This window comes from Haliotis cracherodii, unplaced genomic scaffold (genome assembly GCF_022045235.1).
Source record: "Haliotis cracherodii isolate W230 unplaced genomic scaffold, xgHalCrac1.p SCAF_4, whole genome shotgun sequence".
NCBI lineage: Eukaryota > Metazoa > Mollusca > Gastropoda > Lepetellida > Haliotidae > Haliotis > Haliotis cracherodii.
The window spans coordinates 10,260,980-10,331,826 of record NW_027266297.1 but is presented as its reverse complement, the minus strand read 5'-3'; the positions used below and the strand labels follow the sequence as shown (position 1 = coordinate 10,331,826).

The following is a 70,847-nucleotide window of genomic DNA, read 5'->3' as shown; positions in this document are numbered from 1 at the left end:
CCCATGGCACCAGTTGCAGCGCCTCCAAAGCCACCCATTGAACCGCCAATACCACCTCCCATGCTACCCAACTGACCAAAGGCCATCTTGGCCATTAAAGCTACCACTGTTACAATAGAGAGAGACATACTGGTCGATAGTGAAATCAAATACACTCCAGGTCTCGGTGACCTTATGTTATATACCCAAACTCTGACGATTACGTAGTGTCAAAATCACTCATAAAGCTAATCCCATGTGCGTCATTTTCGTAACCATCCTTTATTACACAACATGAACGTTGGTCACTTCCTCATTCGCCAAGCCCACCAGCATGTACATACAGTGTATAATTTGTTTTTTGTTTGTTTTTATACACACCACGTTTTATTATTAGGCGTATATAATTATGTAACGTTTCATGTTTTACACCCACGAATTGTTTTACAGTTGCAATTTGCATGTATTAAGTCTCACATCATGTCTCATTGTATGTTGTAATCATTATCAAGTAGTCTTGTGTATTCAGCCAGAGTTAAGAGATAAAATATCTAAATTATGTGGGGCGGTGGGGTTATCTTGTGGTTAAAGCGTTCTCGGTTCCCCAAATGTCCCCCGTCCTGATATTGCTGGTATATTGCTAAAAGCGGCGTAAATCCATATTCACTCTCCCACTCACCAAATTATGTTTATTTGCTTTCTAGATACTATTTCTTTCATGCTTCTAGAGTTATTTTCCCCACCTTTTTTGATAATTGAAAATCCACGATTTGCCAATAAAAACACAAGGAAGACACTGAGAATTCGAAAATATAACCTACACAGCCTCGGGCAGAAATTACACGGTAAAGGACTTTTAGTGTACGTCGTTACGTAACTACACACAACAATAAAAGCAGACATATTGGAATTTATCCCATGGCAATTCGCCAACAGCAATATAACAGTAAGGAGGAACTAGCTAGTACCAGATGTCAGGTCATTCACGCATTACTTATTTCATATGATATATCAAGATTTATCGTACAGATAATATATCAAACAAATTACATAGGGACAGTTGGGAGATAAACGTTATTTGTTTTCAGATTTGCGGTTGTTATTGAGAATTTGATGCACGGAAGTTACATCGATTGTATCGTTAAATAAATTGTTTAAGACACGTGTTTCAAATGGATGTCAGATAATACAACATTATATATTTTATGTTACCGCGTAGGCATACGTAGTGAGCAGAAAAGAACAGTTTGTTTGTTCAACGCCGTACCCAGAATATTTAGCTATAAGGTAGCGGATGGAGTGTGGATCAGATAATCCGATGAGCAACCATCTCTGTTGTTCGGGTACGTTGACACACAATACACCGTGTTAGACGATTGTACTGTTCTAACATCGCCTTCATGGCTATGTAATATTCAAACACACTCATTGTCACAAAGCATAATGAGGGTAAATTACATCAAACTTCATTTTAATCTGAAGGCATCCGTCGCAATAACTATTCAAAGCGGCCACAAAACCACGTCAGTTCAGACAGCTCAGTCAGTTGTCTTATAAAGATGCAGTGTAAATATGATGTCTTGTAAATGAAACATCTTGGCTTATATGCATAATTTTGCAATGGAGGTGACCACAAACAATGTGGTGTAGCCAGATGAATAAGCACGACACACCGAAAAACCAGGTTCGATTCTCACCATGGATGTGATGTGTTAAGCTCATTTCCAGTGTTTTGGAACGTTGCTGTTTACCTTCATTTGCAATGCAGTCAGTGTTTAGTTTACAGGACAATTTGATAATAAAACTATCCATATAATTTTGGCTATTGTCATGATAGTTACAATTGCATAACTTGACACTATCACGTGGAATTATGATGAACCTCATGTAATGCATGCATAATTATTTTTCGATATATAGAACTATACAGAAAATTTCGTGCGACTGATAGAAGCATTTTATTTGCTTCTTTGTCTGGTTGTGAATCAATATTTTGGCAAATTCAATATTACATCTGTGAATTGTTTTCTGAGACATTGAGGTCTAACAAATAATGACGCGTTTTATATGATTTCACTAAGTTTACGACAATTAAACGAAAAAACCCTGCTTATTGCACACTTCGTTACCGAATCATTTTCGTAGCAGGGTGAAGATATGACCTTATTCCTATAAGTAACAAACACAATGTAAGATACTACATTATATAAATCTACCCGAATCTCAAATTACCTATGATTCAAGTGATCAAAATTTAAATATTACAGTCAATTTCAACAAGTGTTGCTTGTTAACACATTGTCTCAGGTAAACAATCAATGCACACATGACATTAACGATCATCAAGTCAATGTCATTAAGCAATAAAGTAATGAAGAAAATAATGCAACAACGATTAAGGTCGAAATATGTGAATAGCATAATTGCATAACCTAATCTAACGCTGTAGCCGTAACTCCCCAATAGCCAGTCCTTAATTACATCAGGTGCATGGGATAGGACTTCCGATTGGTCACCTCTTTTATTTCTGAGACATAATTAATTACCAGCTTATTATACCTGAAGTGTATATAAACCCGGTCAGATAGATACCAGCATTATCTCAGGTTGTTCTCGAGTACAAATCTACCATGGCTTTCCTCGCAGTAGCTCTTCTATCTATTATAGCTCACCTGGCTTTAGGTCAAGGTTGGGGTCAGAGTAACTCAGGACTTAGTCAAGGTAATGCAGGACTTGGTTTGGGACAGGCAGGGGCTTCTTGGGGTCAAGCCGGACTTGGTCAAGGTAATGCAGGACTTGGTTTGGGACAGACAGGAGCATCTTTAGGTCAAGCTGGACTTGGACTTGGCTCTGCTGGGCTTGGATTTAGTGTCGGTGGACTTGGATTTGGTACCCATGGACTTGGGATTGGAAGAACAGGTTGGGGTCAAGCAGGGACAGGATGGGGCCAGAACATTATCAACCCTTATCTGAGTAAGTATTTACAGACACTTTCATTTTCTTTACAGCCAATGTGCAACCAGGGTAAGGTTAACCCTTCCTATGACCATCCTACGCCCAACTGCGTACACTGGACATGCTCGATGTTTTGAACACATTGTGCTGTTGAGTGTGCTGAAGCAGTGACCAAAACCACATTTCCGAGGCCACCGCCTCTGAAGAGTGAACGATTGATCCCAAAGAGGCTTATACACTTTTACTTTCTTACTACTTAAACTACAACTTGTATGTGTATATTGCGTAACATAAAGTGCTCAACTGTGTTTACTTTCCCACCAGATACAACCATTACCTGCACTGGAACAGCAACAGGTTTTGCTATGTCTCTTACCCTGAGGAGGATGCAGCCAACTTGGGGAGGATGGGGTGTAAGTAGTTTTATTTATTGACTGAATTAGTCTGGGGTTTGGGTTTGGGTTTCTTGAAAGACAATACTACTTTAATATTACTCTCGCGAGTTGTGCATTTTGAAACGAACATAGCTTTCCTATTGTAGATTGGTCAGTCTCGAAGTGGTCTGACTGGATCTGCCGTTCTGAGGACTACAACTGTGTCAGGAACTTACAACCTCGTTATCACTGAGAGATCTCGTGTGGAGGCTGGATGTACCGCTGATGGACTCGGGCCTGTCCTTGGAAGGTAAGGAAAGGGTTGCGGAAGTTAAAACATGACCTCCTCATTAAAATGTTCAAATAATTTTCACAGTTAAAATGCATTTTTAACATGACTCAAATGAGCAATTGTCAAATGCATCTTAAACACCACACATTGTCTCTTCTACAGCAACGTGTGGGGCCAACAGTGGGGTCAAGGTCTCGGTCAACAGTGGGGTCAACCATGGGGACAGCAGTGGGGACAAGGATGGGGTCAGTCATGGGGCACTGGAACGACCACCACCCCCGGAGTTGTCACGTCTGTCACCCTCACAACCAACCAGGAGACTATCGTTGACTTGGGCTCTGCCAACCTACCATTCAGACAGCTCGAGAGATACGGAGGACGTGGGATGGCTGTAAGTAGTTTCTTTTAATCATAGCCTCACGAGACTTGTTGGCTATAATGTCCATTCAAAATCAAACCTTCCAACGCCATTTCAGGGAGATAAGAATGATAGTGAAATACGATTTGAGGTGATTCACATAATTATTAATACGTGACTCAGTCTTTTTTTAAATGAAATGATACCAGGTCAGGTCCGTAACAGATAAACTGGCGTTCTTACGAATACGCCCTAAATTCTATAGGACAAACAAATTACATTAGCTTACTTCTGTTACTTCTGACCCGAAGAAGGTGGCTATTATTTACATTAAAATTTAAACCCACCGACACGGTAAACGTGAAATTATAATGTTACAGAAATTCACAAAATTCTCAATGCGAGAATCAGTCATTTTATAAAACGAAGGACATCAGGTCAGGCCCATAAGAGATAAACATGCGTTCTTATGAAAACGCCGTTAACTCTCAAAGACAAACAAATGACATAAGCTTACTGCTGTTTTCAGCTGTGTACATCCTTGACCACTGGCACCGATGGACGTCAAGTGTGTGTGGAGCCTATCCTGGCCTGCTGCAAGTTGGGATTCGACAACATGGATGCTGTCACACCAACACCTCCATAAACAGTCCGAGTTATCTGGAAGCTGCATTCAGCGTGTCCATTGTGAAATGTTGAATGTAAACTGTGTTAATACTATTCTTATCTGTACTCACATTAATCAGTCTAGTCAGACAAATACAGAATTTCCACATTTTACATATCATGTGGAATAACACTTGTATTATCAGAAAATTAATCTATCCAGTGTCCCATTGTTAAATAACTTACTGCCTAACTGAATGCAATCCTTTTTGAATGTCTCATTTTCATCATCATATGTCTTGTTCATCAACAACAATCATTATTTATTCCCGAACAACGGGGCAGAGGGTGTTTGAATAAAGATGCCAACACATCTTTCATGTTTCTTGTCTTGGAACAGTATTTGTGTGAGTCTACGATTTTATACCTTGTCAGAATAAGATCATATGCATGCTGGCTTATAGAAATTGATAGGGGCACGGGTAGCCTAAATCACATGCAAGCATGTTGGCTCACAGCTTTGATAGAACCTGATCGAATCATTTGTACGATTTGGAATATTGAAATTGAAATATGTGTAACTTCAAAATGAATATTGATATAGAATCGTTGAATCAATCATTTGAATCGCTAATGTATCTGGTTCAGACTTGAACAATCCATACGCTGTTTGATAATGAATAATAGTTTTCTAAGTATACATGTCTTAATGTTTATTTCACATGTACGAGAGGTGGAACTATGACGGACTGACTGTGTTGATTGAGTTGTCCCTAATTATTTTGTGTATTTGTAAATATAATCCCATCCAAGGTCCACAAACTTCTGCCAACGATGCTTGAGTGCCTGGATGTGTGGCTTCCTCGTGGTGGTGTAAAAAGCCATCTTAATTTGCATAATGATTGCAAGACAGTTCTTTCTTCAAGTTTGGGAAGAGGTGGAAAACTGACCTTGAATGCCAAATCTGCTGAATACGGAGACTGTTCAATTAGTTCAAAGCCATAGTCATGCATTGCAACCATGGCGACAATAGCCTTTTGCAAGGTGCTTTATCCTGGTGCAAGAACACACCTTCAGTGAGTTTTCAACGACGTTTAGTCTTCATATTCTCAGTCAGTTGCCTAAGCAGTTCAGTTCATGATAAGGGCCTGACCTTTCGGGAGGTAGTCCTGTGTGGAATCCCAGAAAACCGATATCTTCACATTGCCTCCTGATGGATGGATTGTTAGTTGGTTGTTTAACGCCGCACTCTATTCCAGCTATATGACAGCCGTCTGTAAATAATCGAGTATGGACCAGACAAGCCGGTGATTAATATCATGAGCATCGATCCACGCAATTTGGATCGATGACATGCATCAACCGAGTTAGCGAGCCTAACCACCCGATCCCGTTAGTCGCCTCTTACGATAAGCAAAGTCGCCTTTCCCGGCAAGACCAATTCTGTCCCGGATCTTCACGGGTCCTCCGATGGAACAGACACTGCCTTCTTCGTCGGAGTATTTGATGTTTCCACAGCTTTGACTGTTCATATGACTCTTTGATAAGGTTAACACCATAAAAAGCCACAGTAAAGCTTCCAAAAGTTAATTGTAGGCATGTGAAGGTCATTTCCAAATTAAACGCATCAGTGACACAAATAATGTCCGATGCAAATCCCGATTGTGACTTGAATCATATGATCCCGTGATTTTTCAGGTGAACAAATGACTTGCAGTTAAATGTGTTTGTGATGGGTGGCATCGGAAAAATTTCGCGAACACATTGTATCATCAGAATTTAATAGGGATCCATTAACACATGTTCATGATACAGTCCCAATTGAACTCTGGCCTCTGCTCTTAGAAGAGATTTCTTATGATAACGTCAAAGGGTTCTGTCGCTTTTATTTAGTTGTCTGGCTGATAGTCGTGAACCTAAGACAGATCCATAGTTACAAATCGCTGAACGAGATCAGCGGGGTCTACATCACAACCACGAAAATTCCCACAAGAGAGAATGTTGTTTTGTTGTATATTTGGTTCAAATACATTCTGTAAGCACTGAACGTATTGTACCTCACACATGCAGACTGTCCACCTTGAACAGACTGTTATAGAAGGTTTTGTAAATTTGTCCTTGAAGTTGAACATTAAAGGAAGCCTTCGAGCGATACCCAAAGATCTGGAAGACCTAAAGTAGAATACGTCACTATGGAATTCACTTTCTAAAAAATACACAGGTTTTATAACTACCACTTAGGACTTATGTGTAGAACACCCTAGTGACGCTAATGATAGAACAATAATATAGGCATAGTTTGGGGTTTAAGCAGCGCTAAAATGAATGTTCGATGACTACTTTTGAATACCTACAGTAACAGCATAAAACTGAAGATGGTAGGCACATAACACATACAAATCGAAAGTAAAAGTAATATAATAAGTTCATATTATGAATGTAATAAATAGCATTGATTAATTAATCCTTTTTTATCCAATGCTAGAGAAACTACTAGTATATGAGGTAAATCGACTAAACATGGTCATCATAACAAGACGACGCTATTTGATGGTATTGACTAAGATTAGAGAGGGGGCGCGGTCGCCCTAGTCTCCCGATGCATCGCAATTCGATGACAGAAGTTGCGTACCATGGGCGTGCCTGAAATCATCTCTTTGTGTCTTTGTGACATCTAATCCCAGTAACCCCATGAATAACGGGATCGAGTGGTCAGGCTCGCTTATCTCATTGATGCAAATCATCGATTCCCAAGTGCGTAGATCGATGCTTATGATGTCAATCACTGGATTGTCTGATCCAGTCTCGATTGTTTACAGACCGCCGTCATATAGCTGGAATATTGTTGAGTCCGTTCACAACGTTCAAACAACAAGCAAATGACAACATCCAGTTCAACCACTCTGGACTGGTCTTCCACGCCTCATTAATCGTATTTTGGTTCCTGAGAGAACATATTTCACAATTGTACAGCAAACAGTGTTTTACTCCCTTAAAACATCATTGCTACACAAAACACTTAACGTCAGCTTAACGATATGATCCAGTAGACGAAGAGGATTATCTGCATTTGTGGACTCCGATACTGGTGTAATAATTCATCTCATGATGGAGCAAGAATTAAAAATAAAGTTATTATACATAAAACGTTTTAGATGATGTCGGTTCACACTGAAGATTCTTGTTCATACGATTCAAAAAATTCTGTTTCAGATGTACAAAATCGATGTTTTAAGACACCAGGAATACGTACGTGAATTCATAAGATAACTGAGCCTCTATTGGCTTCTCCGTATTATCTTATTGCATCACTTTATTGCATAATCGATCTGTACCCAAACAGATTTAATCACAAGCATGATATGAGCTGTACGTTGTAATAAGCTGTTGTCATAAGAAACACATGGAATTGAACTTTCCATGCAACGTTATGTAATAAATATGTATATTTGCAGACCAGTTTTTCAAATTTTATATACTATCATATTTTACCGTATTGTGTATCTATAGACCTACGGGCCGGGTGTTGTATTTCCCCTATTGTTTTCTGCGTTTGTTGTAATACAACATGTGACACAATAATACAATATTTTTCTCCTTATGCTACAAAATCGTTATATTCATGTTCTTATCTACTAAATCATCGGCTGACGGTTCAAGATTTGTAATATTCAAGATGTCTTTTGTAAAATGTTCTTAGGAATTGTGTAACAGAAATGAGCCCTGAGAATCACTTCATGTTCAGATGGAAACTGAATAATGTAGATTTGCATGGGTTATCGGATATATGTGTTTCAGAGTCTGTATGAGAAACTACGAAACATAAAATGTCAACGCCAGACTCGATTATCCGCCGAAACAGTGTCCACTGGGCGTAAAAAACAAAATATCGGTGAAAATTATAGAAATGGATCAATGAATATAAGTGATGACACCAGGTGTTCGCGAAAAGGGCAACCATGGCTGTCCTGCCCGACTGGTAGCACTCGCCATTCACACAATACCAAATACATGTGTGTTGCCTGAAGCCGCACAGCAGTACTCCTGTCATGCGACGACGGCCTGTAAACAAACAAGACAAACAAATGCTGGACCAGAAAAAGCAGTGCCACGATAGCGCATTTACTAATTTTGTTGAAACTAAAAACGATATGTTAATGTTGAATTGGTGTGTTGTGAACAAGTGCAGAAATTAACTGCTTATAAAGTAAAAAAAAGTCAACAAAATATGTTCATCGTTGTCCATGTGCTAAATTGTGGGATGACCTTCCTCAGTTTCTCGTTATAATATAATTAGTCCTACAATGATGTATTTATGTATGGGGTCACTATATAGTGACTCACTGGTGCACACAGGCCAAACATCACCTGAATTGCATAATAACGAACACAACGCTTGAGGGCATTACTACACCCCCCTTCATGGTGTAATTAGGTTTTGAAGCTTGGCCTAATTATTAACTAATTGTAAATTCATATAACAGTAAAGTTTTGGATGTTTTATAAAAGCTAATTGGTTGAGGGTTTTACTCAGCTCCACTGGTTGTCCTGAAAATAACGCATTTTGAAAACAAAACATTGTTCGACTCTTCCTTTCAGATAAAAATATAAATATTGAATCAGTGATCGAAACAACATTTTCTCACAAAAATCCAAGAGACTCACTCCTGTAAATAACAATTGGTTCATTGAGAAAAATAGACTCCCGGGCGAAAGAAAGTATATGCCCATGTTTGATGGTGGCTCAAAATTAAACAAACAATACCATGGTAATGTATTTAATACGGGTATCACAGTTGTGTTTTGGACCTAAAGTATGCAGTGTTTACGGCCTAGTGTCGTAACTATAACAATTTGATCATTAAGAAAAATATTTGGCAATTATTTGCAGAGCATCTGCGCATGAAACTTGAACGCTGAGAATGTTTAATGTTGTAATATGTATGCATATATTTTATTTACTTGATAAATAATAATTAATGAAAATTATTACCATAAAGGGAAGAATGAATACAGACCTAATTATTTTATAACATTATTGTTAAATAAGGAAGCAATATACATTCGATATATTCCCGCAAAAGTCCGAGTAAACCGCACAGGACTGCAAAAGTATTACGGAAGGATTACACGGGAAAGAATGTGAAGGGGAAAGAGCTGGATCTTGATGAATGTATCGCTCTTAATTTATCTGGAATAGCTGTACATCTCTTAGAGCCATTCCTTAATTGCATAATGGGCATGGGACATTGTCATTGTCTCAGATAAACAATCAATGCACACGTGACATTAACGATCATCAAGTCAATGTCATTAAGCAATAAAGTAATGAAGAAAATAATGCAACAACGATTAAGGTCGAAATATGTGAATAGCATAATTGCATAACCTAATCTAATGCTGTAGCCGTAACTCTCCAATAGCCAGTCCTTAATTACATCAGGTACATGGGATAGGACTTCCGATTGGTCACCTCTTTTATTTCTGAGACATAATTAATTACCAGCTTATTATACCTGAAGTGTATATAAACCCGGTCAGATAGATACCAGCATTATCTCAGGTTGTTCTCGAGTACAAATCTACCATGGCTGTCCTCGCAGTAGCTCTTCTATCTATTATAGCTCACCTGGCTTTAGGTCAAGGTTGGGGTCAGAGTAACGCCGGACTTAGTCAAGGTAATGCAGGACTTGGTTTGGGACAGGCAGGGGCTTCTTGGGGTCAAGCCGGACTTGGTCAAGGTAATGCAGGACTTGGTTTGGGACAGACAGGAGCATCTTTAGGTCAAGCTGGACTTGGACTTGGCTCTGCTGGGCTTGGATTTGGTGCCGGTGGACTTGGATTTGGTACCCATGGACTTGGGATTGGAAGAACAGGTTGGGGTCAAGCAGGGACAGGATGGGGCCAGAACATTATCAACCCTTATCTGAGTAAGTATTTACAGACACTTTCATTTTCTTTACAGCCACTGTGCAACCAGGGTAAGGTTAACCCTTTCTATGACCATCCTACGCCCAACTGCGTACACTGGACATGCTCGATGTTTTGAACACATTGTGCTGTTGAGTGTGCTGAAGCAGTGACCAAAACCACATTTCCGAGGCCACCGCCTCAGAAGAGTGAACGATTGATCCCAAAGAAGCTTATACACTTTTACTTTCTTACTACTTAAACTACAACTTGTATGTGTATATTGCGTAACATAAAGTGCTCAACTGTGTTTACTTTCCCACCAGATACAACCATTACCTGCACTGGAACAGCAACAGGTTTTGCTATGTCTCTTACCCTGAGGAGGATGCAGCCAACTTGGGGAGGATGGGGTGTAAGTAGTTTTATTTATTGACTGAATTAGTCTGCAGTTTGGGTTGTCTTTTTGAAAGACAATACTACTTTAATATTACTCTCGCGAGTTATGCGTTTTGAAACGAACATAGCTTTTTTATTATAGATTGGTCAGTCTCGAAGTGGTCTGACTGGATCTGCCGTTCTGAGGACTACAACTGTGTCAGGAAGTTACAACCTCGTTATCACTGAGAGATCTCGTGTGGAGGCTGGATGTACCGCTGATGGACTCGGGCCTGTCCTTGGAAGGTAAGGAAAGGGTTGCTGAAGTTAAAACATGATCTCCCCATTAAAATGTTTAAAGAATTTTCACACTCAAATGAGCAAATATCAAATGCATCTTAAATATCATACTATGTCATACTATGTAACATTGTTTTTAAACACCCACAATGTTTTTAAAATTCCAAGCGTCTCACCAAGAACATCTTTAAAGAATGTTTTTAAGAATTTTAAATTTTCACAGTTAAAATACATTTCCTCATGACCGGAAACGAGCAATTTTCAAATGCATCTCAAATACCACACTATGTCTCTTTTACAGCAACGTGTGGGGCCAACAGTGGGGTCAAGGTCTTGGTCAACAGTGGGGTCAACCATGGGGACAGCAGTGGGGACAAGGATGGGGTCAGTCATGGGGCACTGGAACGACCACCACCCCCGGAGTTGTCACCTCTGTCACCCTCACTACAAACCAGGAGACTGTCATTGACTTGGCCTCTGCCAACCTACCATTCAGACAGCTCGAGAGATACGGAGGACGTGGAATGGCTGTAAGTAGTTTCTTTTAATCGTAGAATTGTTGGCTATAATGTCCATTCAAAATCAAACCTTCCAAAGCCATTTCAGGGAGATAAGAATGATAGTAAATACGATTTGATGTGATCCACATAATTATTAATACGTGACTCAGTCTTTTTTTAAAAGAAATGATAACAGGTTAGGTCCGTAACAGATAAACTGGTGTTCTTACGAATACGCCCTAAATTCTATAAGACAAACAAATGACATTAGCTTACTTCTGTTACTTCTGACCCGAAGAGGGTGGCTATTATTTACATTAAAATTTAAACCCACCGACAAGGTAAACGTGAAATTAGAATGTTACAGAAATTCACAAAATTCTCAATGCGAGAATCAGTCATTTTATAAAACGAAGGACATCAGGTCAGGCCCATTAGAGATAAACATGCGTTCTTATGAAAACGCCGTTAACTCTCAAAGACAAACAAATGACATAAGCTTACTGCTGTTTCCAGCTGTGTTCATCTTTGACCACTGGCACCGATGGACGTCAAGTGTGTGTGGAGCCTATCCTGGCCTGCTGCAAGTTGGGATTCGACAACATGGATGCTGTCACACCAACACCTCCATAAACAGAATGAGCTATCTGAAGGCTACAACAAGTGTGTGAATGCTGTATGGAAACTGCATGTTATGTGAATACTATTCTTAACTTATGAATTTCTAATATTTCTCATCTCATGTGACGGAACTACATTAGTTGTATTCATATCATTGCTTGTTCTGTTCATCAACAATCATTATCAATACTCTTCACAAAGATCATAGGAGGTACTAGTATTTATTTTACAAATAAAAAGTACGAAAACAACACGTGTTACATATTTCTTATGTCAAAAGAGCAATTGTGATAATGTGCAAACTGGTAATGTGTCAGCATACACATGTGAGTTTAAGATCACAGCCTGGGTAGACGAAGGGTTATTCAAGTCCAAAGGAATCATGCTGGGTCAAAGCTTTGATAGAGAAAAGGGTGAATCAAGCCCAAATCACGCATGTTGCATCATAGTTTTGAAAGGTGGCACGTGTGACCCTGGGGTCTAAGGGGCCGCAATGATTTGTTTAGAGTGTGCTTTCAATGTATATTAATACGGCTGAAACACGTTTCAAATCTGTGTAGACCTTACCTCTCTGGTAGACTTCGGAGAATACGATGTGAAACAACCATCAAAGGCTAATAAAGTAACCACCACTCACGCTTCTCCAGCATGTAGTGTATGAGAATACACCGACAAAATGAGTAACTGACGACCAAAAACTGATTATATTTGTGGTATTTATATCACAACGTCTTTGTCAACCAGACAAGACTTGGTTATATGTTACCCTGAAGCATAAATGGGCTTCAAAATTAAGAAAGTACCAAATCACAAACACTTTTCTACCACGACACTGAAGAAGGCCTGATTCTGATTAATCAACATAACATTACATCGGAAAATTCACAAGCTTTTTCACTCAAATGCTTGCATGCGAAAACATTTATCTATCGATTTTGGATTTCGCCGATAACCCATTAGAATACGTTTGATATATATATCAGATGTTTTTGTCACTGACTGGTACGCTGCACACGCACTTGAACACAACAGCTTATCAAATATTATGAAGTTTATTTCAGAAGACATGCAATAGTTGTTTCCAAGTTCAAATAAAATATACCAGGTCTTACACACTTCTTATGTGAAAACAGAAATAGTGATAGTGTGCAAACTGATAATGTTTTAGCATGCACATGCACAACAGATTTGAGAGATGGAAGGGTGACTCGAGACCAAACAATCCATGTTGGATCATAGCTTTGATAGATGAATAAATCAGTGAGTGTGGTTTTGCGCCACTTTTAGCAATATTTCAGCAAAATCAGAATATCAGAAATTAGCTTCACACATTGTACACAAGTGGGGAATCGAACCCGGCTTGACGGACGAACGCTTTAATCACTAGGCTACCCCAACATCCTCCTTTGATAGATGAAAGGGTACCTCTAGTCCAAAAATGCATGCAGAATCATGGCTTTGATAAGTTTCACGTGGTCCCATGAGGTCTGAGAAGCCACATGTCATTTGTAGAGTGCACTTAGGGTTTTCCATTTACATTGATATGACGAGCCTTTATGTTATTGAATATATTTCAAATTTCAAACTCACCTCAGTTAATCATTGCTGCACTAAACGTATTATCACATACAATTTCTACCATGACACAAACAAATGCTTGATTCTGATTTGTCAAAATAGCATTAAAATCGGAAAGTTTACAAGCCTTTTCACACAAAAACTTGTATCTATCGATGGCCTACACATCTACTCATGATATCTGTACATTATCATCTTGCCAAACATGATGAAATCTATTTCAGAAACATTAATTAATAACGTGGCTCATTCAACAGATAGTTGTAACCTTCTGCACCGCTCTAACATAGTTCATTCTAGTGTAATCTTTCATCTGTGACGGAAACATTGCCCTTTTGTTGATGTACTGGGTGCGTTTTTTCCGAATCGTACGTGTTTCCCGACTAATGGTTTGGATAGCCTTGTAATTAATTTGATCCGGGAAATTTGTCGCTGACACAATAACATATTAAACCTCTTTATTTTGCACCTATTGGTCCGCTAATTTTGCTCTTCGGGCCAACAATATCCGTATTGCGTTTCCTTTGTTGAAGAGTATACCTTGTCACCACATCCCGTTCAAACACTCTCTTTTCACTTCGTCTTCCACGCCTCGTTAATACTATTATCTTATCTTTGTACATTAATCCTATGTAAGTATAACCTGACTGCAGATAACTCTACATGACGCTTCATAATGGGGCGAGAGTTAAGTACATTTGATATCTTAAGATGATGCCTGTTCACACTGAATATTCTTGAGGGGTTCCCCTCCCACATGTCTTTTGTAATTGATAAATGCTACAAAGATCATACTAAATCCTACGTATACTAAACCTTATACTCTGAGGTCTTAGGCCTTATGACCTTTATAATAAGAGTGTATTGTCTTTTCATCTGCAATGCCCATAATATCGGAAACCAGGTGTTCGAAAATGGCTGCGCTTGTACCATGCCCATCGGAAGAGCGAGCAACAGATTATGTTTGGCAATAAGTGACACAATTGGCTGTATGTGCCATCATGTACATTTTTCAAAGTTCTCGGTTTTTTATAATTATGCTAAATGGTGGGATGATCATTCTCATCATTTCCCGTTGTAATATAGTTAGTCCTATAATGATGTATATCAACGATATCCCCATTCAAGAAGTAAAAAGTCATAAGCACTTAGGTATAACACTTCAGTGTGGTTGTTCGTGGAAAACTCATATCAATGACAAAACAAGTTAGTCCCATGATATAGAAGTTTGAAATACAGGTCATCTTAAAAAATATATAGAGAAAATGTATAAATTTTTCATAGTGCCTATGTGCGACTTCTGTTGTCATATTTGGGACAAGTGCACACACAAACAATCTTTATTATTAGAAAACCTGAAATGAATTCCGGTATTGCACGTGAAGATATCAGTAAACTTATTCCAGCTCATATTAAAAAAAATAACTATTATAATCTCAGGGGTGGATCTAGTTTACAAACAATGAACTGTAGGACCTATGCATATGCACGCTCGCTTCTCCCTAGTTCGATACAACTGTGGTACGCTCTTCCCAGAGGACTCAATTAACACTTGCTCATTAAGAGAATGTAACACATTCATCAATGGCCTGACACTACAAATAACTATAAGCTTAAATTTCGGTTCGAGCAATATTTTGTCATATCATGCATTGTCGCCTCAGGCTCGGCTGCATTGAGTTAAACGCTTATAAATTCAATCGATATGTATCGGACAGATCGGACTGCAAATGTGGTTTCATTTCGAATATCCTTCACATTTGTTTTTTACATACAATATAATATAACAATATTACAAAGAATGTGCACTTTTACAACCACGGAAAACAGTTTTATACACAAAATCTTCAGAAAATGGCTCAGTAAACATGAAATTCTTGAATTAGTCCACGATTGTCTTGTCAAAAGCAAACGATTCGAATAGTTGGTACAATAATATAAATCAGTTTTGGAAAAAAACATTGAAATTGTTATACTGTACTCCTTTAGTTCGGACATCGCTATCTCCAGTTTACGGATGCATTCTTTGTTTAATTGCCTACTTAACACGATAATGTTGATATTAATTCACCAGCTAGAATCTGTGAAGCTCAGAGCGGTATTTATATAAGCAATGCTTTTCTTGTTACCAATCCGGATTTCAAATGTTAAATATAATATGTTTAACCCATAATGACATATGTATGTGTCGGGTCATTATATAGTGACACACCAGCACACAGAGGCCAAACCTGACCCTGACTGCATAATAACGAACTTGTTGCTTGGGGGTATCGCCTTATAATTAACTATTTGTACTTCTAATTCCAAACTATACATTTTTGGTTGTTTACATAAATAATTTGTTGCGGAGAAAGGTTGTTTTGCCTCAGCTTCGCTGGACATGCAGGATGTCATGAAAATAACGTAATTTGAAAAGAAAGCATTGTTCGATTCTCCCCTTCAGATAAAAATATTAATCATGAATAAATGAAAAGCTCCCAGGGACTCACTTCTGTAAATAACAATTTGTTCATAAAGAAAAAAATAACTGTAGGGCGAAAGAAAGGAAACACCCATGTTTGATGGTGGCTGAAAATGAAAGAAACAATTCCATAGTAATGTATTTGATACGGGTATCATAGCTGTGTTTTGGACTTTAAGTTTGCAGTGTTTACGGCCTGGTATCGTTTTGATAACGTTTGTCATTTTTTGGTCAAATCCAATTTTCAAGTGTATACTGTTTTTTGAACGGCAGTTTATTATAACAATTATTTGCATACTATTTGAGCATGAAAATGAAACGCTGAAAACATTTTACATTGCATATATTTTATAAACTTCATTCATGATAATAATCATAAATAATATCATCGCAAAGAGAAAGACGGACCATATTTTCTTGGGCCATTATTGTCAGATGAGAATGCAATGAACACCATATATAGTTAACGACAAAGTCTGAATAAACCGTTTAGCACTGAAGAAATATTAAAGACGGATTACACAGGAATGGATGTATGAATTGCACTATTGCATAACGTAAATAGACACTATCAGTGAAATGTCTGGAGTGAAAGAACCGGATATCAATGAATATATCGCTCTTAGTTTATCTGGGAAAATAGTAGATCACTTAAAGCCAGTCCTTAATTACATAAGGTACATGGGATAGGACTTCCGATTGGTGTCTTCTTTTATATCTGTGACATAATTAATTACCAGTTTATTATACCCGTAGTGTATATAAACCGGGTCAGATAGATAACAGAATTATCTCAGATTCTTCTCGAGTACAGATCTACCATGGCTTTCCTCGCAGTAGCTCTTCTATCTGTCATAGCTCACCTGACTTTGGGTCAAGGTTGGGGTCAGAGTAACGCCGGACTTAGTCAAGGTAATGCAGGGCTTGGTTTGGGACAGGCAGGAGCTTCTTGGGGTCAAGCCGGACTTGGTCAAGGTAATGCAGGACTTGGTTTGGGACAGGCAGGGGCTTCTTGGGGTCAAGCCGGACTTGGTCAAGGTAATGCAGGACTTGGTTTGGGACAGGCAGGGGCTTCTTGGGGTCAAGCCGGACTTGGAATTGGCGCTGGTGGACTTGGATTTGGTACCAATGGACTTGGGATTGGCAGCTCGGGTTGGGGCCAAGTTGGAGCAGGATGGGGCCAAAACATTATCAACCCTTACCAGAGTAAGTATTCATAGATACTTTAATTTTAGTTTTAGCCACTGTACAAACAAGATAAGTTTTATTCGCTCTATGGTTGTCGAATGACAAAGGACAAGATTTGTACAATAATACAGGAAATACTGGAAATGTAAGCCTCTTGGTTTATTCCCTGACATACATTGTACACTGGATATGCTTAATGTCTTGAAAATATGTGTGTCTTTTGTGAAAAGGAAGATGTTTGCCTCCTTTCAGACAATCTAATTGTTTGTGTTGAAGCAGTGGCCTTAACCATAATTCCGAGGCACCGCAAAAGAATAGTAAACGGTCGATCTCTAAGAAGCTTGTACATTTACTTACTACTGAAACTAATTCTTGTATGAGTATATTGCGTGACATGAAGTGTCCAACTGTATTTGTTCCTAGATACAACCATTACATGCACTGGAACAGCAACGGGTTTTGCTGTATCTCTGACCCTGAAGAGGATGCAGCCAACTTGGGGAGGATGGGGTGTAAGTAGTTATGATAAAAGAAAGTATACACCCATACAAACAAAACATTATTGGGTGGTGATGTATTTGATACAGGTATCATAGTTGTGTTTTGGACCTTAAGTTGGCAGTGTTTCGGCAACTGCTTTCAGTCTGGTAACGTTTCAATAACGTTTGTAATGTTTTGGTCGAAAACCACATACTTTCTTTTGCTTGGCAGTTAAGACGTTAGTACTACTCTCGTGAGGTGTGTGTTTTCAAGCGAAATGAGTTTCAAAAATTTCATTGTAGTTTGGTCGATCACGAAGCGGTCTGACTGGATCTGCCGTTCTGAGGACTACAACCGCGTCAGGAACTTACAACCTAGTTATCACTGAGAGATCCCGTGTGGAGGCTGGATGTACCGCTGATGGACTCGGGCCTGTCCTTGGAAGGTAATGACGGGTCCTTTGTCCTTTAGGTCTCTTGGAAGGGGTTAAGGAAGTAGTATAGTGACATTGTTTTTAAACATCCAGCATGTTTTATAAATGTCAAGTATTTTAAAATTTTCACAGTTAAAATACATTTCTTCATGACCAGAAACGAGCAATTTTCAAATGCATCTCAAATACCACACTATGTCTCTTTTACAGCAACGTGTGGGGCCAACAGTGGGGTCAAGGTCTTCGTCAACAGTGGGGTCAGCCATGGGGACAGCCTTTGGGACAAGGATGGGGTCAGTCATGGGGCACTGGAACTACCACCACCCCCGGAGTTGTCACCTCTGTCACCCTCACAACCAACCAGGAGACTATCGTTGACTTGGGCTCTGCCAACCTACCATTCAGACAGCTCGAGAGATACGGAGGACGTGGAATGGCTGTAAGTATAGTTTGTTTTAATGCTATATATTGTCGTCTATTGTCGAGACCCGAAGATAGGTTGTTATAATGTACATTAAAATTCAAACCCACCGTCCGGGTAAATTGAAAATTATAATGATACAGAAATTCACAGAATCCTCAATGCGAGAATCAGTCATTTTATAAAACGAAGGACATCGGGTCAGGCAAGGAAGGACATCACATCAGGCCAAGAGATAAACAGGCGTTCTTATGAAAACGTCGTTAACTCCCAAACACAAACAAATGACATAAGCTTACTGCTGTTTTCAGCTGTGTACATCCTTGACCACTGGCACCGATGGACGTCAAGTGTGTGTTGAGCCTATCCTGGCCTGCTGCAAGTTGGGATTCGACAACATGGATGCTGTCACACCAACACCCCCATAAACAGAATGAGCTATCTGAAGGCTGCAACAAGTGTGTGAATGCTGTATGGAAACTACATGTGTGTGCATACTATTCTTATCTGCATGAATTTCACATATTTCTCATCTCATGTATTCATCATTGCTTGTACTGTTCATCAACAATCATTATCAATGCTCGTCACAAAGATCATAGGAGGTATTTATTTTACAAATAAAAAGTACGAAAACAACACGTGTTACATACTTCTTATGTCAAAAGAGCATTAGTAATAAAGTGCAAACTGTTAAACTGTCAGCATACACATGTGAGTTTAAGATCACAACCTTGGTAGACGAAGGGTTATTCAAGTCCAAAGGAAACACGTTGGGTCAAAACTTTGATAGAGAAAAGGGTGACTCACATCCAAATCACGCATGTTGCACCATAGCTTTGTAAGGTGGCACGTGTGACCCTGGGGTCTAAGGGGCCGCAATGAATTGTTTTGAGTGTGCTTTCCATTTATATAAATGTGACTGAAACATGTGTTATGTCTGTGTAAACCTTACCTCTCTCAATCATGGCTCTGATAGACTTCAGGGAACTTGATGTGAAACAACCATCAAAAGCTAATAACGTAACCACCACTCACGCTTCCTGATCCTGTAGTATATGAGAATACGCCGACAAAAAAGTAACTCACAATTCAAAACTGATTACACTTGTGGTATTTATATGACAACGCCTTTGTAATAACCAGACAATACTGGGTCACCTGTTACCTCCTAACAAAAGCACAGGGGATATTTTTACGAATACAAGAAACTATTTTTGCAAATAAAATATACGAAAAGAACAGGTGTTACACACTTCTAATGTGAAAACAGAATTATTGATAATGTGCAAACTGGTTATGTGTCAACATAGACATGCATCACAGCTTTGATAGATGGAAGGGAGACTTAAGGCCAACGAATGCATGTTGGATCACAGCTTTGATAAACGAAAAGGTGACCCAAGTCCAAACAATGCATGTTGGATCATACATGTAGCTTTGATAATGGCCACGTGGGGCCCTGAGTTCTAAGAAACCGCATTTCATTGTGTAGAGTGCACTATGGGCTTTCCATTGACATTGATATAACGAGCCCAGATGTTACTGAAATATATTTCAAATTTCAAACTCATCTTATCAATCATTGGTCTAATAAGCTAATTGTCAATTACAATTTCTACCAGGACACAAACGAATGCTTGATTCTGATTGGTCAAAATAACATTAAAATCGGAAAATTAACAAGCCTTTTCACACAAAAACATGTGTGTGAATACATGTATCTATCGATGGCCTACAAATCGATGCATGATATCTGTACATTATCATCTTGTCAAACATGATGAAATCTATTTCAGAACACATTCATTAATAACGTGGCTCATTCAATAGATAGGTGTAACCTACTGCACAGCTCTAACATAGTTCATTCTGGTGTAATCTATGACGGAAAAAGAAATAATACACTTAATTTATAAAGTCACCGCAGCTGAAATTGAAAAATAACTTGTCTTCAATATGTTGGAAATCTAACCATGTTTTGATCATTTGTAGTTTGGGTTGAGTTGGGCGATACTAGCCTGTTTCACGTAATTATGGTTTCCACACGTAAAACTTTCATTCCGTTTGCATGCACTTTCAATAATGTAATTGATTAATTGCAAATCACCTCATATTGATGGAAGCTGCGAGGAAATAGGTCCGCCTTGAACATATTGTTATAGAAGGTTTTATTAATTTATCCTTGCAGTATTAACATTACATGAAGCCGTCGAGCTATACCCAAAGGCTGGAAGACAAAAAGTAACAATGTGGCCTTAATACTTCACAATGGAGTTCCCTTTTGTCACAACACACAGGTTTTATAATTACGACTTAGGACTTATGTGTAGAAAGTCCAAGGGATGTCAATAATGGAACGATAATTTTTGTACAGCTTGAGTACAAAGCAGCGCTTTCAATGAGCGTTCGATGGCCACCTTTACATATCTAAAGTAACACCATAAAACTGAAGATAGGCAAAACACATGCAAAATCGAAAGTACAAAAAATAAAATGAGTAAATATTTTTACTATAATGAATAGCATCGAAACGATTTTTACATACAGGTTTTTATCAAATGTTAAAGAAACTACATAAGTTATGAAGTAAATCGACTGAATTGGTTCCTAATAATAAGACGACGCATTTTGATAGTTTTGAAGAAGAAGAAGTTTATTCGGTATCAAAGGCCGCATTGAAGAAGAAGCTTATTCGGTATTAAAGGCCGCATGGCCAAGAGTACAATACACGAGATACATGTTTGCACATGGACAGGTGGGACAACTGTTATACTATCTCAATACAATATTTATGATGCATTATACAGGCAGATTTATTTTCAACTATATAGCAATATTTTTAATTAGCTTCACATTTTTGGTTGCGCGTGATGGATACTTGTAATGGTAGCTTGCGATGTAGAGCTTTCTGTTTTCCATATAAAATGGACAAACTAAAATAAAATGGTATTCATCCTCAGTTATATAATGATTAGATTTCTTGCACTTAAGTAAATCAGTATTGACTTTGTCATTGTGTCGAAAGTGTTGAATACCCAACTTATGGCTCAAACATCGGAATTTCAATAATATGCGGATAAGATCTTTGTTTGGACATAACTTCATAATATACTACTCAAAAGAAGTTAAAGAACACCCAATTCTTTCATATTACTATAGTTACTCTCACATGCCAAGACAGATTAACTATAGTAATATGAAAGAATCGGGTGTTCTTTAACTTCTTTTGGGTAGTATATATTTCTCTGGTTTTAGTACAGACTTGTAGAATAATGGTTTATAAATCATGAAGAAATAATTTTAGCATGCCAGTTCTGAATCTCTATGTCTTTACATCTCTGCTTTTGTATAAAATTTGATATGCTGCCACACCCCTGTGCGATCCAAACATAAGTAAATCCAGTTTTTAATAGCAGCAAACAAACATGCGTTAACCAATAGTGGCTGGCGTTTTCATCCTGTGATTTCAACATGTCATGACATGCTTTTGGGTATCGATAACTATCCATATACAACAGCCTGCACCAATACTTTATACAGCGACTAAAACAATTAACACATAAGTAGGTTCTACCTACTTCGCCTAGTACAGCATTGGTTGATACTTTTTTATCAACACATAAATAACGTTTGAAGTAAAAACTCTTGATTTTTTCAATACTTGCACGAGAAGTGTAACCCCAAATTTCCAAACCATATTACAATATGGAAGCTATTTTACTGTCAAATATTGTAGATTTAGAGAAATGTTTGCATAATCTTTTAAGAAGGTAATAATTGGAAACGAAGCCTTTCTGACTTGTAATGTTAATGTTTCATACGCTCTTGACCAAATTAATCTGGATGACTCTGGATGACTCCGAATACACTCTTAAAAACACACAGTTCAATTCCACTGAAGACCGGCCGAGAACCGGCCGAACAACAGCTACCACCCCTGCACAGTATAGCTACCTTCGGCTGTTCCACCTACGTCATCGCAATGCCACAGCTACGGACACTGTAGGACGCATCCCTGGTTTGAGGAGGATATCGGACCAGACTGTCAGTAACCATCTTTGCGAGGCTGGAATCCGACCCAGAAGATCAGTTATCGTGAAACAAAATCGCTTCTTTTTTTCCCCTTAAACATGCTGGAGGGTGAATTGATCATGTTAAGGTCGAACAAGCACTGGAACTCGAATTCAGTTTGAAATCGGAAGGTTGTGGAGATGTTATTACAATTTACCGCACTTTGTATTACAATTTGTCGCACCTGTCTTTCAATAGGAATGATAGAAATTGAAACAAAATAGCATTTTTTTCCTTAAACATGCTGGAGGTTGGAATTGATCTTGTTAAGGTCGAACGAACACTGGAAGTCGAAATCTATTTTTTGTAAATACAAATATCAAGAATTTGATGTACAGTTGCCTTTATCAATTCAGTCGTTTCAAAGTCCAGATTTCGATTTTCAAACAGCTTAGTCGCACATTTTAAACTTCGTGCAAATTTCTTTGTATATTTGCAAACGAATAATATTTTATTACAATCTACCGCAGTGGTTATTACAATTTGCGGAGAAAGGTTGTTTTGCTTCAGCTTCGCTGGACATGCAGGATGTCCTGAAAATAATAACGTAATTTGAAAAGAAAGCATTGCTCGACTCTCCCCTTCAGATAAAAATATTAATCTTGAATCAGTGAAAAGCTCCCAGGGACTCACTTCTGTAAATAACAATTTGTTCATAAAGAAAAATAAACTGTAGGGCGAAAGAAAGGAAACACCCATGTTTGATGGTGGCTGAAAATGAAAGAAACAATTCCATGGTAATGTATTTGATACGGGTATCATAGCTGTGTTTTGAACCTTAAGTTTGCAGTGTTTACGGCCTGGTATCGTTTTAATAACGTTTGTCATATTTTGGTCAAATCCTATTTTCAATAGTATGCTGCCTTTTGTACGTCAGTTTATTGTGACCATTATTTGCATACTATTTGAGCATGAAAATTAAAAGCTGAGAAAGTTATATTTTATAGAAAGTATGCATATATTTTATAAACTTTATTCATAATATTCATAAAATTATAAGAATGCAATGAACAGTATATGTAGTTAACGACAAAGTCTGAATAAACCGTTTAACACTAAATAAATATCAAAGGCGGATTACACAGGAATGGTTGTGTGAATCACACTATTGCATAACGTAAATAAACGCTATCAGTGAAATGTCTGGAGTGAAAGGACCGGATATTAATGAATATATCGCTCTTAGTTTACCTGGGTAAATAGTAGATCACTTAAAGCCATTCCTTAATTACATAAGGTACATGGGATAGGACTTCCGATTGGTGTCTTCTTTTATATCTGTGACATAATTAATTACCAGCTTATTATACCTGTAGTGTATATAAACCGGGTCAGATAGATAACAGAATTATCTCAGATTCTTCTCGAGTACAGATCTACCATGGCGTTCCTCGCAGTAGCTCTTCTATCTATTATAGCTCACCTGGCTTTAGGTCAAGGTTGGGGTCAGAGTAACGCCGGACTTGGTCAAGGTAATGCAGGACTTGGTTTGGGACAGGCAGGGGCTTCTTGGGGTCAAGCCGGACTTGGTCAAGGTAATGCAGGACTTGGTTTGGGACAGGCAGGGGCTTCTTGGGGTCAAGCCGGACTTGGTCAAGGTAATGCAGGGCTTGGTTTGGGACAGGCAGGGGCTTCTTGGGGTCAAGCCGGACTTGGTCAAGGTAATGCAGGACTTGGTTTGGGACAGGCAGGGGCTTCTTGGGGTCAAGCCGGACTTGGAATTGGCGCTGGTGGACTTGGATTTGGTACCAATGGACTTGGGATTGGCAGCTCGGGTTTGGGCCAAGTTGGAGCTGGATGGGGCCAAAACATTATCAACCCTTACCAGAGTAAGTATTCATAGATACTTTAATTTTAGTTATAGCCACTGTACAACCAGGATAAGGTTTATTCTCTCTATGATTGTCGAATGACCAAGGGCAAGATTTGTACAATAATACAGGAAATACTGGAACTGTAAGCCTCTTGGTTTATTCCCTGACATACATTGTACACTGGATATGCTGGATGTCTTGGAAATATGTGTGTCTAGTTGAAAAAGAAGACGTTCCCTCTTTGCAAGAATTTAACTCTTTGTATTGAAGCAGTGACCGATACCATAATTCCGAGGCACCGCCATAGTAAACCATTGATCCCTACGAAGCTTGTATTTGTTCCTAGATACAACCATTACCTGCACTGGAACAGCAACAGGTTTTGCTGTATCTCTGACCCTGAAGAGGATGCAGCCAGCTTGGGGAGGATGGGGTGTAAGTGGTTTTATCTATTGACTGAATGTGGTCTAGTGTTTGGGTTGTCAGATACGTCTTGAAAGGTTAGTAAACTGTCGGGCAAAAGAAAGTTTACACCCATGTCTGATGGTGGCTTAAAATGATACAAGCAAGACATTATTCGATGGTGATGTATTTGATACGGGTGTCATAGTTGTATTTGGACCTTAAGTTGGCAGTGTTTAGGCAACTGTTTTCAGGCTGGTAACGTTTGTAATGTTTTGGACGAAACCAGATACTTTCAATTGCCTGGCAAATACTACATTAATAATAATCTCATTAGTGTATGTTTTCAAGTGAAATGAGTTCAAAGTGTTTCTATACAGTTTGGTCGATCACGAAGCGGTCTGACTGGATCTGCCGTTCTGAGGACCACAACCGCGTCAGGAACTTACAACCTCGTTATCACTGAGAGATCTCGTGTGGAGGCTGGATGTACTGCTGATGGACTCGGACCTGTCCTTGGAAGGTAATGACGGGTACTTTGTCCTTTTGGTCCCTTGGAAAGGGTTCGGGAAGTAGTATAGTGACATTGTTTTTAAACACCCGCAATGTTTTTAAAATTCACAATTTTCACAGTTAAAATACATTTCCTCATGATCGGAAACCAATAATTTTCAAATGCATCTCAAATACCACACTATGTCTCTTTTACAGCAACGTGTGGGGCCAACAGTGGGGTCAAGGTCTTCGTCAACAGTGGGGTCAACCATGGGGACAGCAGTGGGGACAAGGATGGGGTCAGTCATGGGGCACTGGAACGACCACCACCCCCGGAGTTGTCACCTCTGTCACCCTCACAACCAACCAGGAGACTATCGTTGACTTGGGCTCTGCCAACCTACCATTCAGACAGCTCGAGAGATACGGAGGACGTGGAATGGCTGTAAGTATAGTTTGTTTTAATGCTATATATTGTCGTCTATTGTCGAGACCCGAAGATAGGTTGTTATAATGTACATTAAAATTCAAACCCACCGTCCGGGTAAATTGAAAATTATAATGATACAGAAATTCACAGAATTCTCAATGCGAGAATCAGTCATTTTATAAAACGAAGGACATGCATCAGGTCAGGCTCATAAGAGATAAACATGTGTTCTTATGAAAACGCCGTTAACTCCCAAACACAAACAAATGACATTAGCTTACTGCTCTTTTCAGCTGTGTACATCCTTGACCACTGGCACTGATGGACGTCAAGTGTGTGTGGAGCCTATCCTGGCCTGCTGCAAGTTGGGATTCGACAACATGGATGCTGTCACACCAACACCTCCATGAACAGAATGAGCTATCTGAAGGCTGCAACAAGTGTGTGAATGCTGTATGTAAACTACATGTTATGTGAATACTATTCTTATCTGTATGAATTTCACATATTTCTCATCTCATGTATTCATCATTGCTTGTACTGTTCATCAACAATCATTATCAAGGCTCTTCACAAAGATCATAGGAGGTATTTATTTTACAAATAAAAAATACGAAAACAACACGTGTTACATACTTCTTATGTCAAAAGAGCATTAGTGATAATGTGCAAACTGGTAATGTGTCAGCATGCACATGTGATTTTAAGATCACAGCTTTGGTAGACGAAGGGTTATTCAAGTCCAAAGGAATCATGTTGGGTCAAGCTTTGATAGAGAAAAGGGTGACTCACATCCAAATCACGCATGTTGCACCATAGCTTTGTAAGGTGGCACGTGTGACCCTGGGGTCTAAGGGGCCGCAATGAATTGTTTTGAGTGTGCTTTCCATTCATATTAATATGACTGAAACATGTTTCATGTCTGTGTAAACCTTACCTCAAACTTAAGAGCAAACTTCATTCATTGATCTGTGGGGCTTTCGTGACTACGAATGCATACGAATCGAAATTTCTGCTTGGGAACTTGGCCAAGAAGTAAACCTTAAGCCACCCGCATATAGATGATCTTGATATATTTCAATAAATAGTTAAATAGCGTATTCCCTTCCCCTGATTTACCTAACTGAAGTAGAAATCGTCTTTTTCATATTTGGATTTATGCATAAAGAGACACAAGAAACTATCGACTAGACTGTATGACAAGAGGGATGACTTAGCCAACTCCCTTTATGTCGAGCAATATTTCAGCAGCTCGAGCTGTTGGTGTTTATATCATTATATTATATTTATTATTAAATTACAGTATGCTCTTTCTGCGAAAAAATGATTGATCAGGGTGTGTTTGTTTGTTGTTTAACGCTCCACTCGGATCTCCACGGGTTTACTGAGATTAGAGATCGCAACAAACCATAGATTCAAAGAAACAAGCCGATAAGTAAGAATGGGTAGTGAATGTGCTTTTTTGCCGGATTTCGCAATATTCCAGCAAGACATTAACAGAGAATGGAACGAACCATTCCCAGGAATGAACGTGTAGTCCAACAGTGCATTTGCCATAATGAAAATGATACTGTACACCAGCATTGTGATAGTATTTATGCTTTTCATGTCATTTTCAATTGACCTCACAGCTTAGGTAATCATGTCGTGAATCAATCAAATTTGATTGAACATAGTTCTGAGTGAAACTCAACTCAATAAAATATCCCTTTTCGGTTCCTGAGAGAACACATTTCATAACCAAAATCCAAAGTTCTACTTCGTGGGAATACCCCAATCTACAACCCAGCATAATATTGTGGTCAATGGTTGAATGAGAATAATTATCACAGACAAATTGACAAATTGGCACCACATCCACTTCAAACACTCTGCTTTCACCACGCCTCCCACGTCTCGATAAAACTATTATCTTATATTTGTACGTTAATCCGATGTAAATATTAACCTGACTGTAGAAAACTCTACATGTAATAATTCACCTCATGCTGGAGCAATCTGGTGTCCCCTGCCGTGATATTGCTGGAATATTGCTCAAAGCGGCGTCACTCACTCACTCATGAGCAAGAATTAGCTCGGAAACAACCCTTAACAAGCATGAAATACTCACATCCCCCGCCAATATGACATGTCGGGTGTGTGCAATGCATTAGCTCCTGTGAACTATGTTCATGGGGCCTTTTTGTAAAGAAATATACTACGTTTTTCAAGATCTGCTCCGGAAACGAGGACTACCGCCATTGTCAGTCTAAATCAAAGCTGTTGCCAAGGAAACTCGAAAAATAACTTTTTTTAAAATCCCAAACTATCAAAAGGCACCAGTTCACCACTAGACCTATCTATGTGCCAAGTATGGCGAAGAAATATGGTACGGTTTTCAAGATCTGCTCCGGAAACGAGGACTACCGCCATTTTCAGTCTAGATCAAAGTCGTTGCCATGGACACTCAAAAAATAACTTTTTTAAAAATCCCAAACTATCAAAAGGCACCAGTTCACCACCAGATCTATCTATGTGACAAGTATGACGAAGAAATATGGTACGGTTTTCAAGATCTGCTCCGGAAACGAGGACTACTGCCATTTTCAGTCTAAATCAAAGTCGTTGCCTTGGACACTCGAAAAATAACTTTTTTTAAAATCCCAAACTATCAAAAGGCACCAGTTCACCACTAGACCTATCTATTTGCCAAGTTTGGTGAAGAAATATGGTACGGTTTTTAAGATCTGCTCCGGAAACGAGGACTACTGCCATTTTCAGTCTAAATCAAAGTCGTTGCCATGGAAACTCGAAAATTGTATTTTTTTAAAAATCCCAAACTATCAAAAGGCATCAGTTCACCACTAGACCTATCTATTTGCCAAGTATGGTGAAGAAATATGGTACGGTTTTCAAGATCTGTTCCGGAAACGAGGACTACCGCCATCTTCAGTCTACATCAAAGCTGTTGCCATGGAAACTCGAAAAATAACTTTTTTTAAAATCCCAAACTATCAGAAGGCACCAGTTCACCACTAGACCTATCTATGTGCCAAGTATGGTGAAGAAATATGGTACGGTTTTCAAGATCTGCTCCGGAAACGAGGACTACTGCCATTTTCAGTCTAGATATAAAGTCGTTGCCTTGGACACTCGAAAAATAACTTTTTTTAAAATCCCAAACTATCAAAAGGCACCAGTTCACCACTAGATCTATCTATGTGCCAAGTATGTTGAAGAAATATGGTACGGTTTTCAAGATCTGCTCCGGAAACGAGGACTACTGCCATTTTTAGTCTAAATCAAAGTCGTTGCCATGGAAACTCAAAAAATAACTTTTTTTAAAATCCCAAACTATCAAACGGCACCAGTTCACCACTAGATCTATCTATGTGCCAAGTTTGGTGAAGAAATATGATCTGCTCCGGAAACGAATTGTGACGGACGGACAGACGGACGGAAGGACGGACGGCACCCATCCATATATCCCCCTCCACTTCATGGCGGGGGATAATAAACTGATGCCAAATGAAACAATATCACGGTTATAAATCACACTAGTTTAAAAACTACAAAAAGTCCACAGGTAAAATTATTGAAAAGATCAAAATCTCAACGATATCAACATTTAAAAAGACAGGCATACAGTACCCGATATTGGCATGGCAGTTGCCCGAATTGAAGTGGGGTAGCAAAGACACACTTTCAACGTGATGGACAAAGAGCACACACATATCTAAAATCGCTCAAGTTCAATGAAACGTCACATAAATAGCGTGTATGACCAAACCTTGCTTGGAGACACGCAAAAACACTCCGGCGCACAGACAAGTCAGTCGCCTGATGACGTCATGGGGGCTACCCTGCTATTCTTCATGGAGAGGGCTTCAGACCACAATTATTTCCCTTCTTTGCTATTTCCCTAACTGTGGATCAGTTCATGTTGGTTGGCTGGAAGATGAGCTCTCTGTCGAACATGACGATCCATGACATCGAAGAGGTGTTTTGTGGGGGTCATGTCTTGGGAGCGTGCATGCCACGGTAACACGTTGACGTTGTTGGCTTCAAGGAAGTTCCGTACGATTCGGGGTGTATGGGGTTGGCATGCTTATATAGGACACAACATGACGGCTGTTTTAGATATGGTAGAACAGTCGGATGAAGAATATCATCTATGTCACGATGAGTTGTCAAAATGTTGTTGACTATGACCATGGTATTCTCTCCTGCCAACAAATCACCCCACCCCCCACCCCCCCAACCTCCAGAACCTTGAGTCTGTTGACCTACCATATTCAATAAGGCATTCGTCACTGATGAAGTCATTTTCAAGAATCGATTCCGGAGATGCAAAGTCCGCAATGCAAGTACCGGTATTTATAGGGCGTAGTTCTTGGCATGTCTGATGTCTGCCCGGTATGTCAGTAACGTAACATCAGGTTGTGTTAACAACGCGGGAGCATCCAAAAGTTCCAGCAATGTGGGCATGGGTGGCTCCCATCTGTATCATACCCAGGGCTCGTTCGCGTTGTTCGAGTATCAGTCATGGCAGTCTGTGGCGGTTTTTTATCAGTGCGAGTGTCCGATATGCTGACCGTATAATGTATATGCCCTTATTGCACGCGAGGTTTCGGCTGCTAACGCGGCACGTGTTTTATCACTTTTTCGTATTGACTACAAAAATACGTGCCGTTGACGTGTATCACTTTCTCCTCAGTACATTGTTGTGTTTGGACGATGTGTTATTTTGTGAAAATATTTCAAGATTTCTGTTGTTAAATATATCATAAATATTGTTAAACAGAAATGAGGGTTGAGCGTCACGTCATGTTCAAACTGAATATGAATAGTTTACATTGTCATGGGTTATTGGATATTTCATCTTCAGCGCCTGTATTAGAGACAACTAAGCCATTTACTATGCGGTCTTGTGACCTTCACAGTAAGAGCGTATTGTCTTTTCACCGAAATGCCTGCCATGTGTTCGAAAATGGGTATGCATTTACCCTGCCTACCCTTCACGTAAGTGAATAAAAAAACTGGGTTGTTCATATGCTAAATTTTGGATGACCATTCTCTGTTTCCTGTTGTGAAATAGCTTGTCATATACTGAGATAAACCTTGACACACTGGTACATAGGGGCCATACCTTACCTTGATTGCATTATAATGAACTTCAGGCTTCATGGTATAACTACATTCCCCTTAGTGTTTCATTGGGGTTAGAAGCGTGGTCTTATTATTAACCATTTGTACTTCTCATTCCAAACAATAGAATTAGGGATGTTTAAAAAAGTAATTTGTTGCAGAAAATACTTAGAAAAGTTGTTTGCCTCAGCTTTGATCCTGGATTGATAATTTCTTCATTTCGGAGAAATAATATAATTATGAACCGACGACCGAAAGACTCGCTTATAAAATTCCAGAACATTTGTGCATGGCATTTGAACGCTGAGAACGTTAAATATTGTAGAATGTATGCAGGTATATTATAATCATATTACCATGAAGGGAAGAATGATTACAGACTTAGTTTCTAATAACAGTTTTGTTACATAAGGAAACAACATACTCTCGATATAGTGAGCGCAGAAATCTGATTAAATTGTATATGAGTGAAAAACGTATTATATATAAGGATCACAAACTTTCATAACTTGAAGAAACGTCGTGAGTGAAATGTTTGGGGTGAAAGAGCTGGATATCAATGAATGCATCATTCTTAATTTATCATGGAAAGCTGTATATCTCTCAAAGCCAGTCCTTAATTACATAAGGTACATGGGATAGGACTTCCGATTGATCCCCTCTTAAAATGTCTGTGACGTGATTAATTACCAGCTTATTATACCTGTGGTGTATATAAACCCGGTCAGATAGATACCAGCATTATCTCAGGTTCTTCTCGAGTACAAATCTGCCATGGCTTTCCTCGCAGTAGCTCTTCTATCTGTCATAGCTCACCTGACTTTGGGTCAAGGTTGGGGTCAGAGTAACGCCGGACTTGGTCAAGGTAATGCAGGACTTGGTTTGGGACAAGCAGGGGCTTCTTGGGGTCAAGCCGGACTTGGTCAAGGTAATGCAGGACTTGGTTTGGGACAGGCAGGGGCTTCTTGGGGTCAAGCCGGACTTGGTCAAGGTAATGCAGGACTTGGTTTGGGTCAGGCAGGAGCATCTTTAGGCCAAGCTGGACTTGGCTCTGCTGCGATTGGATTTGGTACCGGCGGCCTTGGATTTGGTACCCAAAGACTTGGGATTGGCAGCTCGGGTTGGGGTCAAGTAGGAGCAGGATGGGGCCAGAACTTTGTCAACCCTTACCTGAGTAAGTATTTATAGATAATATAACCACTGTACAACTAGGTTAAGGTGAATTCGCTCTATGGAAATCGAACACTCAACCGCAAGTGTTGTTAAACAATAAAGAAATACTTGAAAAGTAATCCTCGGGGTTTATGCCCCCAATAAATGTTGTATCCCTTTATATACTTTGTAAACTTACATGCTGGATGTCTTGAAAATGTACGTTTTTTGGTAAATCACACCCCATATGTTTGCCTCCTTTCAGAGTAAAAATGTTTGTGTTGAAACGGTGATCAAAAATAAAATCCTCAGCCAAATCTGAGAATAGTAAACGGTCGATCCGTAAGAAGCTCGCACATTTACTAACTACTTGTATGTGTATGTGTATGTTTCTTGATACAAAGTGTTCAACTGTATTTACATTCCCCCCAGATACTACCATCACATGCACTGGAACAGCAACAGGTTTTGCGATGTCACTGACCCTGAAGAGGATGCAGCCAACTTTGGGAGGATGGGGTGTAAGTAGTTTTATTTATTGAATGAATTGGTTGGGGTTGTCAGATAATTCTTAAAGTAAATACAGTGCCGGGTAAAAGAAGTTATACACCCATGTTTGATGGAGGCTAATTGATGGTGTAACAAATTAAGAAATGGTTATTAGACGGGGATATATTTGATATGGATACCACAGTTGGACCTCAAATTCGGTGTATCGGTCACTGTTTTCAGCCTGGAAACGTTTTGATAAGGTTTGTAATTTGTGGTTAATTCCAAGTACTTTATTTTGCATGGCAACAGCTACTCCATTGTGACTACACTCGTGTAGTGTGTTTTGAACTAAACTGAGTTTTATTATTTTTCATTATAGTTTGGTCAGTCTCGTAATGGTTTGTCTGGATCAGCCGTTCTGAGGACCACAACCGCGTCAGGAACTTACAACCTTGTTATCACTGAGAGATCTCGCGTGGAGGCAGGATGTACTGCTGATGGACTCGGGCCTGTCCTTGGAAGGTAAGGGCGGGTCATTTGTCCTTTGGGTCCCTTGGAAGGGGTTTGGGAAGTTAAAGCCATACTAGGAAAGTGATTTGTATGTCATTGTTTGCCCGTCATGAGTCTCCCCAGAATATGATTAAAGAATCTTTACATTTTTCACAGTAAAATACTTTTTATCATGACTCAAACAGAGCACTTGTCAAATGCATCTTAAATATCAAACTATGTCTCTTCTGTAGCAACGTTTGGGGCCAACAGTGGGGTCAAGGTCTTCGTCAACAGTGGGGTCAGCCATGGGGACAGCAGTGGGGACAAGGATGGGGTCAGTCATGGGGCACTGGAACGACCACCACCCCCGGAGTTGTCACCTCTGTCACCCTCACCACCAACCAGGAGACTATCGTTGACTTGGGCTCTGCCAACCTACCATTCAGACAGCTCGAGAGATACGGAGGACGTGGAATGGCTGTAAGTAGTTTGTTTAAATCATATATAATGTCGTTTCATAGTCTTATGAGACCAACATGGCTGGTATTGTGTTCATCGAAATCAAACTGACTGACCGCGTATCACGGAAATTGGAAAAGTGGAGAAATACGAAGAATGATCAATGTGTGAATCAGTCGTACTTATCTTATTTTTTAAAAAGGACAAGGACATAGGATAAGGTCCGAAAGACTTGAACCGGTGTCCTTAAACTCTCTGAGACAAATGAATGATATTAGCTTACTGCTGTTTCCAGCTGTGTACATCCTTGACCACTGGCACTGATGGACGTCAAGTGTGTGTGGAGCCTATTCTGGCCTGCTGCAAGTTGGGATTCGACAACATGGATGCTGTCACACCAACACCTCCATAAACAGAAAGAGTTATTTGAAAGCTGCAACCGGTGTGTCTGTTGTGAAATGTCAATTTAGTTAAATAACAATATAATTTATCATATGTTCATCTCATGTGACATAACTACATCGGTTGTATTCATATCATTGCATGTTCTGTTCATCATCAGTCATTATCTACCAGGGTATTACTAAAGCGCAGGGAGTATTTATTTTACAAATAAAAACTACGAAAACAACACGTGTTACATATTTCTTATCTCAAAACAGCATTGATGCGCAAACTGGTAGACATCACAACTTTGATAGACTAAACGGTGCCTCAAATCGAAAGAATGTGTGTTGGATCATAGCTTTGATAAGGGGCACGTGGGTTTTTGAAGTATAGGAGGTTCCATATCATTGTGCAGAGTGTACTATGGGCTTCCATTTACAGACCATCCCTGATGTAAACTCACTGAATCATAGCTCTGGTAGACTTTCGAATAACGTAATCACCACACATGCCTCTCGATCCGGTGTTGTGTGAGAATACACCGACAAAAATAGTAACTCACGACTCACGACTGATTACACGTGTAGTATGTATATATAACAACGTCTTTGTCATAACCAGACAAGACTGGGTTACTCTGAAACTTACAAGGGTTTCAAGACGAAGAAAGAACTAAATGTCTTTTGTCACAAAGGAATTTCTACCATGACACTGAAGAAGTCTTGATTCTGATTGGTCTGATTTAAAGAAGGACATAATATGATAAAAATTGTATTACTTCCGTCACACACACCCGCACACGCACACGCACACACACATACTACACATACCATGCATTTTTGTGCAAAATACATCTTGAAGAAAAGTGGTCCAATGTTAAGGTAGGCAACAACGGGGTCAGACAATGATGCATATATCTTTTTATTCTAAAAAAATAACGTAATAATTTATAGCGTAATATTAAGATTTTATTCATTTAATTAATTTCTGATGAGGTTCAATTATTTTCATATACAACTGTTGAACTTCAAATGAAAATAAGTTAAGCCTCGATTTGTTTAAGAATGGAGGAAAGTGTTAACAAAGAGCCAGAATAGAAAAAAAAATCGCATTATAATAAATACCTGAGGACCTGACGCATGTTGTGAATATCAACTACTTTATTCTTATGTCTGTAACATAAAAAGTGTGATGTCAAATATGAGTATTATCAAGACAAAAAGATACGACACCAATCTCGCATTCCAGTTGTACTGGAATGCACAAGATGTCAAATTAAAAACATTGGAGATAAAAATACCGTTTTTCCAAGCGCTAAATTGAACTTGGAACCATGCGCGCAGCGTGAGGTTTCCAATGTTAAATTAAGCGCGGTTAAATATACAGGTAACTTCGTCCATTGAAAGCACAGTTGCATTCTACCATGTTAGAATTAGACGTCAACTCTTCAGCCAAAATATAGAGTGATGTGGCATTAGTGGAATCCAAAGTTTAGAGTGTTGTTTTTGTCTGAATGAAGGACATACAGATAACAGTCTTTAAATCTTTAAACAAAGTATGGGGCGGTATATGCTCGAATACTTTTGCTTCATATCATAATACTTTACTCAAATATATGACAGACATTGAAACCGTGAAGCATAGCTACTTCGTAAGTCAACATGAATGGGAACGCCTAAACAAACATAAAGTACAGGGTACCAGTCGTCAGGGCACTACAATTAGCTGTGCAGAGTTGCGTCCCAGAAACATATGATTGTGGGTTGGAATCCCGGTGTTCGCCCCAGTTATGTTTCTAGGTTTGTCAGCACCATATCCGTGCTCGTGGATTCAGATTTTCCTCCCACATATAGCTGACACGCCTTGCTATAACTGGGGTACTGTTAACAGCACGCTCACTCACTCACTCACTCACGCACTCATAACATCACTCAAAAACTCACCCATAACCTCACTCATAAACTCATTAACTCACTCACTCATAAACTAAGATCTAAATTTGAAACTGATGAGGCCGTCTCACTGGTCTCCTTTATTTTCAGTTCAGTGGGAGTAAATCAGTGGAAGAAACTGGTTACTTGATGGTTAGTGAACGATATCAGTTTAAATTCTTGGCCAAATTACATTGTTTTGACTTTGCCAATCCGAGCAGAAATTCCGATTCATATGCACAAAGAAACAGATCCACAAGAAGGGGAACACAATTGGTGCCCATGTGGATGCCTACGTTTTACCTAAATGTCTTACCCCCAACTTTTCCATTGATGTTATCGATGAGGAGTGAGCGAATGAGTATGGTTTTACGCCGCTTTTAGCAATATTCCAGTAATATCACGGCGAGGGACACCAGAAATAGGCTTCACACATTGTACCCATGTGGGCAATCGAACACGGGTCTTCGGCGTGACGAGCGAACGCTTTAACCACTAGGCTACCCGACCGCCCCTTATCGATGAGGAAGTCCAGATTTCAAGTATTTATTGTTTTCTCTGTAAAAGTCAGATGGCATTTGCTATCATTCATGACAAATTGTCGTGAACCTCTGAATACAGATACGTAACTGTATCTGTGGTCACCACGTTTTGTAACAAGAGCCCAATGGATCAAGGAATGAAGTTTACAGATATGCATCTCAACGATCCAGCTTTTGATTCATTAAAGAGAGTCGATGCTCCACGATTTGCAGTTCATTTCTATTCTAGGTCTAGACTTTAAATTTAGTGCAGTAATACACTTTTTCGTGTTTGTTAGGTTGTCATTAACTGTTAAACTGATATATGTCATGACATCGTACTTTGCCGACAACCAAAGTAGTGCTTGACAGACGTGAATTCAATTTGCAAGGTCTGTGAATTAGCCCAACATACTCCTTCTTTAAATGCACACAGAAGTCTCTATCATGTACTTACTAGTATGTAACTGTGATTTCACACACCTTTAATTAATTGACTTTCATTATGAAATTGAAACTTTGATTAAAAAACTGGGGTTTGGGTTGCCAGATACTAGTGATTCTTTAAAAATGAATAGACTCAACCCAAAGCAGAGATACTTTATTCTACCGTGTAGGAGTTACGAATAATGAACGGGCTCCATTATTTAAAATTCTAACATTCTAGGATTAAGGAACATGCAAAAAATAAACCCCCTAAATGTAAGACATATACTTGCGAGGTTCTAGAGTGATGGCTATCAAATATGTAAATCTGTTTTTCGTTTTAATTTTTAAGTTATTTAACTCTCGTGCGCTGTCTTCTTTCATCATGTCGGATCCCATATTGCAATTTGATTGGACGACTCAAAAGGAAGTTATGGTAGCACCTGGAACAAGGGCATATATCAGAATTGAGATAAACATGATTCGAGGATGAAGAAGAGTCTGGACCAGACAATCCAGTGATTGATATCATGAGTATCGATCAAAGCAATTGGGATAAAATGACACGTATCAACCAAGTCAGCGAGCCTGACCACCCGATCCCGTCAGTCGCCTCTTACGACAAACATAATCGCCTTTTACGACAAGCATAGGATTGTGAAACCTATTATAACCCGGATCTTCACAAGTTCATGAATAAAGGGCCCTCCGGTCGGAAGTACGGGCCCACCTTCCTTACGCAATAAAGGACTGGTCATTTGAGGTATCTCATCAACATGTAATTACTGGTCATTAGCTGAATGATTACGCGCATTAAGAGTTAAGTTGGGTCAATAAAAGAATGAGAGCTGATAGATGACCCCGCGGGCAAAGCGTCCGTCGTAGTTTTACTAAGCATAACTGATTTAGAGCATTTTCTATCAGCCTAATAAGCATACTAGATTGAAATACTGGCTTAAGAATTGACACTAATAATATGATAAAAATAATTTTAATATAAACATATATGTCAATACTTTTTGTATGGTTATATTAAAATATTTCGTTTTTTTCCAAAACAAACAAATAAACTATAGAATACTTTCATATTTCTACAAAATATGATAAAATATATTCTGAATATCCAGTTATGTTTAAGCGCCAGAGAGCTGTCTGCTATCCAAAACTGCCGGGGCCATCAAAATTGGGTGATTTGCCTGGCAGATTTGTCTGGCAGTTTAGTTTAATGCAAACACGCTTCGGGGAATTAGCTAAAACGTAATATGTTTGAGTTTGTATTATATTTCGCTGAGTTGAACAACGATTTAATTTGAAGCAGAGCATTTATCGCTTAACGCCACGGTTCTCGCCGTATTATTTCCTTCATTCAGAGCGCCAGGCAGGGTAACAACAAATGCCATCTTGGAAAGTCTTTTGCTGGATACGGTCAGGGCATCGAACCGCAGAATTTCCACTTTCCAGGTAGACGTACATTTAGCCACCCGAATTGGAGACAGTATAGATATAGAGTAAGCATTTTTATAGGCAACAATGAAACCGAATTCTTTTTCTCTAAGCGGTGTACAGTGCAACAAGACAGTTCGGAGGTGGTGTTTCAGGACTAACAAGGTTCAACTATAGTTCTAAATTACAGCCTCTCTACAGTGTAACAAGATAGTTCGGGAGGTGGTGTTTCAGGACTAACAAGGTTTCCCAACAGTTCTAAATTACAACCTCTCTACATTGAAACAAGATAGTTCGGGAGATGGTGTTTCAGGACTAACGAGGTTCAACTATAGTTCTAAATTACCACCTCTCTACAGTGTAACAAGATCGTTCGGGAGGTGGTGTTTCAGGACTAACGAGGTTTCACAGCAGTTCTAAATTACAACCTCTCTACAATGCGCGATTAAGATTCACGTAGCATTCAAAACAAGTCCAGCAATGTCACGACGAAGACACCAGAAAGTGACTTTCACTATACGGTAGGATGAGATAGTCATCTCTTAGTACTGGTATTGCTGACATACACGTACGGCATTGCTATATCTTGGTCGGCACGATGCTGATTTCCACCAAGGAGCAGTTTCTGATAATTGTTACTTAAACGATGATTGAGAATGCGAATTAACTTATAGATAACTATCATATAATATTAATAAGCATATTTTATAATGCGACATATTTCATTCTCCAAGTAAATAAGCATGGCGCTATATTGATATTACCCCGGTGTTTGGATCAGTGTGTACTCAAGTTTCAATCTCAGCTCCCTTGGGAGTACACACAACAAGCTGCCTTGTGTGGCTTTAGGAAGTTTAACAGTAAGACTGCAATCCCATCCTACCGAGTACCTTTTCAATGCTGGGTCAGCTGAGGTATATTTGGAACAAGTCTCTTGCCAATTGAGTCACCAAATGTGAGCTGTGTTTTCTCGGGCCTAGATTTGCAGACTAAAGTGATATACATGTAGCTGTAATATGGCTGAGTACGGGATTAATCAATGTCCAACGGAATGTATCTGAATACATGAAGATCGTACGGCATTAAGGTTGGTTAAGAATAATCCTTCACCATGTTGTCGTTCTTCTTGATGTTGTTGTTGTTGGTTTGTTGTTTAACGCCGTACTCAGCAATATTCCAGCTATATGACGGCGGTCTGTAAATAAAAGAGTCTGGACCAGACAATCCAGTGATCGATATCATGAGCATCGACCCACGCAATTGGGATCGATGACATGCATCAACCAAGTCAGCGAGTCTGACCATCCGATCACGTTAGTCGCATTTTACGACAAGCATGGTCGCCTTTTACGGCAAGCATGGGTTGCTGAAGAACTATTCTACCCCGGCTCTTCACGGGTTACGGCATTAAGGGGATACAACAAGGGCTGTCGGCTCGGTGTCAGTATACTGTGTGTGAGTAGGGTATTCATGTTAAACTGCGACATGGTATCTCGGAGGGTTAGCAAAATAAAACCCTCATTAGTCTGGCCTTATGCAAGCAGACACAGACATAATGATATAGACAGAAACGAACACAGGCACACATACAGACATTTACACACCCTTATGTGTGGGGTTAGACCGCAGTCGCAGAAGCTCCCATGCGTCAGGCTCATTTTAGTGTCAAAACGAACCTGTAATAGCGAATTGGTAAAGGGTAGATTTCATGATAGAATGGAAAACATGAGCAAAACTATTTCACTATTTTTCTCGTATGGTCAAAACTGTGGTGCCCGCCGTACATGATATGGTCCCATCTGTATCCAATAAGCCCCATCTGTATCTCACTTGGTCCCATCTGCATCTCACATGGTCCAATCTGTATCTCACTTGGTCCCATCTGTATCTCACTTGGTCCCATCTGTATCCGACATAGCCCAATCTGTATCTCACTTGTTCCCATCTGTATCTCACTTGTTCCCATCTGTAACCCACATGGTCCAATATGTGTCTGAAGCAGTCCCAGATGAATCTGAAATGGTCCCAGCTGTGTCCGACGCGGACAAATCTGAATCTGACATGGTCCCATCTGTATCTGGCATATTCCAATCTGTACCTGGCATTGACACAGCTGTGTCTGAATTAGTCCCATCAGGATCGGACTTGGTCCCTGTATCTGTATCTGACATGGCATCATCAGTATTATACATGTCCCCAGGTGTACATGCCATGGTTCCAACTGAATCTGATATGGTTCCATCACTTTCTGAGATTGATGCAACTCCATCTGAATTTGTCCTAAAAGAATCTGACATGGTCTCATCTGTATCTGATATGGTCCAATCAGTATCTGGCATGGTCCCATCTTTATCGGACATTGGTGCAGCTGTATCTGACTTTGTACCAACTACATCTGACATGGTCCCATCTGTATCATCTATTGAAGTAGCTGTATCTGAATTGGTCCCAACAGGATCGGACTTGGTTCCATATGTATCTGACATGGCTTCATCAGTATCATACATGTCCCCAGTTGTACTTGGCATGGTCCCAACTGTATCTGATATGGTTCCATCACTTTCTGGCGTTGATGCAGCTGTATCAGACATGGTGCTAGCTCTATCTGATATGGTCCTAGCTTCATCTGACATGGCCCCATCTTCATTTGACATTGTCCCATCTGTATCTGACATAGTCGTAGTTTTATCTGACGTAATTCCAGCTGAATATGACTTGGTCTCAGCTGTATCTGACTTTGTCCAATCTGACTCTGACTTCGTTTCAGCTGTATATGACTTCGTCCTAGCTCTATTTGAGATTGATTCAGCTGTATCTGACGCGGTACAATATGTATCTGACTTAGTGCCAACTCAATCTGACATTGTCCTGGCTCTATCTGACATTGATTCAGATGTACCTAACGCGGTCCAATCTGACTCTGACTTGGTTCCAGCTGTTTCTGACATTATCCTCGCTCTGTCTGACGCGGTCCCAGTCGTATCTGACGTCGCCCAAGCTCTATCTGACATTGATTCAGCTGTATCGGATATGACCTCTTCTGAATCTGACAGTGTCACCTCAGTATCTGACTTCGTCCAAGTCGTATCTGACATGGTCCCACCACTATCTGAAATTGTCCTAGCTCTATCTGACGCGGTCCCATTTGTATCTGACTTTGTCCAATCTGTATCTGACTTGGTTCCAGCTGTATATGACGCGGTCCCAGGTGTATCTGACGTGGTCCAATCAGTATCTGACATTGTCTTAGCTCTATCTGACGCGGTCCCATTTGTATCTGACTTCGTCCAATCTGTATCTGACTTGGTTGCAGCTGTATATGACGCGGTCCCAGGTGTATCTGACTTAGTCCAAGCTCTTTCCGACATTGATTCAGCTGTATCTGATATGACCTCTTCTGTATCTGACAGGGTCAGCTCAGTATCTGTCTTCGACCAAGCTGTATCTGACATGGTCCCATCAGTATCTGACTTCGCCCATGCTGTATCTGACATGGTCCCATCAGTATTAATCATTGTCTCAAATGTATTTGACATGGTCAAGCCAGTGGTTGTAATAAATTAATAATTAATGCTTAACACATTCATATGCGGATAAAAACAGTCAACAATTCATTCATTGGCAACTAGATGCATACAACAAGCACTCGGTAACTACGAGGGACTGGCACGTGTGGGATTGATCAGCTGATCACGTGCAGCAACCCACACGAACACAATTTCTTTCAGTGGTCATACCCATGACGCGAACACACTTACAAAGCACAAAAATAATTTGACAGTCGAAGGTGTTCTTCATTACAAGAAGACTCATAGAGTCGTTTATGTAGCGACAAAATGAATATTGCTTTCTCATAGAGTAGATGTACAGGTTTGATAACCAGCGTTCTTACAAAATCATAAGATGCAGGTCGAAGGTTTCGTCGCACATATCAATCGCACAATTTAACCTGAAAGCTACCTTGGAGATTATGTAACATGGCACGCGTATTGCGTATGGAGCTTCTCATAGACATCACTTACCGCACGTGCAATGCGAGTTAGCCACATGTGAAGGCCATACAAGTTCAGGGTTTGAAATACCTGGGCCCTGAAAAAGAATATCTCATCGCAAACGGTTTTTATAACATCCATGTGTTGTGGTCCTTAATTAAACTAATTTTAGCCCTTGTTTAGGGCAAAAGAGAATACATTCTTTTGTCATTTGGTAATGCCATACATGTTGCATGCACACGGCAAAATGCGCTACCAAAATATACCCAACAGAGAACATTTACGCCCCCGTGTGCACATGGGTTAAAACAAAGTTTAACAAAAGTGGTAAAACGTCACCTCGAGCTTTCCTCTCACATCAAACCGACACGCCCGTGCTATAACTGAAATACTGTTCAAAATAGCGTTAAATCAAACTCACATTTCAATTAAATAAGCTAACAAAAGAGTGCATGTTTGACTTTTTAGCAACCAGTTAATATTGTTTCAAAACTCCAATAAACCCGGTTTAGAAATGGTGTTCAGCATCCATGATTGCCGTAAGAGGGGACTATGCTTCTCATGAGAGTCGACTAACGAGAGCGGGTGGTCAGGGTCACTGATTTGGTAGATGGATGTCATCGTATTCCAATTGCGTGGATCGATGCTCATGATGTCAATCACTGGATTATCCAGTCTCGATTGCTTACAGACCGCCGTAAATTAGCAGGAGTATTGCTGAGTATGGCGTTACACAACAAACAAACAAACATAACTCCAATATGTCTATTCTCCCTCGTCATTATTCGAGTATCTAGATGGGGCGGTCAGGTATTATTGTGGTCAACGCTTTGGCTGATCAAACGGACGCAATTCCTCATGTGTGAAGCCCATTGCTGGTGTCCCTAACCCTGATGAGATTGAAATAGTGTTTAAAGCGTCGTAAAAGCTAGAAACGTTAAGAATAATCCTTCACAATATTGTCGTTCTTCTTGATGTTGTTGTTGTTGTTGGTTTGTTGTTTAACGCCGCACTCAGCAATATTCCAGCTATATGACGGCGGTCTGTAAATAATCGAGTCTGGACCAGACAATCCAGTGATCGATATCATGAGCATAGATCCACGCAATTGGGATCGATGACATGCATCAACCAAGTCAGCGAGTCTGTCCATCCGATCACGTTAGTCGCCTTTTACGACAAGCATAGTCGCCTTTAAGGGCAAGCATGGGTTGCTGAAGACCTATTCTACCCCGGAATCTTCACGGGTCGTTCTTCTTGAACTGAGGGTGAAAAGAAAGTATACCGTTTGTTGAAAGAACTGTGGTTAAATTGTATTATGTCTATTTAACCATCACCCATTCCTGCAACAGTTTTTAAAATGTAATAAGTGGCTGAGTTATTTTGTGTAAAAATAAATAGGTTCAATGAAGACCAGGGCGGAAATGAACTAGCAACCACATGACCCTACCATGTTTAAAATGTTGTAAATCTGTGCCGAAAAAAAATCTTGACATGATGTCTACCCATCAGCAATTGTGCATTATGCGAATTTGAAAAAAAATACAGTCATGTAGACGTATTCTTGGAGTGCTAAGCGCCAGTACAGTTCATTGTTTGGATATATTATCGCTTACTTATATTTTCAAAAATATCATAAAATCAACTGATAGGTATAGTTTCTTTTGCCTTCGGTTTAAGATAAAGAATTGCTTACTTAAATGAAATATTTGGTACATCTCGCGCCTTTGAACCCAGTGGAAAGGCATGTCTCCAATCATATCCGACCGCCATGTTGATATGATCAACGTTTTGAACCAATACAAGCATGTTCTGAAGAATATACTGGTAGCTCTTAAAAAAGGGAATAATCAGTCTCGATTATCTGCCTAAATATAATGAGGATAGTTATATGAATGGATCACTGAAAATTAGCTATGATTAGGCGTTCGCGAAAGAGGTAAACATGTAAGCATAAACGTCTTCTATCTCTTCCCGTTATTGCAGAAAGTTTGAATATGAGGGAACAGGCAACAACAAAATCGTTTTAACTTCATTTTTATTCTAAAATAAATTACTACATACATGAAATACATACAACATATGAACATTGAACAGATAGCTACGCACAGATCAACGTTTTAAAACCCAACCCTTTTGAATGATGCTCAAGCACATTTAAATAAGTATTACATATAGAACATTTTCCTAATTGATTTCATATTACCCAAAAAGGATATAATCGCATTATCTATTTTGACACAGAGATATCAATAAAGACATCCTCGACTGTACAGTGCAATTAATGACCAGTCGCTTTTGATAGATAACCTGGACCCATTATGGGGTTGTTTATCATCAATTCTCTTGTCAGCAACTCCGCAAACAGGAGATAATTTGCACTTGAGATAATTTGGTTAAAGTCACAATTCAAGTGCGAATGGGTTCATTATAATAGTATGTGAGTGAGTCTTATTTACTCCGCTTCAAGCAATATTCCAACAATATCACGACGGAGAACACCAGAAATGAGCTTCACAGATTGTACCCATGTGTGGAATCGAACCCAGGTTTGCAGCATGACGAACACTTTAACAACAAGACTACCCCACCGCCCAATTCATCATAATGGAATAGATATACATGTATAACACAGTGGATGATTGAGGATGTCTAAGATACTGTGTCAGATATTTTGGTATCTTGATTTTCAAAACTAGAAGCACACATTGCTTATATTAATAGCTATTAAATATGTTCTCATTGAAATACTGAGAACAACCAGAAAGAATCTCTTTCTGATTTAAGGGGCTGCCGGGGTGACAGCGTCCTGATTGTCGAATCCCAACTTGCAGCAGGCCAGGATAGGCTCAACACACACTTGACGTCCATCGGTGCCAGTGGTCAAGGATGTGCACAGCTGGAAAACAATTGGAAGAAATGTCATTTGTTTATTTTGGAGTGTTTAACATAAGGATACCTCTGCGAAAACATGAACGATTTGGACGTGTACAACGGAAATGTGAATAGCAGTTAAGAGTAAATCGATGTATCTTATTCTCATAAACCATTGGTATAAAGAGTCAATATCAAAACGACTATTGTATTTTTATATGTGAGAATTTGTGTGTGAGTATAATTTGAAAAGTCATGTATATTATAAACCTTGTCCATGTATGGGTAGATTATGAAATGGCAATACATAGTGCAAAAGGGTCTATCACTTACAGCCATGCCACGTCCTCCGTATCGCTCGATCTGTCTGAATGGTAGGTTGGCAGAGGCCAAGTCAATGACAGTCTCCTGGTTGGTAGAGAGGGTGACAGATGTGACAACTCCAGGGGTAGTGGTCGTTCCAGTGCCCCATGATTGACCCCATCCTTGTCCCCACTGCTGTCCCCATGGCTGACCCCACTGTTGACCAAGACCTTGTCCCCACTGTTGACCCCACACGTTGCTGAAATTGCGAAATTATTTTATTTTATGAGTTAATTGATATGGTTAATTGTGTGAATCAGCTCTTGGATTTAAAAACACCCCAGGATTCACCAAACACTGTTTTCCGGGAGAAAACATAAACATTAATAAATGTATATAGAGGGTTCTTTTTTTAAAAACTTTCCCCGAGACACGCCAGATACAGTCACATATTTACCTTCCAAGGACAGGACCGAGTCCATCAGCAGTACAGCCAGCCTCCACACGAGATCTCTCGGTGATAACGAGGTTGTAGGTTCCTGACACAGTGGATGTTCGCAGAACGGCAGATCCAGTCAGACCTCCGCGGGATTGACCCCACTAGAATATTAAGAAAGAAAATATAACTAGGTTTCTTGTTGGTCATTATGATACATTCCACACGGACAGGGCTTTGCTGAAGTAGGGATATATACATGATCGGACATTTTCTGACATTTTCCAGATCGCACATAGACAATATTCGTAAGCTGGGTGATTGTGGATTTACGCTGTGTATGTAACATTTCAACCATATCACGGCGCGAGAACACCAATAACAGCCTGTACCCTCTTGGTTTTTCGAAACCATTCATTAGAGCGACAAGTGGACACTTTAACCATTAGGTTACCACAACGCTCACTCTCGTTGATGACATATGAGTGGATCAGATTGAATAAGAGACACGAGCTGATGAATGAATAGAAACAACTTACACCCCATCCTCCCCAGCTTGGTTGACTCCTCCTCAGAGTCAAGGACCCCGTGATCCCTGTAGCGCTGAATGTACAGGTGATGGTAGTGTCTGAAGACAGGTTAACGATAATGAAAACAGTGTAAAACAATATGCTTAAAGTTACAAAACATCATAAAGACACTGCTATGCCTTTGTTCCACATTCGTTGGGTCTGTGCCTTGCCTACACTAATAAGATTCGCTTGAAATATGTGTTCCAATTACATTGCATTATCGTTCCGTTTGTTCAATACGTTAAGTTCCGATGCATTATATAATAAATAGAAGAATAGCTTTCCCTTAAAATGTATGAAATAAAAATAATTGTATGCATGAACTTACTGAAGACAGGGTTGATGGTGTTCTGGCCCAGTACTCCTCCTATTTGTCCCCATCCTGCTCCTGGTCGACCAAAACCAAGTCTGGGTAGACCCAAACCCAATCCTGCCTGACCAAAACCGGCTCCTGCCTGACCCAAGCCGGCTCCTGCTTGACCCCACGATGCTCCTGCTTGACCAATACCGGCTCCTGCCTGACCCAAGCCGGCTCCTGCCTGACCAAAGCCAGCTCCCGCTTGACCCCACGATGCTCCTGCCTGACCCAAGCCGGCTCCTGCCTGACCCAAGCCGGCTCCTGCCTGACCAAAGCCAGCTCCCGCTTGACCCCAAGATGATCCAGCATTACCAAAGCCAAATCCAGCGTTACTCATTTGACCCATACCTTGACCAAAGGCCAGGTGAGCTATGACAGATAGAATAGCTACTGTAAGGAAAGCCATAGTGTGCGTGTGCTTGAGAAGGACCTGAGATGTTGATATTGCTGACGGGACTAGACGGAGTCTATATACACCAGGGATACAATACACCAGACTATTAGTTATGTCATTGAAATTAAGAGAAGCGCCGCTGGTCATAAGTGCGGTCCCACCTTCTTATATAATCAAGGGGTGGCGGGTTACTTAATAATTAATTCCTTACGATCCCAGTGTAGACACTAATGTAAATACCAATCCTCGAATTAATTGATTCACGTACCCAATTTTGATGAAAATATGCACACACGCTTCAAATGTACTGCAAAAAATGTAATTGAAAAAAAACCGTATACATGGATTTACCTTAAATATAGCTGTTTTTCTATATTTGTCTAATAGCTTTATTTAACTATTTAGCTAAAATTTTCGGTGTTTATTGTCGTTACTGAATAGTTATCGATAATATTCACGTTGTAGGTGAGGTGAAATGGGGTTTAACGTCGCGTCCAAGATTATTGCACTTATATAGCGATGTGCATGCACGTGTATGTGTGTGTGTGTGGCTGCTTGTACTAGTCCGGACTGATGTATTCACGTTGTAAGTAAAGGCTTAAGTATGATAAGGGCACCTTTTGCCAACCAGAAATATGTGTTTTGTAAATTATGAAAAAAACTTGGAAATAATCGGATATGAATTAGAACTCGTTTTTCTTTTATTCTATGACTAATGACATGATGGAGTCCATAAATAAGAATAAAACAAATGAAAGGGAGATTTTTCCGACATCGACAATGACGAGGTCGATAGTGACGATATGTGACGAGGTCAACTACCCGAAATGAATATTGCACCTGAATGTATGTACAATCAATACCTACGTTTCGTTGGAAATTCAGGATGGCTCAACGACAAAAATATTCTTGAAATTTTGTCACGCTGGTGTTGAAAAAGTATAAATTTTATTTCTCATTGATATGAAAACACGTTATAACTTTGATAATGATTTGTGATGTTGCAATTGCCTTCAAGAACTACCCACAAAACGTTTCAAACATACTCTGCATTTAGTACAAACGTACAATGGACTCTGCATTTAGCAGAGATATTTTATGATTAAAGAAAGTGTATTGTCGCTTTTAATTAAACTGTAAAACGATCATTTATGAACCTGTGCTTCCCGTGGAGCTTGCATGTTACATGTCATGGTTCCACAATACAAGACTTATTACACATTATATCTAAAGGGGTGATAGGGTAGGCTGGTGGGTTTAAGTGTTCGCTCGTTACGTGGTAGGTTCGAGCCCCCCCCCCCAATGGGTACAGTGTTTGAAGCCCATTGCTGGTGTCCCCGCAGTGAATTTGCTGGATTGTTGTTAAATTTGGCGTTTCACTCACTCACTCACTCACTCACTCACTCACTCACTCGTTACCTTACAATCGTTGCTGGTATGGCTTCGTAACGACACGCCGAAGGCTAAGTTGATTGCGATAGATTGTGTGAGGATGCGTAAATCGATATTTCACTTAAGGTCATGTATCGATGTAAAATAATGCATGCTTGTATCTATATCCATGTTATGTTTTATGTAGTTTGATAATTACTTCCTATTTTCTGACGGCATGTACAATAATTCTCAAACATAAATTACTCCGTTCCCTGGTGAAATATGGCTCCTTAATTCGACAGTTCACTCTTAGGAGCGAGTGAGTTTAGTTTAACGCCGCTTTGAACTCTATTTCTGTTTTATCACATTGTGACCACTCAATGTTGACGGAAAGCCCAAGGTCTTACGATCACGAGAATGGTTCATCCTCAGGAATGGTCAAGGTGGGCGTTTTCGTATATGATATCGTTTATAGAACGTTATTATCGAGATACACATGCTATTGTTAAATGTGTGTCACTCTACCGGCACCGTCAAATGTTTGATTTGATCATCATTGGTCTGTTTAGGTATATCTTGTCTCGTGTCTAAGTAATGGAGAAATAAGGAGACCCTGTTGATTCAGGAAGCAGATTGAACGAGCCCCGAAGGGGTGACTTGATTCTACTTCCGGAATCAATAGATCTGAGTGATTTCTCCGACTTAAAACATGTTATTGTTGATATATGATGTCTATAATTTTGCAGAATGACCTAAAGTTGCCTCAGTTCTACTTTTTTAAATGCACGTTCACAATGGCCAGTGAAATACTAGCTCTTAATCAACAAAAGCGAGACGTCATCGTAATAGTTTCCAATGTATACATAAACTTACGCGAACAAAACTGATCATGTGTGTAGATTTAAATTATACCTTATGTCATTGAACATTTAATACATGTTCGTGAATATATGATCATATTTGCACATTATGAAATGGGCATACTAATAACACTAAAAAATTAGCTGTTCCTAAAGCACAATATCTTTCTCATAATTTTTTACCGACAAAGCATATTTCATAAGTATACTTTAATCATATTAAAACGCTATGTTTCATATTTTTATGATCACATTCTATTAACTGAGGAGCAAAAGAAACTATACCTCTCAGTTAATTTTATCATATGTTTGATTTTCAATTGAAAATATCTTGCGATAATATATCCAAACAATGAACTTTACTGGCGCTTTGAAAGCACTCTTTTTAAGACATCATATCTTTGAAATTCAATAAATCTGCCTTTTTCGGCACAATTTACAATATTTTAAATATGGAATGGGTGATGTGGTTGCAAATTCACAAAATTATAAAATTTACACAATTACCCAGCTATAGATTATTGTTTAGAAACTGGTGCAGGAATGAGCGATGGTAAAATAGACATAATAACATTCAACAACTGTTCATATTGCTTTATCCATTGGTACTATTTCAAACCTGTATGTGTGTCAACATCTATAATCAAAATATCACTCCATCTTAATTGTAAACCTCGCCTTTAGAATTTCCAAACAACAACTAAGGACCTTTCTATCATCGAATTCCCACACCTTATATCTTTAAATATCTACTGTATCAAGTGATCGATCCCTGCTAGACTTAAATGTTAAGTTATTTTTATTCATGGATAGACATCGAAAGACTTGGTGAATTACTTTATTACTTGTTTGATACGTTCAATCAATTTCTTGTGCTGCTTTCGTGTGATTCATAAACCCATGCTCATGATATGGACGGAATCGTACAATGGACTCTGTTTGAAGCAGGGATTATTATGGATGATTATTTCGGAACATCTGTCGCTTTTGATGGTCATCTTTAATTGTCAAGCAAAAATGTATGGACAACTTACATGTTTAAATGAATACTTACATAAATGACACAATACCAGCACCAACTTAGTGAGGTGCTCACGTGATTTGATGCATTTCGCGATGTAAGACCCGTTTTATCACAATATAGATCTTGATTATAGATCAGATCGTCCTGACTGGGCGCCACCAGTTTGTGTGAAGCAAACGCAAGTGATACGAGAGGTGGATTCTGATTGGTCCATAGGAGAGGCTTAGAAGAGACATAACTGGTAATAGCCACTGGTGGCGCTACGATCGAACCCAGTAATTCCAGCCTAGTTCGACAAGGGTGGAAACTGGACTTTTAAAGTCAGTTAACTCTCTTGCCTCGGGAAGATGCATTCTATATAGAATTTCGACTCCAGAGAATAATTAGTTTCAATTTTCGCCCGAAACTGATTCCATTTGGCATAAAAAGACTAAACAGCGGTGAAAATGTATGGATGGATCACTGAAAATCAGTGATGACACCAGGTGTTCGCAAGGAGGGTAATTATGTCCTGCCCTACCTGTAAAACCTGCCACTCATACCATTTGCATAAAAAGTTTGTGTTTGATTGCCGCCGCACAGCAGTACCCCCGCCACACGCCGGCGGCAAGCCACGATCAATGGTTTACTGGCGCGCCTCAGACACGAAACTTCTGCTCAGTGAAATGCAGCACATTGCGCGACTGGGTCAACCGTATCATCCACTGTTCTAAAACCCGACTATAATGTGAAAAACACTAAATCTCCTGATCCGTTAACAACTGAAATACAGTTTATGTACTTGTAATATTTTTAAAAAAATACTCGTATACGATACTTGTATTAATTTTTATATTATACGTAGTGCTGAGATTTTATTTCACACTTTCTGAATTAATGAATTCTCATTTTCTGTTTGAGATATTTTATCTAACTCACAAGCCCATTAAATTATCAAATTGTCAAAAAAGAAACAAGGCGCCGAAACCGGGAGGTGCGATCGCTTAGCAGTGTATTTGAAGCATAGCTGTTAAAATAAGAAGAGTTTCAAACAAATGACGCTTAAAAAACAGTTATCCAGTAAATCTTTTACTGGATGTAAAATATTTTCGCTGTCAACACAGAAATGTAAGTGCTACGAAGCCCGGCTACTAAAGCATGAGGTAACTTCGTTACCGGTAGTTCCGGCAAGGTGTTACTTTCATTGCAGTGAACATATCACTTTTCTGAACTTTAGACATACCTGCACCAAATGCATGGATACTGATTCAGAAAGTATGAACTTTTATAAATGGTGTTTTATCATGTTCACTGACGACAGGGTCTTTGATCTTGTATTTGAAAAGTTGTGTGTGTATGTGTGTTAACCAACAACTTAATATGAGCCAGAAACTGCTTGAATTCATTTTTCCGGCACCTCTCTTCAGAGCTACAATTGGCATTTGGGATATTGGCTTGTGTATGAACACAAAACGATATGTTTTTTGTTTGATTTGCTTTTATTAGTTAAATAATTTACTACACTTGTGCATTGCACACAGCATTCGCTTACATGAATACTGCATATGACATGAAAAAATTATATGATAAAATGTTTCTAAATAAATATATTTTTACATGTAATGCAAACAATTTCTTTTAAATTGGCAGTGGTTTGAATTTGCCACTTTGTACATTTTCTAAATTTTGAAAACCACACAATGTATTATTCAATATGAATCCCACATGGTCATATCTGTATTGGGAAGACAGTTACACGAACATTTTCAATGATATAATATTAAGAATACTTGCAACATGACACAAAACGGAATATTAACATTTTGCCTAAAATACAAAATTACAATTCGTTCCATCACGATGTCAAACACACTTTAATGAGTACATGGACTTTTCTTTAATTGAACAATTCATTACATACAATTCTTAAAATAATGTTATTCGTGAATGAACATTGTAGTGTTTACATTTATCGGGAAAAGCGTCATAGCTATAATGATCTACTTTAATTCAAACAATATGTTTATCTATGTGGTCATTTAAACATCCCAGCTATCAAAACATTACAAACATAATGTCCATAAACCTTGTGGTCACCTTTTTCTTCTGTATCCATTAGAAATATACTCTAGAGGTTTTAGAGTGATAGGTATAAAATATGTTCTTCATTTATTTAAGGGGCTGCCGGGGTGACAGCGTCCTGATTGTCGAATCCCAACTTGCAGCAGGCCAGGATAGGCTCCACACACACTTGACGTCCATCAGGGCCAGTGGTCAAGGATGTGCACAGCTGCAAACAGAAGAAAGCTCTGTCATTTGCTTGTTTTTGAATGATTATGGCGCTTTGATTACGGTAACTCTTAGAAACATAGAATAGTATCCCTTTTCAGGCTGTCAAGGGTATGGAAAGATAATTTAAACATAAAAAATAGAAGATGAAGCCTAATTCTAATTTGTTAAGTTACACATTTGCAAATAGCTTTCCTAAATGTCAAATACGTTTATTTCAGGTTTAAAGGGTAAATATGAGATTTGGTTGAGGCCCAAATTTGTAAAAAATGTGAATTTCATAAAAATATATGAAATATTATGAAATCACAATGCATATGACAAATATGTCTCGCACTTACAGCCATGCCACGTCCTCCGTATCTCTCGATCTGCCTGAATGGTAGGTTGGCAGAGGCCAAGTCAATGACAGTCTCCTGGTTGGTTGTGAGGGTGACAGAGGTGACAACTCCGGGGGTGGTGGTCGTTCCAGTGCCCCATGACTGACCCCATCCTTGTCCCCACTGTTGTCCCCATGGTTGTCCCCACTGTTGACCAAGACCTTGACCCCACTGTTGGCCCCAAACGTTGCTGAAAGTGCGAAGGAACAATTATTTTACTTTAGATCTAATATATTTTGTTATGTATCAGTGGTATGGAAATTGAGTGAATACGCATTTGGATTTAATAAATAGGTTTCATTGAAATAATGTGTTCCCGTATAATTCATAAACATATTCAGTATATTCAGTATTCACTAAGTAATTCAAAAAATGGTTTGTTATTGAAGAAGTTTCCCGAGACGCGCAAAATGTAGAAAGATCTTTACCTTCCAAGGACAGGTCCGAGTCCATCAGCAGTACAGCCAGCCTCCACACGAGATCTCTCAGTGATGACGAGGTTGTAGGTTCCTGACACAGTGGATGTTCGCAGAACGGCAGATCCAGTCAGACCTCCGCGGGATTGACCCCACTAGAAAATTAAGAAGGAATATAACAAGGTTTTCATGTTGGTCATTCCCATTTGATGATGGGATATATACACGATCTGATATATTCTGACATTTTCTATAATGTCTTGGTGAAACAGGCGAAACCATTTTGGTGAAACCAACGAGCACGGGAATGTTGCTGACAAAGTTTAATAGTATTCATGGCAATCAGGGATTCGAACTCACGAGCATCGGATTCTAGCACGACAAGGGGAGTCAACTGTGCAGAGAATCGTGGCACCTAAGATGACAAGCCTCCCTTGACTCTGACCCTAACCCTGACCCCACAGAGAAGCTTTTGTTCAGTATTCAAGTGATCAAGTAACCGATGTAGCTAACCTTCATAAATTCTCTTCGGTCTGACTGGTCTAAATGTTACTGTGTCTGTATAACGCTTTAGCCATTAGGTTACCACGGCCCTCACTCTCGTTGATAACACATGAATGGAGTGAGTGAGTGAGTGAGTTAGGTTTAACGCCGCTTTTAACAGTATTACAGTTATATCACGGCGTGTCAGCTTAATGTGGGAGGAAAGCCCGAAGTGATGCAGGTCTCAGACGTTTACCACTTTGGTGAAACCCACGAGCACGGGTACGGTGCTGACAAACCTAGAAACATAATCGTGGCGAACCGGGATTCGCACCCACAATCAAGGGACGCAACTCTGCACAGAGAATCGCTGCACCTTAGACAACTGGGCCCCCCGTGCCCCCACATATGAATGGATCAGATTGAATAAAAGATTCTGATGAATGAATAGAAACAACTTACACCCCATCCTCCCCAGCTTGGTTGACTCCTCCTCAGAGTCAAGGACCCCGTGATCCCTGTAGCGCTGAATGTACAGGTGATGGTAGTGTCTGAAGACAGGGCAAAGATAATGAAAACAGTGTTAAACAATATGCTTAAAGTTACAAAACATCAAACAGACACTGCTTTGCCTTTGTTCCACATTCGTTTGGTCTGTACCTTGCCTACAGTAGTTAGATTCACTTGAAATATGTGGTCCAATTACATTGCATTATCGTTCCGTTTGTTCAATACGTTAAGTTCATATGCATTATATAATTTACAGAAGAATATCTTTCCCTTAAAATGTATGAAATAAAAATAAATGTATGCATGCACTTACTGAAGACAGGATTGATGGTGTTCTGGCCCAGTACTCCTCCTATTTGTCCCCATCCTGCTCCTGGTCGACCAAAACCAAGTCTGGGTAGACCCAAACCCAATCCTGCCTGACCAAAACCCAATCCTGCCTGACCCAAGCCAGCTCCTGCTTGACCCCACGATGCTCCTGCTTGACCAATACCGGCTCCTGCCTGACCCAAGCCGGCTCCTGCCTGACCAAAGCCAGCTCCCGCTTGACCCCACGATGCTCCTGCCTGACCCAAGCCGGCTCCTGCCTGACCCAAGCCGGCTCCTGCCTGACCAAAGCCAGCTCCCGCTTGACCCCACGATGCTCCTGCCTGACCCAAGCCGGCTCCTGCTTGACCCCAAGACGATCCAGCATTACCAAAGCCAAGTGCAGCGTTTGCCATTTGACCCATACCTTGACCAAAGGCCAGGTGAGCTATGACAGATAGAATAGCTACTGTAAGGAATGCCATAGTGTGCGTGTGTTCGAGAAGGACCTGAGATGTCGATATTGCTGACGGGTCCTGTCCGGGTCTATATACACCTGGCGTTTAATTAAATTGCATTTTATTATGTCACAGAAATTTAGGAGTACCCGAGTCGGAAGTCCCATCCCTCGTTTCTTACATAACCAACTGGCCAATTAGATGGGATTACCATTTCCGAAAAACCTGTCACGTCATGTATCAAAATTACCATAATTTGATGACAACGAAGATGTTCACGTAGGGGACTAGTTGAACGGTTACATTGAAGCTCATCAGCTTGTGACTGACAAGATTAGTTGTCAAATTAGAAGATTCACCAGGTAAGTGTGAGTTTTAGCTGATCGTTGTTTTTCGCATGTTTATCACTTTTAGAAAAATGGCGTTTGATTTCCAGAGAAAATAGGTTCCGCAGTGAAAACGTACCATGAAGATATTTATACACCCATAAAAGTTAAGTACCGCTTCCTACTTGTATATATTTTCATATAAAATACGTTTGGATAATAAACAAAAATCGCACCCTATATTACTTTTCTGACGAAATGAGTTTTTGTTCACAATGTCACAATGTGAAATACAGAAGCCGCAATCGATAACTGTTCCATACAGCAATATATATTTGGATACCATTTCTAACGATATAAGCCAGATTTTCTTTTTGTTTGTTTGTTGGATGATATATATTCCAGCTAAAGTACGGCTGTCTGTAAATAAGCGAGTCTGGACCAGACAATCCAGTGATTCACATCATGAGCATCGATCTACGCAAATGGGATATGGTGACATGCATCAGCGTTATTCTCCCAAGTATGGGTTGTTGAAGACCACTTCAAACTCGAAAATTCACGGGAGACCAGGTTTTTAACCACCCAGGGGAATATCTTAGAACCAACATTTCAGCAGGTATCTATCTATCTTAGACATTCAAAGAAGATAAGAGTTGTATGCAGATATTTCCAAAAGATACATGTCAGTTATTTAAAAAAACATCATTAAGATGCAAACAGTATACATTGTATTCTAATGTATATGACATTGTATATGCCTTTTCGAAAACACCTTGTGTCAACACTGATTTTCAGTGATCCATTCATATAAGTTTCACCGTTATTTTGCCTTTTGAGCCCAATGGAACCTGCTTCGGTAGAACATCGAGACAGATTATTCCCCGGCGTTGACGTTTTACATATATAATGTTTGATACTGAATGAGACATATTTGTCTTAATGTATTCGAGAACAAGGTATTAACAAAGGTGTTTTGTGAACGTGTGCATTTGGTGTGAAAACACTTTGGACCTAAGACGCTTACGCGTTACTCAAGCAAATGGACGCAGTGTCCCTGTATGTGTTTTGCATGGGTTGTTTTCGTGGATATTAATTTCGAACGTCAATCTGATCGGTCCACCATGTACATCTACACACTAGCACATATTCTTGATGGACCATTTCGATTAAATGTTTATGTTTACATTTATATATCCTTGAACGTATATTCAAGTAATCACTGAAAAAACATTCTATGCTCTCTGTGATAGCATATTTACACGTCAAATGATATTGTTTTGAATATTGTATCTTCTGTTTGTATAACTTAGTGAAAATACCATGATATGTGTTGACACAGTGGTATCGTGTGTAAGCACGTGCGATACGCCTTTGTTGAAAGAATTCTGGTATGGAGAATAACTTTGATATGAATGAATGAATGAATAAATGAATGAATAAACAAATTCATAGAAATGAATAGGTTTTTTTATAACACAACACATTCTAATACTATCGGTATCAAAATCGTCAAGCGTGTACCTGATGGGATGCACATCCAGATAACACAGTTCCTCTACCAGAGACTGCATACTCACACAGCAGCAATATGTGCACCCGTAAGATTATTGCATCAGGAGTCTTTATACATAAAAACAAGCTTAACTTGGACGACACTGCCATATAATTGAAACGGATGGGGCAGGATGAAAAGCTAACTAAGCATGCGTGCTTCCAGGCATGACGAGCCTCTTTTGAGCCGTTTCGCTTCTGGAAATTTAGTAATGATATATTTGTTATTTTTACCACAGTGGTCTCGTTGGTTAGATAATGAGTGTTTATTTTCAAACATTAAAATCAACTATTTTGTGTGTGTGTACTCTTCTTGAAATGCCCTTTCACTTCTGTGTTAATGTTTTACCGTGTCCTCTATGCTTGTTGGAGGGACGATTGTTTTATATCAGTTGTTTTACCTTCAGTACACACTATAACGAGTCCATGTCGAACCAATTATTTTACAAATGTAAGAACCAGTGCATTCAAACACATGGCACGTAAATGATTTTTCTTCAATTCCCAACAAACCACCACCCAACCCCCTCGCAGACACACACACATCTCCTTTCTGTATAAAACCTGAACTCACCACGATAACTAAGCTTATCGCAAACATCTGGTATCATCAGTATTTGATAGTGATTCATTAATACATGCTCGTGATTCAGTCGGAATCGTACGATCGACTGCTTTTAGCAGATATTTTGGTGGCTCTGGAAAGGGTTTTGCCGCTTTTATCAAACTATGTCGGTGTAAAAAATGAAGGGACAAGATCGGCAAGAAGGATTCCCAAGGGGTAATTAATTGAAGGTGTACTACCAGACACTGCATCTACAGGAGGACACACATGCACCTGGGCTTCACATTAATAATTAGCGATGAGATCATGACCCGAGGCGTCCACTCCTATGTTCCCCGGGGCACGTGTAAGTCATTATCGCTCATCAGTATGTCTTTCACTAATTATATGAATTAATTGACGTCCCCTAAATTCACTTTACAGTAATCTGTTTAATCGTACTTGCATATTGTCTCGTCATTCAGAGTATAAGATCATACCATTTATAGACAACTGGTTGGACTATGTGACTACTTGACAAGACAGACCAGGGTAGATTTAATGCCGTTTGATTTTGGTTCAAAAAGTTTCATATAGAGCTAATTCAAACCGCTGGACACCTGAAGGCATCAATCGAGATGAGGAAGGGAGATATTTTTTGTCCGAAGGCAAACAATAAACAGCTGAAAAAACGGAAGTATACCCGCATGTTTGCTGGTGGCTAAAATGAAACAAGCAAGAAATGGTTATTCGATTGTGATGTATTTATACGGGTATCGTAGTTTTGTTTTGGACCTTACGTTTACAGTATTTCGGCGACTGTTTTCAGCCTGGTAAAGTTTTGATAACGTTTGTAATTTTGGGGTCAAATCCAGTGATCAAGTTAATACACTTTCTTCCGCCTTGCAGTTTATGTCTTTTTTCCATGCTTCAAACATGTTATTATTTTCTCTGGAAGAGGAGCTAATCACGTTTTGGGGGACAACATCAGGACATCCAACTATCCCGTGTTTGTGTTTGTAGATGAACTCTGAAGCCAAATGATTATTTTCAAGGATTTTCTGGTAAATATTGTTATTAGGAAAGTAAAATTGTCGACCCCGAATGCGAAGCAATATTTCACACTAACTTCTGTAAAGTTGCCGGGCAAAATGTTAAATTATCAAATTTTCATTAAAGTATATAACCTTTAGAAACGATACAGAGTTCATTTGCAACACAAACATAATAGAATACACGTAAAATGTTATTTTGATTATTACTTGTGCAGAAATATTGCAAACTGTAATATTAAATTTTGAATTTGTCTAAATCTTAAGTATTTGTTTTGATAGACTTTATGTAGTCAAACCGAACTATCGCATGTACATGTACCAATTCTATTTGATATATTGTTTTCGGAACGTAAAAGAAACTTTTATCGATTTTCGGTGATTTAATAACTGATATACATCTAAAAATATAGTAATGATAATATTGTCATTGACTATCGCATATCAACTGACATCATTGGGACGTCCTGTGCTTACTGTATACCTGCGTTAATCAGGATGTCGATAAAATGCTTATGAATGAGTTTGGTTTTACACCACTCCAGCCCTAGAGAGGTCGATCCTAACTAAACCCAAAAAGAAGAAAGGTGTTTGCTTTGAAAACATCACACTAATCAATGAGAATATTATCTGGGTAACTTATGATTTTGAACATCGTTTTGAATAAGGATGTATACCCTGTTAAACAAAGAACACACGTACAAGTTCATGTGTGCAATCAGCTGTTTCGTACAGTAGTCTCAACATTCCACCGCAAAATTATTATAAACAAAGAAACGGATACCATTTCACTATGTGTGTTATTGTTAGGCTGTCTTTTAGTTTCACAGTGTTCTGATCTGTTACCTAGACTTCTCTTTGGCCACATTGCCTTTTGATACTCAACATATATTTGTAATTATGTCGTGCATTTCCTTCTATGAATATGCTTTGCTGTTTTCTTCATAGGCAACCATGTATCGCAGAATATGTAAACAATTCTAGAATTCAACAAAACAAGGTTACTGAGATCAGTCAGTGTTCTGATATAAACCTTTGGATGATTTATATCCGAGATACAAATTAAACTGAACATAGTCGGTCATTCATATGGTTTAGTTGGTCATCAATGGCTGACGTTTTAGCAGGTCAGTGAGCGTAGTTGTCACCCAAGGCAGCAAAAAACACAAATCCATCACAAAATGTATTACAGATAAATGAAGGTCTGTGTGACCAGAAGGCGGTATTAGTTCCGCTTGAATGAGTTAAACAAGAACGGCACTGGGGTGACCTATCTTCGTACCAGTTGCCTATCGCTAATAAGACAAGCCCGTATGACGTAGATGATTTAAAGACTTAAAATTCCTAAAGAGCACCCTGAGGTGTGTCAGTCTTATTTCTTTGACCTGTCCTGAACGACAGTTTTATTTCACACCGTGCGAGTGGGCAATTCCCTCATTTCCATTTTTGAAAAATATATTCTTGGCAGTTATAAAAGTAACTCCTTGGCCAAAGGAAGCAGAACTTTAGTTGATCCTGTTTGACCAGTTCCACCATGGCCATGCTGGAATTTGTTCTTGTTGCTGCTCTAGCTCACCTAGCCTTTGGACAAGGTTGGGGAGCAGGACTTGTTGAACCTGGAACGAGGGGTGTTGGGCCTGGAATCGGGAGTGTTGGACCTGGATTTGGGGGTATTGGGCCTGGATTTGGGGGCGGTGGACTTGGAACCGGGGCTATTGGATCTGGAACCGGGGCCGTTGGACCTGGAATCGGGGGTGCTGGACCTGGAATCGGGAGTGTTGGACCTGGATTTGGGGTAGTTGGACTTCGTACCGGGGGTGTTGGATCTGGAACCGGGGGTGTTGGACCTGGAATCGGGGGTGTTGGACCTGGATTCGGGAATGTGGGACCTGGATTCGGCGGAACCTCTACCTTTGGGCTGGGAACATCTTTGTTTGGTCTCAACATCATCAACCCTTACTTCAGTACGTATTTTTTTCTTTTGGATTCTTAAAGAAATCATAGGATTATTATAGATGACCATAACAGAATCACCGGCTTCTGTGCTTCGTGGTCTTCTGTCCTACTTGTCATTTAGATATAAAGAACTTCAAGGGTTAATTTTTTTAAACATTTTCAGAAGAGAATGTAGTCTCTTCATATCCATACAATACACGTGTCACCCTTGCTTCATTGCTTTAGTCAATATCAATATTTTTACAGACACTACAATCACCTGTACTGGCACGGCTCCTGGATTCAGCGTCGCCGTTACCCTGAAGAGAACACCACCAATATTGGGATTGTGGGTGAGTTAGAGTATCTTCAAGCATTATCAGTAGCTAACGTTTGGAATGATTCCGGCGTTCTTGTAAATAATCGGGTAAGTGTGACAAATTATATCTCGTCGTCGTGAATTACTGCTTATTAAGCCAATCACTGTATATACAGTCGGCCAGGTCACACGTTACAATGATCAGCTTCTTACAAGTGGTCTATTTAGATAACAACTCCATTGCATAGGTTATAATGCTCTTCACCGGGCACCTTCCGCCATTTCGGTAATTTTTTAGCACAAGATCCTTCTTTAGTTACCGATTTCCAGTCGCCATTTTTAGCCACCTCGCTAAAGGAGGTTTGGGGACTTGTTCCCCATACAGTGGCTTGAAGTAAATGCTTTCGTAAGTAAATGTAATTTTCAGTTACCAAAGTTAATTAAATTACTAAATGTTTGTTGGAATGCGGTCCAAATGGATGCCACTAATGAAGTTGCCACACCCTGTTATGGAAGTTCTATTTTCCAGTAATATTTCGATGTTGCTATACAGTTTTCGATGTTTATGAAATGGTTTCATATACAATACACGTACAAATGCAAGCGAAATCATATTTTCTGCTTATTGTGAGCATTATCACCGTATGTTTTCAAATAGTAACGTTGTCGTGTTCACCTATATTGGTAGCATCAAACAAAATTTGCAGATGACGGTTGTCGTTAGAAGCGACTAAATGGAATCGTTGGTCAGACTTGGTGACTTAATTGATTGTCTGTCATTTTATCCCATTGACGACTTTGTCTGGTCCAAACTCAATTATTTACATGGAATATTGCTCACTGTGGCGTTTAACAACAATTCTACCAGGAATCCGGCTCTGATTAGTCAGGCAGAGGTTTCAAATGACAATAACCACCTCTGATGGAAACAGCTGATTTAATATCCGCATCACCGCAGAAGTTCCCGTTTAAAGAAATGAATCCCTTTCTCAGGCATTGTTGGTGGGCATTTTGATATGTTCAATTACAGGTTACAAAATGTAAAGTTACTAAAATATTCCAAGTATAAGCCGCAAAATCGAATCAGAGATTGTTTTAACGTTGAATGCATGAAAGATTTGCTGAACGTGACGTCATATCTTGTGTGTCAAAATGAGCGTTGTGACATCGTAATAATGAGGTGCGGTGTAGAGCAAAGCCATGCAAGTCTTATTTAATCTACTTTAGTGTGTCCATTTCATGTAGTAGCTGTGTTTCACACGTTCTATTCCTGCCACATATACTAGTAAATGATGTTGATGTGAAAACAATGTTCGCACATACAATCGCCATTCTTTGTTTCCTTAATTCAGATAGACATATCATTCATAACAGTGGACTAAACCCATCCCGCTTTACTCAACATCTTCGTTAATATCAAAGACTTCGCGTTTAATTTTCACCTATTTCCAAATTCTTCACGGTAAGGTTCACAACTCTACACTGAAAGCACCGTACGTTTATGAAATCATATAAATCTCTAGTTCGAAATATAAAAAAATCGAGTGACGTTATGGTTCATGTATAATTTATCTATAGCATAGCATCATGGCCTATAGTTATTTGTTTAAAATGCAGGTTCAGTATAAGCTCAGAATAAACTTTAACAAACAATAGCGTAACGTAATCATAATGGTTTAACTCTTGAACATACACACAAAATTTCAATGGGGAACTGTAGATGGTTATGGCCCCTGTGGACTTCTGTCTATATGTGTGGGACCTGTTAAGATTCCGGGATAGAATAGGTCTTCAGCAACCCATACTTGCCGTAAAAGGCGACTATGCTTGTCGTAAAAGGCGACTAACGGGATCGGGTGGCCAGGATCGCTGACTTGGTTGATACATGTCATCGATCCCAATTGCGTGGATCAATGCTCATGGTATTAATCACTGGATTTTCTGGTCCAGACTCGATTATTTTACAGACCGCCGTCATATAGCTGGAATTCTGCTGAGTGCGGCGTTTAACAACAAACCAACCTACTATATGTGTGGGTTTTGTATTGCAGTGGGGCCAAAGGCAAGGTGGTCTCAGTGGAAACATTATCTTCAGAACTACGACTGCCACTGGAAACTTCCAACTCGTTGTCACCGAGAGAGCCCGCATTGAGGGAGGATGTACCGCTGACGGCCTGGGGAATGTGATCAGCAGGTATTCCTTTTTACATAAAAAATCATGTCTTTTTTATATTATTATGTTAAACATTTATATACCACACATATCCATACATCTCTGCTCAGATGCGGTTTATAGTTCCTGACCAGTGGATCCATATGCTTTCAATTTATCATTCTCAACTCCCTGGGAAGTATATAACCCAATCTGCCTGCGCTGGAGCGTTTTCAAATCCACCTCACATATCGGGTATCCATTTCCTGTTGAACAGAGGCACATTTGAACTAAGTCACTTGCCCAGCGTGACACCAGACGTTCTGACAGTTTCGGGTGTGTGTCGGGTGTAAGATCGTATTCGTGTTTCCACCATATTGTCAAATGCTTCAGTGAGCAACGAAGAAAGACTTATTTCATAGCCCACTAATCTACTTGGGCATTTAAGATCAAAATAAATACGTGAAGTTTCACTGTTCTACGTTCATGAAAAATACACAAATGTTTTACCTGCAGTAACGTTTGGAGCCAAGGATTCGGTCAACTATTTGGGCAACAGTGGGGTCAAGGTTTTAGAGGACCATGGGGTCAGATATTCGGCGCCGGCACAATCACCCAGCCAGGAGTCGTTGCTGATGTTACCCTGGCTGCCAACAGAGATCAGACCCTTGATGTGGCCTCACTCAATCTGCCGTTCAGAGACCTCGAGAGATATGCTGGACGCGGACTTGCTGTGAGTGACTTTCACAAAACTTTTCAACAATTTACACTTGAAAGTTTTAAAGACAATGTGTAAAGTCAAATATTTTATTTTATATAATGAAAGGCCATGATCGGAACAGATGATGTAAAACTTTGTCCCAATCAATGTAATGTCGACATTACAAGCCTTGCAATTGTGTATGCAGGACATGCGTGTAATGCAAGATTACCTATTTGTTCATGCTTTAAACACGATATAGAAACTCATTTCGGAACATCGATGATATTCATATCCAAATTATATACAGTCGTTTGTCGTCTATGTATTTCCAAACACGGAACATGGGTGGCCCAATTGTCGAAGGTGCCTCAGATACGTCTCTTAGGCCAGCAAGAATCCATGGGTACGAATACCAGATAATCCCTTAGTTTGACTTACATTACTTCCTAGTGCTAATATACGATGATCGTGGGTTCAAATCCTATTCGTCCTTGGTTTGTCAGCTCTTCAGTTTCACCAAAGATGTACACGTAAAAGATCTGCACCACTTTAGAATTAATGGCCTCCCACATTAACCTGACGCTTCTTGATATAACTGAAATACACGCGGAGTAAACCCACTCTCTTTTAAGATAATGACCATGAAAAGAAAACTGTTGAAACAAATGATTACTCACTGTGACAGTAATGGATTGTTTCAGCTCTGTCCTAGTCTAACAACAGGTGCTAATGGCCGCCAAGTATGCATGGATCCCGTCTTCGCTTGCTGCAAACTGGGATACGACAACAAGGACGGCGTTGTACCTACCCCACCCTGAGGAAACAATGGCAACAATTCTCGGAACTTAATTAATGGTTAAATGACTTACGATGTACATATACATGTTCTATATGAATTGTATTATGAAAAGTCTGTTGTAGTTTATCTATGTGATAGAGATAAACGTAATTTGATTTTTGTTTCTATTGTTTTGTTACACAGCTACATATACAATTCAAAGATTGATTGTGATTCCGTTGCAACAGTAAATATAAAGTGACTAAACCCTTTCTATAATCTTAAGAAATATCTGTCAAAAGGAGAATCACATGACACGCACAGAGGTCATATGAGTGGGTAAGTGAGTGAGTATGGTTTTACGCCGCCCAGAAATGGCGGGAATCGAACCCAGATCTTCGGCGTGACGAGCGAACGCTTAAACAACAAGGCTAACCGACCGCCCCAGAGGTCATAAGAAAAAAATAACTGAAATAATACAATATCTAGAGAAACTTGCCTTGGTGACTGATCAAAAAGGAACATGATAATACGTTATGTACATTTTGAATTAATACAATACATCGGTTCTTATGCTAAAAAAGATCAATAACGCGTTTCTTCTTTCATCTTGTCAAAAGTGATAATCTCAACCTATGTCTCAGTCATACCAGTTCGGATGAAATTTGTGCCTGGTGGATGTGAAGCAACCCCTGAATGACACATTACATTGTACCTCCTGTTTTTTTCTTCTTTTCGTTACTAATATGTTAGAGATATCACATTCAAGATGTACCCGACCAACCTAATAAAACATTATTTTGTGTGACATCCTCTCGAATTTATTCTGTATATACATATTTATGTGCATCTTTACGTAAATATGTATGTGCACCTGTATCTACATATGTATGTGTATTTAGATATATATATGTGTGTGCATCTATATGTACATATGTATGTGCATTGTATGTACATATGTAGGTGAATCTGTATGTTCATATGCATGTGCATCTGTATGTACATATGCATGTGCATCTGTATATACATTTATATGTGCATCTGTATATACATTTATATGTGCATCTGTATATAATTTATATGCACATGTGTATGTACATATGTATGTGTATTTGTATGTTTATATGCATGTGCATCTGTATATACATTTATATGTGCATCTGTATATACATTTATATGTGCATCTGTATATACATTTATATGTGCATCTGTATATACATTTATATGTGCATCTGTATATACATTTATATGCGCATATGTATGTACAAATGTATGTGTATTTGTATGTATATATGCATGTGCATCTGTATATACATTTATATGCCCATATGTATGTACATATGTATGTGTATTTGTATGTATATATGTATGTGCATATGTATGGTCATATGAAGGTGTATCTGTGCCTTAATTCTGATCCCTCTTATTCATATATGGATTTCTTTGTAAAGCTGAATTTGTGGACAAAACTATAACAATAGCTGATGGTCAGATCATACTTACGAGACATAATCTCGTTCTTGGAGTCGGACACACGTATTCCTGACTATGCACATGTCACTTTTAAACGTTTCATCTATTTCAAAATACAACTTCAGTTATGCCATTTCTTATTTTTTATAACAGCAGATTAATCTTTTTAAAAATAAAATTGACTGTGAATACTTTGATTTAAAAATCGTGATGTTGACAGCAACTGAAAGAGGTACTAATCTTGCACCAATTTCCCGCCCAGGTCCATTTTGTTAGTTATATGTTCATGCGGCGTAATCATTAAATGTTTGGCTTATATACATACATATAAGCGTCAACGAATCAACACAGTTGGATTTGCATGGGACAACCAAATGACATGAGACTTATCACTCAATCAGTGACATATGTTATGATATTATACCAAAGCAAGTTACAGTGCTGCATCCATATGTATCTTCATCAGTGTATCATATACGTTTCCAACGCCGTGCGCACATTTTGGTTAAACAATAGACATAAATGATATCTTTCTAATTCATTTTAAAACTCAACTTTTATATTCACGTTTGTTTTATGTCCTGTTTATGCATATACATTGCACGTCAAGTTGACATTATACTAACTAGTTTAGGTTTATTACCTTCACTGATTATACAACGACTACAGTGAATCTACTATCGTCTGACCTCCTTTCAAAAAATGCACCCACATCAATAAGATTTATTAATCAGCAGGGAATGTCTGTGCAGGTCAGCGAGTATCGTTGTCACCCAAGGCAATTGAAAGTTCTGTGTGACCAGCTTAGGGTATTGGTGCAGCTTGAATGAGTTAAAAGGAACGAAACGGGGATGGTCTGTTTTAATGCCTGGTTGCCTATGGTTGCCTGTGCATGCACGTCGCTGCATAAATGCAATAATCTTGGACGCGACGTTAAACCCAATTTCACCTCACCTCAATACCACATGTCCATCCTGTCAACGAGTGGTCTAACTTTGTGATTAGATGTTCATCTGCCTTACCGATACTATCCGCATTACAGGCTAATACATCTGATGAAATAACCTCGAAATTCTTAAAATTGAAACGGCGCAATACAATAATCAACCACTGATGATACATCTGTGAAGTCATTCAGCACAGCGTTTCTCCCATTGCGAATACAAGAGTCAATCAAAAAGTCTACGAAACGACATCAGTATGCATTGCATGTGAAATCCACCTCATTTCTGTCTTGGATATTGTCTATTCCTTCAGTGACATCAGAATGATTGCCGCATCTACTACTAAAGCCTCCACAAATATAACGGTTGCTAATTGCTTGATACTCAAGTATTTGCGATAGTACAAGTATAGTATAAACAAAGACAGCAACACATATATTTTTAATTGTATGTTCAGGGGGTAAGTAATATGTAATATTTAGTATCACAATAATGCTTATCGCACAACTGCAGCTGCACAATCCTCTCATCGTTGTTGTCTTTAACAGTTATATTATACAAAGACTATTAAATAAGAAAACTAATTCCTCACGATGTGCTTCGCACGCACATGTACGTGCAGAGCAGTACGGTTGTGACCGTACCACACGTAGTTATCTAAACTCAGTTTGTTGTCTGAGCAAGCAATGGCGTGTCTGCCACGCCCCCAACGTCAAGGTCACTAGATTGTATTGTTTCACTGCGTATTGCATGATTGTCATCGTCACAGTGACAAGACCATCCCGCCACATTACATTTGACCACTTTACACAGCTGTGTACTGAGAATGGCTTCCGAGGTTATGCGCTGCCATATGAAAACACACACGCACGCACGCACGCACGCACGCACGCACGCCCATTATTTATTCTCACATGTACTTCTAATAGCAATAGCGAGACATGTTGCATTTCACTCATCACTCTGTGTGTGTCTCTGTGTCAATAGTTCTATACACATATCATGTTATTTTGTCTGTTTACGTACTCGGAATTTTCAGGTTTATTTTTGATGAGCAAAGATACTAAACATCTACCGTTCTGATAACTGATCGACAAGTTTGAAGTTGACTTTCTGATTGGTCAATCATTCGTTTGAGTGGCTGCATGCGATACTCCATTAGTGTGTACGTAATGAATACAAAAAAACTAAATAACTTTGATGTCAAAATACTCTTCTTTGTATGCGAAGTACTTTTTCTACTTTCAGAGTTCTTCAGCGAATAACTATTACAATGTGACGTCATCATATTAATAGGACGTCATTCAATAATACCAGCTAGTACCAGCTTTTATGATAAGTTTTGTGATTTATAGTTGTTGAGCATTTATTCGCTAGTGTCACATTTAACGTTTATGACGTTATTTATTTGTATGTGTGTTTATTAATAAGTCCTTGAGCTGCTGTAACCTAAATTTCCTTTGGGATCATAAAGTGCTATGTTATCCTATCTTATCTTCGTTTAAGCGCCGCAATTCGCTGTGTAGAGTTGCGTCCCTTGGGCAAGCCAGAAACCTATGATTATGGGTGCGAATCCCGGTTGGTGGTAAACGTCTAAGACCTGCATCACTTCGGGCTTTCCTTTCACATTAAGCTGACACGCCGTGATATAACTGTAATACTGTTAAAAGCGATGTTTAACCCAACTCTGACACTCACTCATTATCTTATTTTAGTGATTGCAACGTGACGTCATGACCAGGAATGGCGCCTTCTGCAGCAAATTACGCTATGTACATGGGTCAATAATATAATGAGCTCCTATTATAATACATGTACGTTCATTAGATACAGCGCCGTATAGTTGTTTACAAGGGTTTAGTACTTGTTGAAATATGTTTATGAATGGTGTCTCTCTTGGCAAATTGATTTTTCATCTATATTATAGTTTGTAAAATGGAAATATCTGAAAGTTTCCATTCCCACATTAAAAAAAATGTGTCCATTCACGTTTTCAACAATTCTTGTCTTCAGTGACTTTGTTTTGTGACGGCAATTCAATGGACAACGGACAAAAGCTACATGTATGCTCGTTTCAAAAGACATCGTCAACGTAATTTTAATTTTTCAAGCTGCCGATTTAGCTCATAAACGTACTTGGGATGCAAGCGTGACATTTCGAAAGCGATGTCTGCATGTTTTCCTGAATCTTGTCAATCACATTAGTTTCAAAAGGGACAGAAAATTCAATTATATGAATAATTTCATTGGATATATCAGAAAGGACAAGATCAGATTTGTTGACCTGAATAAGTCTGGGACTGTATAAAGAAGTTTGTATTTATCATTTTCCATGACGCCATCTACATATTCTGGGTCGTACCATGGGTGTACCTCTGTGTCCAAACCACAACCATGGCGAAGATGGTAATAAAGTGAACGAGTGATTCCATCATGTCGCTTAAGATACTGTGTGTGTTCCAAAGCTGGGCACCCACTGACAATGTGTGTATCCTGCAGAATAGGAATTGTCTTAATTGAGTTCACATCCATTGTGAATACAAATAGAGTAGGGGGTAAAATGAGGCGACCAATAGAACAATGATCTCCCCCAGTCGTCATCTCCTTTTACGCCAAAATATATAAATGAACAATGTCTAATGAGAGATGTTATTTTCGATGTATTATTCGTCCATTTAATCTTTTTTCACAACAAATACAGGGAAACTACCGAGAAACATGCTAGGGTCTTGACACTATTAATACAACTGTCAGTGGATAATGCAATAAAAGCTATTTGTGCCTTGATTGTATGTCGTCATACCTTGTATGTATGTACATGTACATGTAAGGTTTGGAAATTTGGGGAGAAGCATCTCTTCTCACCGAAACATATATACTCTACCCTATGAATTAATGAATAAATTAATAAATAATGAATAAATAAAATGACTAGTACAAGGAATCTTTTTTGTCTTTTTCCTAAATTGGTTCTCCAACTCCATATGCAACTTCACCAAGATAATAGGTAGTAATTAGCAGTCACTGAACCATGAAGTATGTGTATTGAAACAGTAGTTATAATGGGAAGACACCCTTAATTGATCCCCATTCCGTCTGTGTGACAAATGGTTTGTAAAACTAAAAGGAGGGAACCATTGATTGATATGAATTTTAACTTAAAAATCATTGTTTTATATAGTTTAATGTAATTTGTTTAGTTTAAACGTTGTATTGAGGCTCGGCTTTATTTCCAAACGTTGTATTTAGGCTCGGCTTTATTTCTTAACATATAGATATGATTCTATTTAAATGTGTTAATTGAGATTCTCTGAGCCAATCCTGGCTGATCCATTGTCATGGTTTACTCCTGTCAGTTAGAAGTCCCATCATTCGGACAATGGAGTAGGGATAATTAATGTCAACATCCATATATAAATGGAATCATCCGATGTTAATGATATTCATTTTCAACACAATGTTTCAACACAATGTTTCAACACAATGTTTACATGGAAGTAAAAAATGATATTCATTTTCAACTCAATGATTTTCACGAAATACACAAATCCATTGTTCTGTTGACTCCTTACAATAA

At 39.2% G+C, this 70,847-nt stretch overlaps 10 protein-coding genes across 10 annotated transcripts in view; 7 read left to right on the top strand and 3 right to left on the bottom strand.

Moving 5' to 3' along the window:
• Positions 1-75, top strand: part of LOC139478516 (uncharacterized) — a 288-nt gene extending 213 nt beyond the window's left edge. Inside the window, exon 1 of the mRNA XM_071261007.1 lies at positions 1-75. This exon is cut by the window's left edge and continues 213 nt beyond it. Within this exon, the coding sequence (XP_071117108.1) occupies positions 1-75 (75 nt within the window).
• A 2,534-nt stretch (positions 76-2,609) lies between these two features.
• On the top strand, positions 2,610-4,604 carry LOC139480399 (ATP-dependent RNA helicase glh-2-like). The gene is made up of 5 exons (XM_071263465.1): positions 2,610-2,952; positions 3,259-3,347; positions 3,476-3,618; positions 3,763-3,991; positions 4,488-4,604. Exons 1-5 carry the CDS (start codon positions 2,610-2,612, stop codon positions 4,602-4,604), a joined length of 921 nt encoding a protein of 306 aa, XP_071119566.1.
• A 5,547-nt stretch (positions 4,605-10,151) lies between these two features.
• On the top strand, positions 10,152-12,285 carry LOC139480247 (ATP-dependent RNA helicase glh-2-like). Its single transcript, XM_071263285.1, has 5 exons — positions 10,152-10,494; positions 10,801-10,889; positions 11,016-11,158; positions 11,454-11,682; positions 12,169-12,285. Exons 1-5 carry the CDS (start codon positions 10,152-10,154, stop codon positions 12,283-12,285), a joined length of 921 nt encoding a protein of 306 aa, XP_071119386.1.
• Positions 12,286-17,136: 4,851 nt separating this feature from the next.
• Positions 17,137-19,265, top strand: LOC139480246 (isoniazid-induced protein IniB-like). The gene is made up of 5 exons (XM_071263284.1): positions 17,137-17,521; positions 17,927-18,015; positions 18,286-18,428; positions 18,627-18,855; positions 19,149-19,265. The coding sequence occupies exons 1-5, from the start codon at positions 17,137-17,139 to the stop codon at positions 19,263-19,265; spliced, it is 963 nt and encodes a 320-aa protein (XP_071119385.1).
• A 5,027-nt stretch (positions 19,266-24,292) lies between these two features.
• On the top strand, positions 24,293-26,462 carry LOC139480392 (uncharacterized). Its single transcript, XM_071263457.1, has 5 exons — positions 24,293-24,740; positions 25,072-25,160; positions 25,508-25,650; positions 25,839-26,067; positions 26,346-26,462. Exons 1-5 carry the CDS (start codon positions 24,293-24,295, stop codon positions 26,460-26,462), a joined length of 1,026 nt encoding a protein of 341 aa, XP_071119558.1.
• A 5,491-nt stretch (positions 26,463-31,953) lies between these two features.
• On the top strand, positions 31,954-34,186 carry LOC139480394 (uncharacterized PPE family protein PPE21-like). The gene is made up of 5 exons (XM_071263459.1): positions 31,954-32,353; positions 32,764-32,852; positions 33,203-33,345; positions 33,567-33,795; positions 34,070-34,186. The coding sequence occupies exons 1-5, from the start codon at positions 31,954-31,956 to the stop codon at positions 34,184-34,186; spliced, it is 978 nt and encodes a 325-aa protein (XP_071119560.1).
• Positions 34,187-40,434: 6,248 nt separating this feature from the next.
• LOC139478515 (dentin sialophosphoprotein-like) lies at positions 40,435-41,157 on the bottom strand. Its single transcript, XM_071261006.1, has one exon. The coding sequence runs from the start codon at positions 41,155-41,157 to the stop codon at positions 40,435-40,437; it is 723 nt and encodes a 240-aa protein (XP_071117107.1).
• A 4,099-nt stretch (positions 41,158-45,256) lies between these two features.
• On the bottom strand, positions 45,257-47,423 carry LOC139480395 (uncharacterized). The gene is made up of 5 exons (XM_071263460.1): positions 46,988-47,423; positions 46,627-46,715; positions 46,109-46,251; positions 45,682-45,910; positions 45,257-45,373 (listed from the first exon to the last, which is right to left on the bottom strand). Exons 1-5 carry the CDS (start codon positions 47,421-47,423, stop codon positions 45,257-45,259), a joined length of 1,014 nt encoding a protein of 337 aa, XP_071119561.1.
• Positions 47,424-52,821: 5,398 nt separating this feature from the next.
• On the bottom strand, positions 52,822-55,517 carry LOC139480398 (spidroin-1-like). Its single transcript, XM_071263464.1, has 5 exons — positions 55,040-55,517; positions 54,679-54,767; positions 53,746-53,888; positions 53,279-53,507; positions 52,822-52,938 (listed from the first exon to the last, which is right to left on the bottom strand). Exons 1-5 carry the CDS (start codon positions 55,515-55,517, stop codon positions 52,822-52,824), a joined length of 1,056 nt encoding a protein of 351 aa, XP_071119565.1.
• A 4,983-nt stretch (positions 55,518-60,500) lies between these two features.
• LOC139480566 (uncharacterized PE-PGRS family protein PE_PGRS24-like) lies at positions 60,501-64,893 on the top strand. The gene is made up of 5 exons (XM_071263707.1): positions 60,501-60,930; positions 61,169-61,254; positions 63,272-63,414; positions 63,889-64,105; positions 64,777-64,893. The coding sequence occupies exons 1-5, from the start codon at positions 60,501-60,503 to the stop codon at positions 64,891-64,893; spliced, it is 993 nt and encodes a 330-aa protein (XP_071119808.1).
• The last annotated feature ends 5,954 nt before the right edge of the window (positions 64,894-70,847 follow it).

Excerpts from the sequence above, each read along its gene's own strand:
- LOC139480399 (XM_071263465.1), top strand. The coding sequence starts at position 2,610 with ATGGCTTTCCTCGCAGTAGCTCTTCTATCTATTATAGCTCACCTGGCT. Across the intron at positions 2,953-3,258 it reads CATTATCAACCCTTATCTGA|ATACAACCATTACCTGCACT; the intron begins GTAAGTATTTAC and ends CTTTCCCACCAG. Across the intron at positions 3,619-3,762 it reads CTCGGGCCTGTCCTTGGAAG|CAACGTGTGGGGCCAACAGT; the intron begins GTAAGGAAAGGG and ends TCTCTTCTACAG.
- LOC139480247 (XM_071263285.1), top strand. The coding sequence starts at position 10,152 with ATGGCTGTCCTCGCAGTAGCTCTTCTATCTATTATAGCTCACCTGGCT. Across the intron at positions 10,890-11,015 it reads CAACTTGGGGAGGATGGGGT|ATTGGTCAGTCTCGAAGTGG; the intron begins GTAAGTAGTTTT and ends TTTTTATTATAG. Across the intron at positions 11,683-12,168 it reads ACGGAGGACGTGGAATGGCT|CTGTGTTCATCTTTGACCAC; the intron begins GTAAGTAGTTTC and ends TGCTGTTTCCAG.
- LOC139480246 (XM_071263284.1), top strand. The coding sequence starts at position 17,137 with ATGGCTTTCCTCGCAGTAGCTCTTCTATCTGTCATAGCTCACCTGACT. Across the intron at positions 17,522-17,926 it reads CATTATCAACCCTTACCAGA|ATACAACCATTACATGCACT; the intron begins GTAAGTATTCAT and ends ATTTGTTCCTAG. Across the intron at positions 18,016-18,285 it reads CAACTTGGGGAGGATGGGGT|TTTGGTCGATCACGAAGCGG; the intron begins GTAAGTAGTTAT and ends ATTTCATTGTAG.
- LOC139480392 (XM_071263457.1), top strand. The coding sequence starts at position 24,293 with ATGGCGTTCCTCGCAGTAGCTCTTCTATCTATTATAGCTCACCTGGCT. Across the intron at positions 24,741-25,071 it reads CATTATCAACCCTTACCAGA|ATACAACCATTACCTGCACT; the intron begins GTAAGTATTCAT and ends ATTTGTTCCTAG. Across the intron at positions 25,161-25,507 it reads CAGCTTGGGGAGGATGGGGT|TTTGGTCGATCACGAAGCGG; the intron begins GTAAGTGGTTTT and ends GTTTCTATACAG.
- LOC139480394 (XM_071263459.1), top strand. The coding sequence starts at position 31,954 with ATGGCTTTCCTCGCAGTAGCTCTTCTATCTGTCATAGCTCACCTGACT. Across the intron at positions 32,853-33,202 it reads CAACTTTGGGAGGATGGGGT|TTTGGTCAGTCTCGTAATGG; the intron begins GTAAGTAGTTTT and ends TTTTCATTATAG. Across the intron at positions 33,796-34,069 it reads ACGGAGGACGTGGAATGGCT|CTGTGTACATCCTTGACCAC; the intron begins GTAAGTAGTTTG and ends TGCTGTTTCCAG.
- LOC139478515 (XM_071261006.1), bottom strand. The coding sequence starts at position 41,157 with ATGTCAGATACAGATGGGACAATGTCAAATGAAGATGGGGCCATGTCA.
- LOC139480395 (XM_071263460.1), bottom strand. The coding sequence starts at position 47,423 with ATGGCTTTCCTTACAGTAGCTATTCTATCTGTCATAGCTCACCTGGCC. Across the intron at positions 46,252-46,626 it reads CAAGCTGGGGAGGATGGGGT|TGGGGTCAATCCCGCGGAGG; the intron begins GTAAGTTGTTTC and ends TTAATATTCTAG. Across the intron at positions 45,911-46,108 it reads CTCGGTCCTGTCCTTGGAAG|CAACGTGTGGGGTCAACAGT; the intron begins GTAAATATGTGA and ends TCGCAATTTCAG.
- LOC139480398 (XM_071263464.1), bottom strand. The coding sequence starts at position 55,517 with ATGGCATTCCTTACAGTAGCTATTCTATCTGTCATAGCTCACCTGGCC. Across the intron at positions 53,508-53,745 it reads CTCGGACCTGTCCTTGGAAG|CAACGTTTGGGGCCAACAGT; the intron begins GTAAAGATCTTT and ends TCGCACTTTCAG. Across the intron at positions 52,939-53,278 it reads ACGGAGGACGTGGCATGGCT|CTGTGCACATCCTTGACCAC; the intron begins GTAAGTGCGAGA and ends TTCTGTTTGCAG.
- LOC139480566 (XM_071263707.1), top strand. The coding sequence starts at position 60,501 with ATGGCCATGCTGGAATTTGTTCTTGTTGCTGCTCTAGCTCACCTAGCC. Across the intron at positions 63,415-63,888 it reads CTGGGGAATGTGATCAGCAG|TAACGTTTGGAGCCAAGGAT; the intron begins GTATTCCTTTTT and ends TTTTACCTGCAG. Across the intron at positions 64,106-64,776 it reads ATGCTGGACGCGGACTTGCT|CTCTGTCCTAGTCTAACAAC; the intron begins GTGAGTGACTTT and ends GGATTGTTTCAG.